This window comes from Loxodonta africana, chromosome 7 (assembly GCF_030014295.1).
Source record: "Loxodonta africana isolate mLoxAfr1 chromosome 7, mLoxAfr1.hap2, whole genome shotgun sequence".
Taxonomy (NCBI): domain Eukaryota; kingdom Metazoa; phylum Chordata; class Mammalia; order Proboscidea; family Elephantidae; genus Loxodonta; species Loxodonta africana.
The window spans coordinates 26,647,655-26,719,743 of NC_087348.1; the positions used below are offsets into that span (position 1 = coordinate 26,647,655).

Below are 72,089 nucleotides of genomic sequence, written 5' to 3' on the forward strand. Positions count from 1 at the left end.
ACACTTTTGAATTGTGGTGTTGGTGAACAATATTGAATATACCATGAACTGGCAAAAGAACGAATAAATCCGTCTTGGAAGAAGTACGATGAGAACATTCCTTAGAAGCAAGGATGGTAAGACTACATCTCACATACTTTGGACTTGTTATCAGGAGGGATCAGTTCCTGGAAAAGGAAATCATACTTGATACAAGAGAGGATCAGCAAAAAAGAAGACCCTCAGTGGGAAAGATTATCATAGTGGCTGTAACGGCGGGCTCAAACATAACAAAGATCATGAGGATGGTGCAGGGCCAGGCAGTGTTTCATTCTGTTGTACGTAGGGTGTCTATGAGTAGGAACTCCGTCCATAGCACCTAACAACATTGCTGAACAATTTGTATGGAAATTGTCAAATAGGAAGCTAACTTTCTGTGTAAACTTTCACCAAAAACTCAATAAAATATTGTTTTTGTAAAAATATATGTTGCAAATTAATTAAAAAAAAATTAAACAAACACCCATGTAAGTCCCAAGTAGATTGATTCATGGAACAACACCTGCACTGTAGAAGTCAATTACCAACCTGTTCCTGAACACACTGCCCTCCCATCAAAGCAATAACCACAAATTTGACTTTTATTATAAATATGCTCTTGCTTTTCTATATATTTTCACTACATAAGTATGCTTAACAAATACAAGTCAATATTCCCTCTTTGTAAGTTTTATATAAAGTCATTCAATGTGTATTCTGAGCATTTTAATTTCATCAATAAACATTGGATTTTTATAACTCGTTCTTGTTGTTTCATACATTTCCAGTGTGTTTTGTTCTGTTCCATTTATTATTCCACTGTATAAATATTCAGTCTTTAAAATGCATTTTACTATGGTGGATATTTGGAATGTTTCCATTTTTGGACATGCAAACTTTTTCATTGCACATAAGAATTCATTAGAGTTGGGGTTATACCTAAAAGCATCAGGCATTTATTTAGCTCTCAAATAATTTTTCAGAGCAGATGTATCAATTTATACTTGTAATAGCAACATTTGAAAGTACCAATGTGATATTCCACTTTGTGACCAGCACTCAATATTATCATCCTTTTATGATTTTTACCTATTAGCTTGATGCAGAATATGTCACCGTAGTTCTAATTTGAATGTTAATTAATATGTTCATGGATGTTCTTTTTTGTAAATTACTTTCAGGTATCATTTGATCAATTTTATTTTGAATATTTGTCTTTATTCTTATTTATTTGACTTTTTTATATTAGGGATAGAATCTCTTTGACAATTATATATCTTAAAACTTTTTTCCCACTCACTACCTTTACTTTTCACTCCATAGATGTCCTTTGATAAATAGCAATCTAAATTTTAATTAAGTCAAATAAACTAATTTTAAGAAACAAAAACGTTTGTGAATGAACAGATATAATTTCCAACATTTACAACAAAGAAAGGACATCCATTTCTGGTTAAGTTTCAGTGGCTCACAGAAAGTCAAAGTTCCTGCTTCAGCCACTAGAAAAATCTGGGTACATGTTTAAGGATCTTTAGAGAGATCAAATAGCTGTGAAAGAAGAAAAGAATGATGAAAATTTTTAAGTGAAAACTCATTAATCAGAGAAAGACAGCCCAATTCATGGTTCAAACTTAACTGGCTTAAAGTATTTTCAATTACAAACAATGCTGCAATATAGATTTATTGGATAATTTCATATGTGTGCATGTTTTATTGATTCAAAGACTAAATAACCAAAACAGCCATTGATGTCAAATTGATTCTGATTCATAGTGTCCCCATATGTTACAGAGTAGAACTGCTCTACAGAGTTTTCTTGACCGTGCCCTTAACAGAAGCAATCACCAGTCCTTTCTTCTGCTGTGTTGCAGAATGGGTTCAAACTTCCAACCTTTAGGTTAGGTTAGTAGCGGAGTGCAAACTCCCTGTGCTGCCAAAGACTACATATAATTGCGATATTAGTCAATGGTATTTAATTTCTCTCCACAGGACTTGAAGCATTTTGCACCTTAACAATCCATGTATAAAAAAATGCATGTTCTCCCAAGATATTATATATTCTTTATAAAATATAATCTGTGCTGTTTAAAATTTCACTTTTTTATGAGGTTGGATATCTTTTCATATATTTAAGGGATGATTAAACTGTAATATGTTTGCTCCATTTTTCTATTTTTCACTTTTCATTGATATTTAAGAACATATAGGAAGCGGGACCAAGGTGGCTGACTAGGTAGACGCTACTGCAGATCCCTCTTGCAACAAAGACTCAGAAAAACAAGTGAATCAATCACATACATGACAATCTATGAACCCTGACCATTAAACACAGAACTAAGGAGTTGACCTGAGTGACAGGGGAGCGAAAAGCCACACAGTGAAGCAGCGACTTCTTCTGGAACCCACGTCCCTTGCCACAGCCTTGAGCCCTCACGGTTCCCTGGTGCCAGAGTGGTAGAGCTGGTCGTGGCTTACTGGGAAGGGGCAAGCAAGGGATGCAGCCCTAACCCCTAACCCCCTGGAGTAACCTCGGCAGGAACTCAGCCAGCTCAAGCAGGCTGCACACTGACGTGGCTGACAGGATAACGAGAAACCACGGGGAAGCAGTGACTGTTTTTGTAGCCTGAACCCACCGTCCCAGTTCAAAAACCTTGGCACTGGGCTTTGGACTTAGCGCAGAGGAGCAGACCACGGCTTCCTGAGAAAGGCAAGCACAGGACACAGCCCTAACTCCCTGGAGTAACCTTGGTCGGAAACCCAGCCAGCGCATGCAGGCTGCACACCAATGTGGCTCACAGGAGAAGGAGAAACCACGGGGAAGCAGTGACTGGTTCTGAAGCCTGGATTGCAGCATCCCAGCCAGAAAACCTTGGGACTGAGCTTTGGAATAGGAGCAGAGGAGCTGATCACAGCTTCCTGAGACAGCCCAACCACGGGATGCAGGTCTGACCCTCGGGGTCAATAGGCCTCAACAGGAAGTCAGAGGAGGAGAATAGAGGATTGGAATGCAGAGTGGAGGAGTTAGAGGATGAGGCAATTGATACAAGTATAGCTGAAGAAAAATCAGATAAAAGAATTAAAAAAAATGAAGAAACCCTAAGAATCATGTGGGACTCTATCAAGAAGAATAACTTGCATGTGATTGAGGGGGCTAACTGGAAATACAGAGAGAATAGTTGAAGATCTGTTAGTAGAAAACTTCCCTAGCATCATGAAAGATGTAAAGATATCTATCCAAGATGCTCATGGAACAGCATACGAGACAGATCCCAAAAGAAAATCACCAAGGCATATTATCATCAAACTTGCCAAAACCAAAGATAAAGAGAAAATTTTAAAAGCGGCCAGGGATAAACGAAAAGTCACCTACAAAGGAGAATCAATAAGTTCAGACTACTCGGCAGAAACCACGCAAGCAAGAAGACAATGGCATGACATATATAGAGAACTGAAGGAGAAAAACTGCCAGCCAAGAATCATATATCCAGCAAAACTCTCCCTCAAATATGAAGGTGAAATTAAGACATTTACAGATAAATACAAGCTTAGAGAATTGGTAAAAACCAGACCGAAGCTGCAAGAATTACTAAAGGAAATTCTTTGGTCAGAAAATCAATAATATCAGATACCAACACAACACAAGGTCACAGAACAGAACACCCTGATATCAACTAGAATAGGGAAATCACAAAAAACAAAATAAGATTAATTTATAAAAGAAAAGAAATGCTCAAAATAGGGAATCATTGAAGTCATTATGTAAAAGATTACAATAATCAAAAAAGAGGGACTAAATATACAGGAGGCATAGATCTTCCATATGGAGAGGAAAACAAGGAGATATAGGACGATACAAGTTAGTTTTTCACTTAGAAAAATAGGGGTAGATATTAAGATAACCACAAAGAGGTCTAACAATTCCATATTTCGAAGTAAAAACCAAGATAAACATAATGACTCAGCAAAAATAAATTCAACTACTATGAAAATGAGGAACACACAATTTACAAAGAAAAACGTCTCAGCACAAAAAAGTAAGCAGAAAAATGAAATTGTCGACAACACAAAAAAAGGCATCAAAATGACAGCACTAAACTCATACTTATCTATAATTACGCTAAATGTAAATGGACTAAATGCACCAATAAAGAGACAGAGAGTCTCAGAGTGGATAAAAAAACAAGATCTGCCTATATGCTGCCTACAAGAGACACACCTTAGACTTAGAGACACAAATAAACTAAAACTCAAAGGATGGAAAAAAAAAATATATCAAGCAAACAATAATCAAAAAAGAGCATGAGTGGCAATATTAATTTCTGACAAAATAGTCTTTAAAGTTAAATTCACAGCAAAGAATAAAGAAGGACACTACGTAATGACTAAAGGGACAATTCATCAGGAAGATATAACCATCTTAAATATTTATGCACCCAATGACAGGGCTGCAAGATACATAAAACAAGCTTTAAGAGAATTGAAAAGTGATATAGACACCTCTACAGTTATAGCAGAAGACTTCAACACACCATTTTCGGAGAAGGATAGACTTCCATGAAGAAGCTCAATAGAGGCACAGAAGATCTAATTGTTAAAATTAACCAACTTGACCTCATAGAGTTATACAGAGCACTCCACCCAACAGCTGCAAAGTATATATTTTTTTCTAGTGCGCGTGGAACATTCTCTAGAATAGACCACATATTAGGTCATAAAACAAACCTTGGCAGAATCCAAAACATCGAAATATTACAAAGCATCTTCTCGGATCACAAGGCCATAAAAGTGGAAATCAATAACAGAAAAATCAGGGAAGAGAAATCAAATACTTGGAAACTGAACAATATCCTGCTCAAACTAGACTGGGTTATAGAAGACATTAAGGAGGGAATAAAGAAATTCATAGAACGCAATGAGACTGAAAACACTTCCCGTCAAAACCTCTGGGACACAGTGAAAGTGCTCAGAGGTCAATTTATATCGATAAATGCACACATACAAAAAGAAGAAAGAGCCAAAATCAGACAACTGTCCCTATACCTTGAACAAATAGAAAGCCAGCAACAAAAGAGTCCATCAGGCAACAGAAGAAAACAAATAATAAAAATCAGAGCAGAATTAAATGAATTAGAGAACAGAAAAACAATTGAAAGAATTAACAAAGCCAAAAGCTGGTTCTTTGAAATAATTAACAAAATTGATTATCTGGCCAGACTCACTAAAGAAATAAAGGAAAAGAAACAAATAATCCGAATAAGAAATGAGATGGGCCATATCACAACAGACCGAACTGGAATTAAAAGAATTGTATCAGATTACTATGAAAAATTGTACTCTAATTTGAAAACCAAGAAGAAATGGATGAATTCCCGGAAACACACTACCTACCTAAACTAACACAACCAGAAGAAAAACTAAATAGACCCATAACAAAAAAAGAGATTGAAAAGGTAATCAAAAAACTCCCAACAACAACAAAAAAGCCCTGTCCTAGACTGCTTCACTGCAGAGTTCTACCAAACATTCAGAGAAGAGTTAACACCACTACTACTAAAGGTATTTCAAAGCATAGAAAAGGATGGAATACTACCTAACTCATTCTATGAAGCCAGCATAACCCTGATACCAAAACCAGGTAAAGACATCACAAAAAAAGAAAATTACAGACCTATATCCCTCATGAACATAGATGCAAAAATCCTCAACAAAATTCTAGCCAATAGAATTCAACAACATATTGAAAAAATAATCCACCATGACCAAGTGGGATTTATACCAGGTATGCAAGGTTGGTTCAATATTAGAAAAACAATTAATGTAATCCATCATTTTTTTTATTACCATATAAATAAAACAAAAGACAAAAACCACATGATCTTATCAATTGATGCAGAAAAGGCATTTGACAAAGTCCAACACCCATTCATGATAAAAACTCTCAGCAAAATGAGAATAGAAGGAAAATTCCTCAACATAATAAAGGGTGTCTATACAAAGCCAACAGCAAACATCATCCTTAATGGAGAGAGCCTGAAAGCATTTCCCTTAAGAATGGGAACCAGACAAGGATGCCCTTTATCATCGCTCTTATTCAACATTGTGCTGGAAAGTCGTAGCCAGAGCAGTCAGGCTAGACAAAGAAATAAAGGGCATCCAGATTTGCAAGGAAGACATAAAATTATCTCTATTTGCAGATGACATGATCTTATACACAGAAAATCCTAAGGAATCCTTAAGAAAACTACTGAAACTAATGGAAGAGTTCAGCAGAGTTTCAGGTTACAAGATAAACATACAAAAATCAGTTGGATCAATGAGTCTCAACCCACCTGGATCAAAGGTGAATGAAGAACACCAAGGTCACAAGGTAATTATGAGCCCAAGAGACAGAAAAGACTACATGAACTAGAGACTACGTCGTCCTGAGACCAGAAGAACTAGGTGGTGCCCCGCCACAACCGATGAGTGCCCTGACAGGGAGCACAACAGAGAACCCCTGAGGGAGCAGGAGATCAGTGGGATGCAGACCCTAAATTCTCATAAAAAGACCAGAAAATGGCCTGACTAAGACTAGAAGAATCCTGGTGGTCATGGTCCCCAAACCTTCTGTTGGCCCAAGACAGGAACCATTCCTGAAGACAACTTATCAGACATGGATTGGACTGGACAGTGGGTTGGAGAGAGATGCTGATGAGGAATGAGCTACTTGCATCAGGTGGACACAAGAGACTATGTTGGCATCTCCTGTCTGGAGGGGAGATGGGAGGGTAGAGGGGGTTAGACACTGTCAAAAGAGTCATGAAAGGAGAGACTGGAAGGAGGCAGCTGGCTGAGTCATTATGGGGAGTGTAAGTGGGAGTATGTAGTAAGGTGTATATAAGTTTATATGTGAGAGACTGACTTGATTTGTAAACTTTCACTTAAAGCACAACAAAAATTATTTTAAAAAAAGAATACAGAGGAAATTAGTACTTTATCTGAGATATGACTTATAGTTATTTTTCCCACTTTATTAGTTATGTTTTGGCATGGCTTTTAGTTCTTTTTTTAGCATGTGGAAATATTTACTTTTACATAGTTGATTATTTTTCAATATATTTTTGTCCTGCATTCTAAATTTTAGTCATAACTTTACAAATCTGCCTTATGCTAAATATTTAAAAAAATCTTTCTCTTAGAATTATTTTATTGTATAATTTTTTTTTAATTTCCTGCTATGGTAATAAGTATTAATAAAAAATGTATCTTTTTTTCTCAAAGACTGTTCAAGAATCCCAATAACATTTGCTTTAAAATTCCATATTTTGCCTATTTCATTTGCTATTCTTATAATATTACATATTCTTATGTATATTTGTGTTTTGCATTTATCCCATGAGAAGATTTTTCTATTTATGCACAATATCCAAAAAAAAAAAAAAGCAAACTCATTGTCATCAAGAAAATTCCAACTTATACCAGCCCTATAGAACAGAGTAGAACTGCCTTATAGGGTTTCCAAGGAGTGACTGGTGGGTTTGAATTTCTGAATTTTTAGATTAGCAGTTGAGCTGTGAACCACTGTGGCACCAGTACTCCACATGCCATTTTGGGACTTTAGAATTCCCTTTTATCTTAGTTACTTCTGGAATATGCACTTACTGTAGCTCAGGCCTGGTTGGCATTTCACCCCATTGCTATGCTCTGCCACACCTGATTCCCATGGGAGGCCTTTCTCATCACCCACTCTTCATACACCTTCCATGTTTTCAAGGTCATACTTCCTGATGCCTTTCAATTAACTTCCCTAATCACTTTCACATGATGTTCCTGGAGAACGATTGTAGGTAGTTATGAAAAACCCTTAGAAATCACTGCTTAATAATAGGAAGTAACATTCTGTTTTCATAAGGGAAATTTGGGTTGAGGCCAATATTCTTAAACTACCTTAGTCTATGTTCTCTAGAGAAATAAAACCAGTGAAACATGTATATATACACATACATACATATATGTATATATGTGTGCATGTATATATATGTATGTATATATACACATATATATGCATATATACACATAGAGAGAAAAAGAGAGATTTATTTCAAGGAAATTACTCACCCAGTTGTAGAGCTGGCAAGTCCCTGGGTCAGGCATCAGGGGCTGATGAACCCAAGATCCACAGGTCAGAGGGCAGGTTGCTGGCTCACAGCATGGAAGACTGAGAAATCCAAGGTCAGCCAGTAAGATGGGAGGCTGCTAGTCCAAATACCAAGAACTGGAAGACAGATGCTGATGATCCAAATGCAGGATCCAGGGCAAAGCAAAAGCCAGTGAACTTTGCCAGAAAAATCCACATTTATTGGATGCAGGCCACACCCCCAAGGAAACTCCGTTTTAACTGATTGGCTACCTACAGCAGATCCCATCATGGAGGTGATCACGTCATATCAGATCTCATCATGGAGGTGATTATATCATTATATGACTGCCAAAATATTCCATGATTGCCAAGCCACTGAGAATCATGTCTCAGCAAAGTTGACACACAATCTTAAGCATCACTCAGATTTGAAGCCTTGAAAGGTAAGTATTTTATAATAACAGACTACTGACCTAGAGTCTTGCCTCTAATTTCAGCTGGACTTATGTCAGAATCTTATTTTCTCCTAAGTGAATTTAACAGGAATCACCCCTTAAAATTTAGTGTATTCACAGAGGCAATGAAATTGAGGATGGATGGTGGAATGCTGCAAGGAAAATAAAAAGTCTCCCTGTTGGGATTAATCTTTGGACAAAAAATAGTTTTGAACTGATTTTAATATATCCAACAGCCACCAGTTCTCAATTTGCCCAGGTTGTCCTGAAGAAATAAATTATATATTATATGATTAATAGATACAAATATTCTTTGTTGTCAGAACATTTATTACAGTTTTTACAGAAGCCAGCCCCAGAATTTGGATGTCAGAGAAGAAAATAAGCAAGATAACTAGAGGAAAATGTGATCGGAGCTCAATCTAATAGGAACAGAGGGTCCATATGAAGCAGTCATAGTAGAGGAGGGGAGAATTGAATTTGGGTCAGTTTTGGGTGGGAGGTATTGCTCAGTTAAGGGCAATCCAGGACCCTATTCAAGTTTATGAAATAAAACTTCCTGCACACTCTATTCCATTGAGAGGCTGCAGAAGAACAGTATTCTGGATGGACTGAAAGCTATCTGGGAAAATGAATAAATAGACCAGAGAATGCCAATGAGATTTGTTTAATTAGAAACTTAACTGTATCAGGTGGAAGAGATCTCAGGGGGTAGAGATAACTATCTGGTATTTAAAGGGCATTCCACATTTGAACTGAGTACACTGTTTTAAAGGTGGGTTGAATACCATTGATTAAACAAGTTGTTTCAGCCAAAGAAACGCTCTTCAGGGAGGACAAAACAAGATTATCACAAACAAATCAAAACCCAAATCCACTGCTGTCAAGTCAATTACGACTCCCAGCGAACCTTCAGGACAGAGTATAACTGCTTCATTGGGGTTCCAAGACTGTAAGTGTTTATGGACGCAGACTACCATAACTTTCTCCTGCGACTGGATGGTGGGTTCTAACTAAGAGCAGCCAAGCAAGTTAACCACGGAGCCACCAGGGCTCCTATTATCAAAAATAAGAATGGTAAATATGAAATGTTTTATATCAATATTGAGCTTTTTATATTAATATTGAACTTTAGTTCATGATATTAAAATTAATATTTAATATACAGTAGCAAATGTGCTGTTTTATTAAAGCAGTGTCTTTGTATTTCTGACTCTATTAAATATGATTTATCTTAAACAATGATTTTAGATAAACCAAACCAAACCAAATCCAGTGCCGTCGAGTCGATTCCGACTCATAGCGACCCTATAGGACAGAGTAGAACTGCCCCATAGAGTTTCCAAGGAGCGCCTGGTGGATTCAAACTGCCAGCCCTTTGGTTAGCAGCCATAGCACTTAACCACTATGCCACCAGGGTTTCCATGATTTTAAATAGTGATATTAAATTACTTTGAAATACTGAAAATTAGAAAACCTGCTATGTTATTTTAAGAATATTAAATAACATTATAGGAAAACTTCATTTCTATCAAAGGCTTTGTAGCAAATAAGTATCATATTTATGTATTTTAGTTCTGATGGCATTTTAATAAGACATTTAAAGTAAAACAATCCATGAAATAAATTCACAATAGTCGAGGAATCCAAGAAATATTTATTTTAAAGGAAATCATATTCTTACATTAAAGAATGTATAAAATAGTGTAAAGCTTTAAGTTCATATTGGTTTTCAGATTAATTTCAGGGTTTATGTTTCTAATTTATATAAAAAATACTAACAGCTGAGGTTTAGATAGAGTGGGGACATTGACAGTGACTTATATCTATCTGAATCTTAAAAACTGTTAACCAGTGCAAACTCTTTGCCTTCCACTGGCAATACAGGATAGAGTAAAGGGAAAATAGGATAGAGTAGAACTTCCATATCTTCCTCCCATATAGTGGCTTTTGAGTTTGAACTATCGACCTTTTGGTTAGCAGCCGAAAACTTAACCACTGAGCAACCAGGACTCAGTCAGAATATGATTACATGTTCCTTAATCATTTAGAATTTTTCCAGGGGACGGACGCTTAAATCTCAAATAAAAATATGATAATATTAAGTTTCATTTCCCTTGAAGACCTTAAACATTTCCAAGAAAGAAGAGTAATGTAGATAGTTTTGGGAGAACACACAGGGTAAATCTCTGCTCTTTCTACCTTGTTCTCTTGAGAAAACCATAGACAAATCTTACATACTTAATGTTATACATGGATAATTTCATCACCAAAGACCTGAATTTGTACAATTAGAAATGCTATCTCATTTAGCACTCAAAGTCATTGTATTCAATTAACAAATTATTTTTTATTAAATGCTATCATTTGTAAAGGAATACATAAAGATTTGGTTCTTTTGTCCTCTGGTGAGTCTTAATTCTTCTCTCCCTCTTAAGAGTAATGCTTTCATTTTAATAATGTCTATTCCTTTTTTTATTCCTTTATTCAGTTTAGAATCAAGCCTGAGTACCATATTAGGTAAACACCCATTTTCTAGGCTCTATATTGCTTTCAAGTAGGAAAATAGTCACAGTTTTTACATCTCAGATCATTTAGTATCAGTAAAAGAAAATGCAAAGGGTTTTACCCTAATTGCAATTCTATGTGCTCACCAGTGGTGAGTACAACAGATGTTACATGTCCACAAACTAGATATAAAGAACCATTAATAACAATAATAATAATAGATAACAATAATAATAGTCTTTTATAAATGTCAGAACTTCTTCAAGGTGTTTAGCTTATATTAAACAATTTAATTCAGATAACAACACTAAATGTTTATACAGTTGCTGGCCATTTTACAGTTGAGTAAACTGTGACATAGGAAGATTAATTAATTTGCAGGAAGTCATCACACGGCTAGATGATGTTGGAACTACAGTTTAGTTCCGGCCTGTCTGAGAAACACTATTCTCTAACCAGGGGCACGGTGTCCTGGTTATGCAGTGATTAAGCACTTCGCTGTTAACCAAAAGGCCAGTGGTTCACATCAACCTACTGCTCCTTGATATAAAGTTGTGGCAGTCATCTTTCCTAAAGATTTACAGCCTCAGAAACCTTATGGAACAGTTCTACTATGTCCTATGAGTTGGAATTGATTCATAGACAATGGTTTTGGTTTCTATTTTTTGCCATGGCACCATACTTCTCCACTGCTTCATGGACAAAGTTCAAACCCATTAGAAAGGAGAAATGAAAAGTAGGATGAGGCAAGAGGCACCATGACTCTTGCAAAATTTAAGGAGCCACTTCCTTTCAGGATCCATCAAGTTCAAGGATGGCCCTGAATGCCTTCTCAAATTTCACAAAGACTCACTAGCTATTCCTTGTCCTGACCCTGATGAAAGGAATGGTGAGAAAAATAATTGCCAACAAATGCACTCAAAACCACTTTGTCAAATACCTACTTAACTGGGCAATTTGTTAAATCCTAGGGCTACAGGCTTAAAGCACAAGTTACCACAATCATAATCATAGAACAATAACTAATAAGTAAACAGTTTAAAATTGGGAGGTAGCTGATAAATTTTACCAATTTTATTTCATTTAATTCGCACCAACAAGTAAATCTTAGAAACTTTAAATAATTGCTTAATACCACACAGGTAATAAACCATGGAGATAGGAGCCAAACTCAAGACTATTGGAAAAAAAAAAAAAGATACTGACTTGCAGTCACAAAACCTATGTGCAATTGGTCAAATTATCCACACTTAGTAAGTCTCAATATCTATACCTAAAGAAAAGTGAGTTCCAAAATAAAGTTATCTGAGGAGTTAACTTTTTGAGTAACAATGAAAATAATGGTGGGTGCACACAGGACAGTGGGTATAACATAACGGTCAATATCTTTCCTCCTCCTGTCCCACACACATACATACAGGTAAAAAATACCCTGCATGCTACCTCTGTTTTTCCAGTGTGACCACAAATATTCTTTATATCTGAGTCAATGAACCCAGGCTAATTTCCCTAAATACAATTTTCTTATCTTACCCATCTTATATCCTACAGAAAGATACTTGTTTTATTCCATTATGTAAAACAAAATATTCCCTCAATTTTCTTCTAAACTATATAATATGAACTGTGTAATAGTAACCTATATGCTTAAAATCATCAAGTGAAGGGGGAATGAAGCAATGAAACAGGCAGTTGAAAATTCATGTTAGAAGATAGTTTATGATACAGTGTTTGAGAAGTTTGAGAAAACACATAGAGAAGTACAATAGGATTGTCAAGATGTGTAATTAATTTAAAGTGAGATTAGATGGCAAAGCTGAGGGTCCATCTCCAGCAGTTGCCAACTGCTTCAGTATACCTTTACTGAGTAAGGTAAGTTGTCGTTGTTGTTGTTAGGTGCTGCTGAATCAGCTCCAGCTCATAGAGACCCTGTAGGACGGAGTAGAACTGCCCCATAGGACTTCCAAGTAGTGGCTGGTATATTCCAACTGACAAACTTTTGGTTAGCCTCCAAGCTCTTAACCACTTGATTTATCCTGAGCTGTGCTCTGAAAGAGTAGTGAAATTATCTTAAAATAAATTTAAGGAGAATTCTTTTTCTGCAATTTAATAGGAGGTTGTGGGACATACGTAAAGAGATACAGGAAGGTAAAGGAAATGCACAAGTGAATTTACCTCTTCCACAGATGAATCATCAAGAAAAACCACCAGAAGAAAATCTAACAGAACTGATGGCATTCGTTCTCTTGGGCTTTGCTGACATACCCCATCTCCAGTGGTTTCTTTTTGGATTATTTTTAATCATCTATATCATTATCCTGATGAGCAATGGCACCATATTTCTAATAACAAAAATGGATCCCGCTCTCCAGAGCCCTATGTATTTTTTCCTGGCAAATTTTTCCTTCTTGGAAATCTGCTACGTATCAGCTACTCTCCCCAAAATGCTGATGAATCTAGGGACCCAGAGAAGAATAATTTCTTTAGTTGCCTGTGCTACACAGATGTGTTTTGTCCTTATGTTTGGAGGTACAGAGTGTTTGCTCCTGGCAGTGATGGCTTATGACCGCTATGTGGCCATTTGTAACCCCCTGAACTACCCTCTAGTCATGAACCACAGGGTCTGCATCCAGTTGGTGACTGGGTCCTGGACCATCGGAATTCCAGTTATGATAGGGCGGACTTATCAGATTTTCTCTTTGCCTTTTTGTGGATCTAACCAAATTAACCACTTCTTCTGTGACATTCCCCTAATACTCAAGTTGGCTTGTGGGGACACCTTTGTAAATGAGATGTTGGTCTACATAGTTTCTGTGTTATTTATCATGGTTCCATTTCTGTTGATACTTGGCTCCTACAGTAAAATCATCTCCATCGTCCTGAAGCTGCCATCAGCCATAGGCCAAGCCAAAGCCTTCTCTACCTGCTCATCTCATCTTACGGTTGTGGTGTTATTCTTTGGATCAGCCATTATTACATACTTAAGACCCAACACTAGAGACTCAGAGGGAACTGACAAAATGCTTTCTCTTTTCTATTCTATCCTAACTCCTATGTTTAATCCCATGATATATAGTCTAAGGAACAAGGATGTTATAATTGCACTGAGAAAATTGCTATGCAAATAATTAACTTCATTAAAGTATGAGTTAAATGTATAAGAATTGTTTTCTCACATATTTTCAGTCCAATTTCAGTATATGTATACCTTGTCTTCTATATTATACCAATTATTTCCAAATGAAAAATCACTTGTAATGTCGGGCCTTCCTACTCAAGTAATGTAAGTAATATGTGTCAGCTGATAGAAAATCATTCCATTAGTAATTCTATAATTTCATTATTTGATAAGACCTTTTGCAAGTGCTGATTTAGTCACGTGTAATGTATAATATTTCACTTAGTGTAAAACATATCATTCATTTCCGTGAGTGTCCACACAGTTGTGACACCCATTTTAAAAAACCAGGTTGGCAATATGCCGTATTTAACACTATAGACCGATCCCTTGGTATCCACTGGGGATTGGTTCCAGGACTCCCATGAATATCAAAATCCATGAATGCTCAAGTCTCTTATGTAAAATGGCATAGTATTTTCATGTAATCTATGCCCAAACTCCAGTATACTTTAAATCATTTCTAGAATACTTATGATACCAAAAACAATGCAAATGTGTGAATAGGTCTTATACAGTATAGTTTAGGAAATAATGACAAGATACTGTTGGAGAAAGGCTCAAACAATGAGTGCTGGGGAGAGACTGAGGACTTGTGAAATGGCAGGAGGCTACAGCAGGGTATGCCTACACATCACTTCATTCATATAGATTCAGGGTAGTGCTTGATGCAATAACAACAGTAATATAATCTCTATGATAAACCTGAAAAGGCCTCCTTGAGGAAGTAACATTTGAACTGAGTTGTAAATAGTTAGAAGTAGTACTATGTAAAGAACATTCTAGGCAGTCGTAAAAGCAAAGGAAGACCACTAAGGTTTACATTCTTAAAGCGTAAAGAACTGATTGCCTGGAGAAAAAAATGTGTTACCAGATGAGGTTGGAAATAAAGGCAGGTGAAAACTTATACAGCAGTTTTCAGTTCCTGGATAGAAATTTGAATTATTCCCGTTACAATGGAAATTCATAAACATGCTTAAGATTTTCTGTAGAGAACATTTCAGCAGTCTGAATGTACCAGCCACTCCTTGGAAACCCTATGGGGCAGTTCTACTGTGTCCTACAGAGTTGTTATGAGTCTGATTCAACTTGACAGCAAGGTTTTTGTTTGTTTTTTTATAAAGAACACTTAAGAAATAATTAAAAATGCACACTCTTCAGAACAATATTGTAGAGGGTGATGGCTGTGGTAACGACCCTTTCAAGTTTTTAAATCACTTAAAATTGTAAACCTAGCCTTGAAACAAGAATCAGATGAAATGGGAAACATATTGTGCCATGATGTGCTGGATTCTACGATGCTATTTTATTTTATTTATATATATAGTCATCCTTGGTATCCATGGGGGAATCTTTTCATGTTCTTCATTGATACAAAATCTGAGCATGCTTCAATCCATTTTATACTTCTCATATACTTTAAATCATCTCTAGATTATTTATAGTACCTAACACAACCTAGTAAATGCTATATAAATAGTTGTTATACAGTACTATAGTGTTTAGGGAATAATGACAAGATGGAAGGTGAACATCCTCAAACAACGAGTGTTGGAGAGGGCCTGAGGACCTGTGAAATGGTGGGAGGCTATGTGAGGATATGCTTACACATCGTTTGGTTAGCATGGATTCAGTGTAGTGCTCAGCCAGCAGTAAATTCAAGCTTTCTTTTTGGAACTTGCTTTTTTTTTTCTGGATATTTTCAGTCCAAGGTTGTTTGAATCTGTGGCTGGTTAACCCACAGATATAGAAGACCAACTGTATACACACATACACACACATATATGTATATTTATATATAACATGTTATATGATAGATAATATATAATACACAATAAATAATATATAGTACATAATATATAATGTATATATTTTATATTAAAAATATTATCAGTTGTAAATGGTAATTTTCATGATATTTGATTATATTTGTATGCATGTGTACATATGTGTGTGTATATATATATAAAAAATAGGTATATATATATTTTTATAGTTGTTGTTGTTAGGTGCCATCTACTCATTTCTGACTCATAGGAAACCTATGTACAACAGAATAACATTGGTCCTGTGCCACCCTCACAATCATTTTTATGCTTGTGCTCATTGTTGCAGTCACTGGGTCAATCCGTCTCATTCACAGTCTTCCTCTTATTCACTGACCCTCTACTTTACCAAGCATGCTGTCCTCCTCCAGGGACCAGTCACTCCTGATCACGTGTCCAGCGCATGTGAGAGGAAATCTCGCCATCCTTCTAAGGAGTGTTCTAGTATTACTTCCTCCAAGACGGATTTGTACATTCTTTTGGAAGTCCACGGTATATTCAGTATTTTTCTCTAACACCACAATCCAAAGGTGTCAATTTTTCTTTGGTCTTAGTCATCACCCAGCTTTCACATGCATGGGAAGTGATTGAAAACACCATGACTTGGGTCAGGGACATCTTAGTCTTCAAGATGACATCTTTGATTTTCAACCCTTTAAAGAGGTCTTTTGCAGCAGATTTGCCCTGTACAATATGTTTTTTGATTTCTTGACTGCTGCTTTTATGGGTGTGGATTTTGAATCCAAGTAAAATGAAATCCTTGACAACTTCAATCTTCTCTCCACTTATCATGATGTTGCTTATTGCTACAGTTGTGAGGATTTTTTTTCCTTTGTGTCAAGGTATAAACCATACTGAAGGCTGTGGTCTTTGATCTTCATAAGTGCTTCAAGCCCTCTTTATTTTCAGCAAGCAAGGTTGTGCCATCTGCATAACGCAGGTTGTTAATGAGTCTTCCTTCAATCCTATACCCCGTTCTTCCTCATATAGTCCAGTTTCTCAGACTTTTCGCTCAGCATACAGATTAGATTGATACAGCGCAAGGACACATCCCTGATACACACCTTTCCTGACTTTAAACCACTTGGTATCCCCCTTGTTCTGTTTGAACAACTGCCTCTTGATCTATGTACAAGTTCCGCAGAAGCCCAATTAGATGCTCTGGAATTCTCATTCTTTGCAATGTTATCCATAATTTGATATGATCCACACGGTTGAATGCCTTTGCATAGTCAATAAAACACAGGTAAACATTTTTCTGGTATTCCCTACTTTCAGCCAAGATCCATCTGACATCAGCAATGATGTCCCTGATTTGATGCCCTCTTCTGAATCTGCCTGGAATTTCTGACAATATACTGCTGCAGCCAGTTTTGAATAACCTTCAACAAAATTTTACTAGTGTGTGATATTAATGATCTTGTTTGATGATACCTGTATTCAGTTGGATCATCTTTCTTGAGAATAGGCTTAAGTATGGAGCTCCTTCATTCAGTCTACCAGGTAGCTAGCTTTCTTCCAAAATTCTTGGCATAGAGGAGTGAGCACTTCTAGTGCTGCATCCGTTTGTTGAAACGTCTCAACTGATATTCTGTCAATTCCTGGAGTCTTGTTTTTTGCCAATGTCTTCAGGGAAGCTTGGACTTCTTTCAGTATCATCAGTACCTGCTCATATGGTACCTCCTGAAATGTTTGGATGTCGACCAATTATTTTTGGCATAGCGACTTTGTGTATTCCTTCTATCTTCTTTTGATGCTTCCTGCATTGTTTAATATTATCCTCATAGAATCCTTCAATATTGCAGCTGAAAGCTTGAATTTTTTTCTTCATTTCTTTTAGCTTGAGAAATGCCAAGCATGTTCTTCCCTTTTGTTTTTCTACCTCCGGGCCTTTTCACATGTCATTCTAATACTTTACTTTGTCTTCTTCAGCTGCCTTTTGAAATCTTCTGTTCAGCTCCTTCACTTCATTGTTTCTTCCTTTTGCTTTAGCGACTCAACGTTCAGGATACCCTGTTGGATAGTGGTTAAGTGTTATAGCTGGTAACCAAAAGGTTGGCAGTTGGGATCCACCAGGCACTCCTAGGAAACTCTATGGGGCAGTTCTACTCTGTCCTATAGGGTCACTATGAGTCAGAATCAATTCAGTGGCAACAGGTTTGGCTTTTTTGGTTTTACTTGATGTTCAAGTGTAAGTTCCAGAGTCTCTCTTCTGACATCCCTTTGGTCTTTTTTTTTTTCCTCTCCTGTGGTTTTTGTGACCTCTTGCTTTCTTTATGTATGATGTCCTTGATGTCATTCCACAACTCGTCTGGTCTTTGGTCATTAGTGTTCAACACGTTAAATCTATTCTTGAGATGGTCTCCAGATTCAGGTGGGATATACTCAAGGTCATACTTTGGCTCTCGTGGACTTGTTCTAATTTTCTTCAGTTTCAACTTGAAACTAACATATGAGCAATCGATGGTCTGTTCCACAGTTGGCCCCTGGCCTTGTGCTGACTGATGATATTGAGCTTTCCCATCATCTCATTTCACAGATGTAGTTAGCTTGATCCTGTTGTAACCCATTTGGAGAAGCTCACATGTATAGTCATCGCTTATGTTGGTGAAAAAATGTATTTGCCATGAAGAAGTCTTTGGTCTTGCAAAATTCAGTTATGTGATCTCTGGTATCATTTCTATCACTGAGGCCATATTTTCCAACTACTGACCCTTCTTCTCTGTTTCCAACTTTCTCATTCCAATAACCAGTAATTATCAATGCATCCTCATTGCATGTTTGGTCAATTTCAGACTGCAGAAGTTGGTAAAAAGCTTTAATGTCTTCATCTTTGTCCTTAGTGGCTGGTGCATAAATTTGAATAATAGTCGTATTAACTGGTCTTCCTTGTAGGTATATGGATATTATCCTATCACTGACAAGGTTGTACTTCAGGATATATCTTGAAATATTCTTTTTGACAATGAATGCAATGCCATTCCTCTTCAATTTGTCATTTTCAGCATAGTAGACCATATGATTGTCTGATTCAAAATGGCCAATACCAGTCCATTTCAGCTCACTAATGCCTAAGACATCGATGTTTATGTGTTCCATGTCATTTTTGACAATTTCCAATTTTCCTAAATTCATACTTCGTACCTTGCATGTTGTGATTATTAACGTGTATTTGCAGCTGTTTCTTTTCATTTTGAGTTGTGCCACATCAGCAAATGAAGGTGCTGAAAGCTTGACTCCATCCATGGCATTAAGGTCAACTCCTCTTTGCAGAGGCTGTTCTTCCCCAGTCTTATTTTGAGTGCCTTCCAACTTAGGGAGCTCATCTTCCAGCACTACATCAGACAATGTTCTGCTGTTATTCATGTTTTCAATGGCTAACTATTTTCAGAAGTAGACTGGCAGGTCTTTCTTCCTTGTCTGTCTTAGTCTGGAAGCTTAGCTGAAACCTGTCCACCATGAGTGAACCTGCTGGTATCTGAATATCGGTGGCATAGCTTCCAGGATCAGAGCAACACACAAGCCCCCAGAGTACCACAAACTGACTGACACGTGGGAGAAGTGCAGCTGGACTGTATATATTTTTATCATACACACAAAACAAGGAGTTTAAGCATTTAATGAACACCAGTTGACGAATAGGACCACTAAATTCAATAAAAGTGTAAACAACAAAGTAAGGAACACTAACAAATATACTTATAAAATGATTATTACTTGTCAGGTACTACTCTCAAGTGCTACCTTAGGGAATAACCCATTCAATTCTCATGGAATTGGTGCTGTTTTATTAACCACAATTTAAATAAAAAACTGATTTGGAGATTTTAAGTCATTTGCATTAGAACCAGCTAGTTGGTGGTGAAATATAGTTGGAATCTATTTACTTGGCTCCAGATTCCACACTCTTAACACTCCTGCATACACTTCCCCATGGGAGAAAGCTGATGAACAGACAATGAGCATTATTCACAAAGTCTGTCCTCATTAGGAATGGTAATAAACTCAAAAAACAAACTTGCCATTGAGCCAATTCCGACTCATGGTGACTCTAAGGGACAGAGTAGAACTGCCACCATAGGGTTTCCAAGGAGCACCCTGTGGACTTGAACTACCGACCTTTTGGTTAGTAGCTATAGCTCTTAACCACTATGCCACCAGGGTTTCCAGGAATGGTAATAGTGCAGATTAAAAAATAAGTGAGTCTCGCCATCTTTTCTCCATTAATTTGGCAAGCATACAAAATAGATTTTTAATCATAGTAGAGGCTGACTACCAAAAGAACGAACAAATCTGTCTTGGAAGAAGTACAACAAGAATGCTCCTTAGAAGCAAGGATGGAAAGACTGCATCTTACGTACTTTGGACATATTGTCAGGAGGGATCAGTCCCTGGAGAAAGACATCGTGCTTGCCAAAGTACAGGGCCAGCAAAAAGAGAAAGACCCTAAATGAGATGGATTGACACAGTGGCTGCAACAATGAGCTCAAGCATAATGATCGTAAGGATGGCGCAGGACTGGGCAGTGTTTCATTCTGTTGTACATAGGGTCACTATGTGCTGGAACCGACTTGATAGCACTTAACAACAACAACAACAAAGGTTGAAAGCAGGAATCAATATATGAAGTAGCAGTAAAGTCAGAAAGGAATATGAGGCAGTTGCACGTACTACATGCAATATATCTTGTTTACCTTCTTCTTCTATAAATGAGCAAAGCTTCAGTTGATAATAACAATATTTTCCAGCTTCAGCAAGGAGTTCTTTGTCAAAATCTCTCCCATTGATGGAGTGGTATTAGGTGTGGAAAAGGGAAAAGAAAATGTATGCCTTCTATTTCCTCACTACAGGATTGTGTCATAGTCTACTCATTGTCTTCAAATTTGTTAAGGATGCATTTAGGTATCCTTTTCTTGTAAAAACATGGGATTTCACTTTGTAAAGGATGCATTTAGGTATCTTTTTCCTGTAAAAACATGGGATTCTAGAGGAATCAGTGTTGGCTGGTAGTCACAGTCTTACTGACCAACACTTGGTGTATTACATAATAGGTTAGTCAGTTCCAAGGTTCCCATTGGCACCTGCTATCCAATAACTGTTGTTGTTAAGTGCCATCGAAGAAGACACAGTGACCCCATGTGACAGAGAAGAACTGACTCATAGGGTTTTCTAAGCAGTAATCTTTATGGAAGCAGATTGCCAGGTTTTTCTCCCACAGAGACACTAGGTTAGTTAGAACTACCAGCCTTTCAGTTAGCAACCAAGAGCTTAACTATTGTTCCACCAGGGCTGTTAGCCCTAAAGCCTGTGGTGAACATAAACCCAATGCCATCGCGTCAATTCCGACTTATAGCTACCCTATAGGACAGAGTAGAACTGCCCCATAGAGTTTCCAAGGAGTGCCTGGTGGATTTGAACTGCCAAACCTTTGGTTAGCAGCTGTAGCACTTAACCACTAAGCTACCAGGGTTTCCGTGGTGAACATAAGAACACATTATTTGAAGTAAAATAACACAAGTCCTGGTTCTGTCAATTAGTGTTTAATATCTGGAAGTGGAGTACAGGTGAGGTAATACTTTGTCCCAGTGATTGGAAGTCAGACAAGTTGGGAATGCCTATCTCCTCCAAATATAATTATAGTGAAAGAATTGAGAGGGAGTACCACCTCACAGCTAAGGAAAAATCCTGCGGACCAAAGCTGCAGAAGGATCCTCCTGACACGGTGAAGACAAGCAGTGTCTCAGACATAAAAACAACAGCAAATTGGTACAAAAACAAGAGCACATTGATATGGAGGCAAAACAATCAAAAGCAAAGTCATCATAACCTGTTGCCTTCAAGCTGATTCCGACTCACAGTGACCCCACAAGACAGAGCAGAGCTGCCCACGGAGCACCTGGTGGATTCCAAATACTGACTTTTTGGTTAGCAGCCAGAGCATGTAACCACTACACCACCAAGGATTCGTAAAAACACAAGCCCGTTTCTGTGGAGTCAATTCCAACTCATAGCCGTAACACTTAACCACTGCACCACCAGGGCTCCCACAGAGCGATCATATGGGGCTAAAAATTCAAGATTTAGGCTTGATGTATTTCTCCCCCCAAAAAACCATGGAGTGGAGTGAAATTTGGGAAATGTTAAATTCTTAAATGTTGCAGTGAAGGAGAAGTTTTGTATTTTTCTATTTTTCTATAGAATATTTAGTCTCATCCCCTTGTTTATAATGACTATTTGTAACCTAAGTTTTTCTATTCGTGGGCTCCGATTTGTCTAGAGTGCATCATAATATAAATATAGTAATCTTGCTTTAGGCAAACCAGAATTGACCCTGCCTTCCTAAAAGTCACTCAAAAAAAAATCCAAACCTGTTGCCATCAAGTAGATTCTGAGTCATAGCAACCCCATAGGACAGAGTAGAACTGCCCCATAGAGCTTGCAAGGAACGTCTGGTGGATTTGAACTGCCAACCTTTTGGTTAGCAGCCATAGCTCTTAACCGCTACACCACCAGCATCTCCATAAAGTTACTCCAAGATCATAAATATCTACCACTGCGAAGCAAAACCAGTACACTAATGATAAGAAAATGAGCAGAACATGTTCAGATGATGTTAATGAAACATGATTTACTAAAAAGTCTATTCAAAAGAATCATCGGAAATAAAGCAAGAAAGTTAAGCAAGCAAGAGATACGGAATGTGAACATTGTCTTGCAGGTAATATAGGGTGGTTAGGAATATTTCTTTTCCCAGGAAATCCATGAGCTCTGACTGTATTTTGAAAATAAAGAATGTGTGAAATAATATTCTATGCAGAGACTACAGAGAAAGTCTGGTCTATCATGAAAAACTGTTTGGGAAAATCACACCAAATTTAATTGCAAAGAGGAGCAATTAGTTAGCAAATTAGGTATGACCCAGGAGAAGAGATACCTCCACAGGGGATAAGTGACTATTTCCTACATAAAGAGAACTTGCTATTTCAAAAGCAAGTCGAATTCCTGTTTAAAAAATAGAATACATTTTAAACAATTTAAATATTAAAAAAAAAAATCAAACACCGTCAAAGAGAAAGGAGTACAGCAAAGACAAAAAGGGTAAATATAAACTATTAATATGTTGATATTGTGTTTTAATTCAGGACTATTACTTAATTTGAAGATCGATATTTAGTAAAGAATATCAAACTCCTGAAATAATGAGTATATCTTCATCTGAAGATGTGTTCACTGCTTGAGACTGCAGCTGTAGATTTCTTTCTGAATTAAAATGTTAAATTAAATGTGTTTCAAGTGTTTTAAATACATATAATTCTCCCTAATTCATCTACTGCTGGTGATGATGATAACTAATTTTAGAAGTTACTCATTTTAAGAAATAACCTCTTAAGGAAACTAGATGCAAAAAAATTAAATCTATTTTGCTATTCTGATAACAAGGGAAATATTGCCCTTATTAATGAAATCATTTATGTAAGATGGACACTCCTTCCATTAGGGAAAATATGAAACATTTATTTCTTCTTAATCGTAAGTTCATGAAAAAAATATTTAGTTCAATATTTTTGATTCATATTCTATTATGTCATACATTACCCCAATAAAATCATACTGTATATCTGAAAGGACTCAGACATATCTGATAACTACTTTTACTAAATATTTTATGTGTTTTTTTTGATTTCCCCTAGGAATGTTTTATTTTACCTTAATATAGGGAACTATGCCCAAATATTATTATGATTAAAATATATAAATGTGAGAAGGTTGTGTTTTTTAAAAATAAGATCCATTTTTAATCAACAAATAAGATTGAGAACTACTAGAATCTTAATGGGAACTTATAGAGTTTGCTTTTTGCATTCTCACCACAAATACCACCTTTAATCACCTTCTTCTTCCTGGTCAATATATTTTCTAATATAAATTTCTTTTAATATAATTTATAGTCATATGGAGCATACCATGTTAGGGGCATAACCTTGTGAAATATTCTTACTAAATCATAGGATGTAATGTCAAGGGAATAAAAGACATGCATACAGTCAAATAGCATATTTGAGGGCTTATCATGGAAATAGTGTTAGAATTCATAGGCCAGAAATTATACAGTAAAACCTTTGAAAATCAGAACCTAGGTAAAGCAGAACCTGTCAGAGAAGGAAAACTCACAGGATGTTTAGGAGGTAGGGGTTCTTAATAGAGAGCAATAGAAAAATGGTAAGACTGTATCCTGCCAAAGGCAGAAAACTTGCAAGACCTGGAAAACAAGGCAGGCCTGTTGAATACCGCCTCTCACAGGTTTCATTGTGTTATGGGCTAGATTGATTGGAAAAATATTCATAGACATTTATCAACCTAATAGTTAATTGAGGTTTTCTGCTGGCTCTAACTGCTATAGATGCATTTTGTCCTCACGGTAATCTATAAAGTACCTGTGTGTTTTACGCACATTCTTATGTACTTAGCCATTGTACATCATTCCACATGATGTGCATTGTTGTAAGTAAAAACGGTATATTTTAGGTTTGTAAAATGGTTTATACCAGCTTAAAGCTCATGGACATTTTTTCCAATCCCAGTGTTTATTTCGAGATGTGACTTCATTTCATTCCATTGGTTTGCTAAGTAAATACAAAAGTCTTGGATAAAATACATTAAATAAAGTACTAAGATGGAGTGGTTTAGGATATCATGTGAACAGCAGACAGAAAGAAGAAAATATTCTAGGTTTCAAAAAAGTTGAAAAATAATCAATAATGTATTAATTAAAAATTACAAAACCTTTCCATTAGACACTACTCTGTTTTCAAGGTTATAAAACAAGAATCTTAAAAGAAGATATAATCAGATTGCAGTACATTGCATATAATTAACTGAATAAATGTTAACAAGCTTGGGAAAATTCATTATTTTTCCATATCACAGCTAGGAATCTGGAAATAGCTTGGTAGTAGAGTTGAAATCCAGAGCTTGTGAAAACCTGGAAGATTTATGCGAAATCTTCAAGTCTCAAATTTTTAGCTTCTAATGAAAAGTGGAGATATAAACACCTTATTTTAAAATAAAACAATAAGAATATGATAAAGAAATAATTCACGCTGGCACTAATATAATTCAATGGTACTAATATAATCTTGGCTTTGCAATCAACACCCATGGAAGCAGCAGTCAAGAAATCAAATGATGCTTTGCATTGGGAAAATCTGCTGCAAAAGACACCTTTCAAGTGTTAAAAAGCAAAGATGTCACTTTAAGGACTAAGATGCACCTGACCCAAACGATGGTGCTTTTAATCATGTAGTATGCATGTGAAAGCTCGACAATGAATAAAGAAGACTGAAGAAGAATTGACACCTTTGAAATTTGGTGCTGAGGAAGAATATTGGATATACCATGGGCTGAGAAAGGAAGGAAAAATCTGACTTGGAAGAAGTACAGCCAGAATGCTCCTTAGAAGCAAGGATGGCGAGACTTCATCTTACATACTTTGGACATGTTATCAGGAGGGACCAGTCCCAGGAGAAGGACGTGATGCTCAGTAAAACAGAGGGTCAGTGAAGGAGGAAAACCCTCAATGAGATGGACTGACACAGTGGCTGGGCAATGATCTCAAGTATAACTACAGTTATGAGGATTTGTGCAGGACAGGGCAGTGTTTCTTTCTGTTGTACATAGGATTGCTATGGGTCAGAACTGACTTGGCAGCACCTAACAACAACGATATAATCCTTAAGGAGCCATGGTGGCACAACAGTTAAGTCCTTCATTGCTAGCTGAAAGTTTGGCAGTTCAAATTCACTCAGCAGCTCTACTGGAGAAAGGACTTGACCATTTGTTCCATAAACATTACAGCCAGGAAAAACTAATGGGGTATTTACACTCTGTCACATGGGATTACTATGAGACACCTAACACAACAATACAATCTCTAGGATAATCCTGAGAAGACCTTTCTGAAGAAATGACATTTGAGCTGAGTCCTAATTAGAAGTAACTCTGTAAGGAACATCCTGGGCAGATGAAAGAGCGGAAGAAGACCCTTAAGGTTTACATTCTTAGAAACCTACAGAACTGATTGCCCAGGGTGGGGGATGGGGGGTGTTTTAGTCAATGAGGTTGGAAATAAAGGCAGAGGCCAAGTTATATTGCAGTTTTCAATTCCTGGAAATAAATTTGGATTTTTCCAAGTACAATGGGAATCCATGAAAGTGCTTTTAGCATGGTAGTAAAATGAGGGAATTTACACCTTTTCAATGTCCACACTGATATTCCTGTACACAAGGTATTGTAGTGGAACAAGGCTATTATATTCATTCCAAAAATGAGAGGATAGTTTGAACTAAATAGAGGTGAGGAAAATCAGCATATTTTGAAAGTTTAAGTGTTGTGAGTGATGTGCGTACAGCTGCTAGTATGTCTGCTCCTGAGAGTGTGAAAATTAGTTCCTGAATTCAGCAAATAAACCCCTTCCCTCTCAACTGATCTGATCTCTCCCCTCCACGGAGCAGGATTGCCAGCGACCAGAAATCATGATTAGGGCAATGCTCTAGGGCTTGATCAGAAAAAGAAATAGCTGGAGGGAATGCAGCGGAAGAGGGTTAGACATGGTTGTAGGGACTTATGGAGATAGTGATGCCTCAGTTGTAACCCTAATAAGAGAAACATGAATACCAGAGAACAAAAGATAAAATGTATTGGATTAAATGAATTTTGTGTCTTAAGGTTATATATTAATAAACATTAAATACAATTGGAGCCCTGGTGGGGTAGTTTGAATCCACCAGCTAGCTGTTCCTTGGAAACTCTATGGTTTATTGATATATAGGAGGTAGTGATAGAGAAAGTTGTAAAATACAATACCTGGGCTCAATCGTTTACATATTCATTAAAAGAGATGAAACAGGCACATAAAAATGGAAAACAACATGGAACCTTATTCCCTGAGTTACAAACAAACAAAAAAAAGCAGAGTCCTGTTTGAGTATATGGTGTGCAGGGTTGGATATTATGTGTAAATGAAGATCAAAAACAAACAAACAGAAAGCCTTCAAAGATATATGTGAAATTTAAAGACAGGCCAATTTTGGAAAGAGGGAAAACTTTGAAAGAAGGGAATTGGTTTGAGGAGGTTCTCATTTAAAAGAAGGGCAGGTCAGATTATGATTCTATATTTAACTGAATTAAAGGTCTCAGTTGCATTCTCCCCTCTTGTATGGAAAGATTAATAAAAACGTATGGCTATGGATCTTACTGGAATGATTAGAATGCAAATCTAGAATTATAAATCAATTGCATGCACATTTTGTTGATTGAATTGATTTTCTCTGCAGGTGACTTAATTGCTCCTGGTTTCACAACAGATCACCCAGGATCAGAGAATGCAAGTGTCAGAAAGAAACTGAGAAATTATAAAGGCCAATGCCCATGTCACAATTCAATTATCAAAAAGGAAAATACAGCCAAGGAGAACAAAGCCACAGATAGAAAGCAAATTAAAAGTAATGGAAACCAGTATCAGTACAATGACGGAATTTGTTCTTTAAGGATTTTCTGATATTCCCAAATTCCACTGGTATCTTTTTGGAGCATTCTTAGCTGTTTATATGATTATTCTGATGGGCAATGGCATCATAATTCTAATAACAAGAGTAGATCCCGCACTTCAGACCCCCATGTATTTTTTTCTCAGTAACTTTTCCTTCCTGGAAATCTGTTATGTGTCTGTCACTCTTGCTAGAATGCTCATGGATCTTTGGACCCAGAAAGGAAACATTTCTTTGTTTGCTTGTGCTACACAAATGTGCTTTGCCCTTATGCTTGGAGCCACAGAATGCCTTCTGGTGGTGATGGCCTATGACCGTTACATGGCCATCTGTCACCCTCTGCACTATCCTATAGTCGTGAACCACAAAACTTGTGTCCAGCTAGTGGCTGGCTCCTGGATCAGTGCCATTACCATTGAGGTAGGGCAAACAGGACAGATTTTCTCTGTGTCTTTTTGTGGTTCTAACCAAATTAACCACTTCTTCTGTGACATTCCCCCAATCCTCAAGCTGGGCTGTGGTGACATCTTTGTCAATGAAATGGTAGTCTATATATTTGCTATGGTATTTGTCACTGTTCTTTTTATGCTGATACTTGGGTCCTATAACAGAATTATCTCAACCATCCTCAGGTTGCCATCAAACACAGGACAGACCAAAGCCTTTTCCACCTGTTCTTCCCACCTCATAGTTATAGTTTTATTCTATGGATCAGCTATTATTACCTATTTAAAACCCAAATCCAACCAATATGAAGAAACAGACAAACTTCTCTCTCTTTTCTACACCATTTTGACCCCAATGTTTAACCCCATGATATACAGCCTGCGGAACAAAGATGTTACAGAAGCATTGAGAAAATTTCTTCCCAAATCACTGGCGTTACGACACACTTGAACTAACAGAACTTATACAATCCAAGAATAAAACCAGCAACTCAAAAAACAGTGGGCAAATCATTTGAATAAAGACTGTCATGGATTGAATTGTGTCCCCCAAAAATATATGTATCAATTTGGCTGGGCCATGATTCCCAGTATTGTGGAAGTGTCCACTATTTTGTCATTTGATGTGATTTTCCTATGTGTTATAAATCCCACCTCTATGATGTTAACGAGATGAGATAGTTGGCAGTTATGTTAATGAAGTAGGACTCAATCTACAAGATTAAGTTGTAGTATAAGTCAGTATCTTTTGAAATATAAAAAAAAAGAATTGAGCATAGAGGCGAGAGGCCCTCCTACAACCAGGAAAGCAGCTCCAGGAGCAGAGTGCGTCCTTTGGACCCAGGGTTCCTACACTGAGAAGCCTAGTCCAGGAGAAGATTGATGACAAAAACCTTCCTCCAGAGCTGACAGAGAATGCCTTCCCCTGTAGCTGATGCCCTGAATTTTGACTTCTAGACGACTAGCTGTGAGAAAACAAACTTCTGTTTGTTAAAGCCAGATGGAATGGAAGAGAGTACTGAAAATGGAACAAACAGAACATAAGTAAAGAGAATGTTGACACGTTGTGACAAATGTCACTGAACAATTTGTACAGAAATTGAGAAATGGAAACCTACCTTACTGTGTAAACTTTCACCAATAAATAAATAAAATATTAATTAAAAATGTATTGCTAATTAATTTTTAAAAGTTTTAAGCCAACACCCATGTAACTCCCAAGTAGATGGATACATAGAATTTTACCAGCGCTGTAGAAGTCAATTGCTAGCCTTTTCCTGATCATATCTTCCTCTCAGGCCAGCAATAATCACAAGTGTGACTTTTATTGTATTTATGCACTTGCTTTTCTATATATTTTCACTATGTAAATATGTCTATCAAAAAGTACAAATCAATATTCCCTCTTTGCAAACTTCATGTAAATGAAGTCATGCAGTGTGTATTTCATGTGTTTTAATTTCATCAGTGAATGTTGTATTTTATAAATCATTCAGGTTGTTGCATATATTTGCAGTTTGTTCAATTTTATTTACATTTTTTATTCAATGGTATAAATATTCAGAGCATTAAAAAATACAGTCTACATGAGACTAGAAGAATCCCAACAGTCATGGTTCCCAAACCCTCTGTTGGCCCAGGACAGGAACCATTCCTGAAGATAACCCATCAGACATGGAAGGGACTGGACAATGGGTTGGAGAGAGATGCTGATGAAGAGTGAGCTACTTGTATCAGTTGGACACTTGAGACTGTGTTGGCATCTCCTGTTTGGAGGGGAGATGGGAGGATAGAGGGGGTTAGAAACTGGCAAAAAGTTCACGAAAGGAGAGACTGGAAGGAGGGAGCGGGCTGACTCTTTAGGGGGAGAGTAAATGGGAGTATGTAGTAAGGTGTATATAAGTTTATATGTGACAGACTGACTTGATTTGTAAACTTTCACTTACAGCACAATAAAAATTATTAAAAAAAAAATACGGTCTACAATGGTGGGCATTTGGGAAATTGCACTTCGATTAATGCATACTGTTGCAGTGCACATAGGAATTCTTAGTTGTTATTGTTAGGTGTTTTCAAGACAGGCCTGACTCAGAGTGAGCGTTGACAAAACAGAACAAAACAGCCCAGTCCTTCATCATCCTCAAGTCATGCTTGTGCCCATTTTTGCAGCGACTGTGTCAATCCATCTCATTGAGGGTCTTCCTCTTTTTTCATTAGAGTAGGGATTATTTTTGAAATTATCAGGCATTTATTTAGCTCTTAAATAATTTTTCAAAGTGGATGCATCAATTTATACTTGTAATACTTGTAATAGCAGTGTTTGGAAGTGCCAATGTGATGTTCCACTTCCTGACCACCACTCAGTATTATCTTACTTAAACATTTTTATCTATTAGCTTGATGTAGAATTAAAAAAAAACAAAAACAAAAACAAAAAACCAAACCCTTGCCATCGAGTTGATTACAACTCATAGTGACCCTATACGACAGAGAAGAACTGCCTCATATGGCTTCCAAGGAGCACCTGGTAGATTCAAACTGCCAACCTTTTTGGTTAGCAGCCGTAGCTCTTAACCACTATGCTACCAGGGTTTCCTGATGTAGAATATATTATTGTGATTTCAATTTGACTGTTTCTGATTATTGAGGTGGTGTTGTTTTTGTTAGGTGCCGTCGAGTCAGTTCTAACTCATAGTGACCTGATATACAACAGAATGAAACAGTGCCTGGTCTTGTGCCACCCTCATGATCTTTGTTATGCTTGAGCCCATTGTGTAGCCACTGTGTCAATCCACCTCATTGAGGGTCTTCTTTTTCAGTGACCGTCTACTTTACCAAGCATGATGTTTTTTTCCAGGGACTGATACCCTCTGATAACATGTCCAAAGTATGTGAGATGTAGTCTCAACCATCCTCGCTTCTTAGGAGCATTCTGGCTGTACTTTTCCCAAGACAGATTTGTCCATTCCTTTGGCAATCCATGGTATACTCAATATTTTTTGCCAACACCACAATTCAAAGGTGTCAATTCTTTTTCAGTCTTCCTTATTCATTTTCCAGCTTTCACATGTATATGAGGTATTATTATTATTGAGGTAGGGCTCATTTCAATATTTTTATGGATATTCTCTTTTGTAAAGTGCTTTCAGATGTCATTTGGTAGATAGATGATAGATAGATAGATAGATGATAGACAGATTAGATAGATAGACACACAGACAGACATGATAGATAGATAGATAGATGATAGATAGATAGATAGATAGATAGATAGATAGATAGATAGATAGATAGATAGATAGATAGATAGATAGATAGATAGATAGATAGATAGATGATAGATACTTCATACAGCCTTTAGGTTAGTAGTGGAAATATATAAAATCCACTACCAACCTCAAAGATGGAGGTAATTATAAACCCTTAGGAATCACTATTTACTGAATAATAGGAGTAAAATCATATTTCCACAAGGGGAAACTTGGCTTCAAGTCAATATTCTTAAACTATCTGTCACTCAGATATGAAGTCTTGAAGGGGAAGTATTTTATAACAATAGACAGACTAGTGACCTGGCACCTTGCCCCTAATATCAGCTGGAATTTTACCAGATTCTCATTTCTCCTAAATGAAATTTAATAGGATTCACATCTTAAATACGGGTTCACAGAGGGAAATGAAATTGGGAAAGGGTGGTGTAGCACTGCAAATAAAATAAATGTCCCCCATGGGGATTATTCTCAGGGCCAAAAAACAAAACTTTTGAACTAGATTTAATATATTAAACAGCCAGTTTTTAGTTCTCGGTTTGTCCGGGTAGTCTTGAAGAAATAAATTATTGTATGATTTGTAGCTAAAAATATTCTTTGTTGTCAGAACATTTATTACAACTTTTATAGAAGCAAGCCCCAGAATTTGGATGAAGACACAAATTTCAGAGGAGAGAATAACCAAATAACTTCAGGAAAATGTGACAGGAGCTCAGTTTAATAGGAACAGGGCCCATATGCAGCAGTCATAGTAGATAAGGGGAGAATTGGTTTGTGAGAATTTTGCATGGCCTCCAATGGTATTGCTCAGTTAAGGGCAATCAGGACCCTATTCAAGTCTATGAAATAAGACTTTCTGCATGCTTTATTCTATTGAAACGAAGGGTATTCTGCATGGTAAGAGCTACCTAGGAAAATAAATAATTAAACCAACTCAGAATGTGCCAAAGAGATTTGTTTAATGAGAAATTTAACTGTGTCCAGTGGGAGAGATCCCAGGGGATGGAGATAACTTTTTTTTTTTTAAAGCGCAATCCATGTTCAAAATGAACAGAGTGTTTTGAAGGTAGATTAAATAGCATTGATGAAAGAAGTTGTTTCAGCCAAAGTAATTTAAATACACAAATACATAAACATTCTTCAGTGAGGAAGAAATAAATTTATTACAAACAAACCAAACCCAAACCCGCTGCAGGCAAGTAGATTACTACCCACAGTGAACCTTCAGCACAGACTAGAATTGCCTTATTGGGTTTCCAAAGCTTTAAATCTTTAAGGAAGCTGACCACCACAGCTTCCTCACACAGAGCAGATGGTGGGTTCCAACTGCTGATCTTTTGGAAAGCAGCTGAGCACTTTAACCACCAAGCCTCCTACTATCCAAAATAAGAAAGGTAAATATGAAATATTTTATATTAATATTCAACTTTAGTTCATGATATTATTAAAGTTAATGTTTAATATGGAGTAGGGAAGGTACCGTTTTATTCAGGCAGCTCATTTATATTTCTGACTCTACTGAATATAATTTACCTTAAACAATGATTTTAAATAGTGATATTAATAACTTTAAAACACTGAAAATTTGAAACATTGCTCTTTTTGTAAGAATACTAAATAATTATGGGAAAACTTCATTTCCAGCAAATATTTTGTAGCAAATAAGCATTATATTTATGTATTTTAGTTCTGATATTTTCATAAGACATTTAAAGTAAAACAACCCATGAAATAAATTTACAACCATTGAGAAATCCAAGAAACATTTATTTTAAAGAAATTACTATTTTTACATTAAAAAATTCATAAAATAATATAAAGTTTTAAGTTCATATTGTTTTTCAAGTTAATTTTAGGGTGTATATTTCTAATTTATATTGAAAATACAAACACAGCTAAGGTTTAGGTAGATTGGGGGCATTGACAATGACTAATATTTAACCGAAACAGAATCTCGTTAACCAAAGCCAAACTCATTGCCTTCAAGTGGATTCTGACTCACACCCACCTATAGGATAGAGTAGAACTGCCTCACAGGGTTCCCAAGGCTGTAAATCTTTACAGAAGCAGACTGCCACATCTTCCTCCCACAGACTGGCTGGTGGGTTTGAACCATTGACCTCTTGATTAGCAGCTGGGCACTTAACCATTGCACAACGAGCACTCCTTCAGTTTTGTTATGCATTCCTGAGTCATTTGGATTTTTTTCTAGGGAATGGATGCTTAGATTTCAAATAAAAACATGACACCATTAAGTTTTATTTCCCTTTATGTAATAACAACTTAAACATTTTCAAGAAAGAAGAGTAATATAGTTTTGGGAGAACGCACAGGGTAAATTTCTGCTCTTTCTACCCTCTTCTCTTGAGGAAAACAGACAAATCTTACATATTTAATGTTATACGTGGATAATTTCATCACCAAAAAGTTGAGTTTGTATAATTAAAACCATTTCTTTTAGCACTCACAATTTATTTAATTAACAAGAATTAATTTTTTTTTTTTTTTATTAAATGTCATCATTCATAATACATAAAGATTTGGTTCTTTTGTCTTCTTTTGAATCTTAATTCTCTCCCACTTAAGGGTGATGCTTTCATTTTAATAATGTCTATTCCTTTATTTTAGTTCAAAATCAAACCCTGAGTACCACATTAGGTGTACATCCATTTTCTGGGATCTATATTAATTTCAAGTAAGAGAATAATCACAGCCTTTACCACTCAGATCGTTTAGTATCAGTAAAAGAAAATGTATACAAAGGCTATTAACCTAATTGCAATTCTAAGTGCTGAGCAGTGGTGGGTACTACAGGTTCTACACATCCAAAAAGCAGAGATAATGATATAAACCCAAATATTGGCAGAGAACTCATGGGGAAATCACTGCTTTTGAGTTGAACGTTCTTGGAGTTTGTAACATTTTGATAATTGCTTTTAAGATCTCACTTCATTCCCACAACAGTCCTGTTATACGAAAGAAAAATAAATTAGCTGGAGAGTATCGTTCATGTTGCATAGCATACTGAGTAAAGTTCGGAACAGTAAATTAACATTAGTTTCAATAATAATTACGATAAATGGATGTTAATAATAAGTAACTGTTAATAACAGTAACAATAATAGACGACAATAAAAACCTGTTGCTGTCGAGTCAATTTCAACTCATATGTACCCTATTGGTCAAAGCAGAACTGCCCCATAGAGTTTCCAAGGAGTGCCTGGTGGATTTGAACTGTGGACCTTTTGGTTAGCAGCCGTATTCCTTAATCAATACACCAACAGGGTTTCCTAGGACAACAATGGATAACAATAATAAGAGGGTTTTTTAAATGTCAGGGCTTCTTCAAGGTTTTTTAATTATATTAAATGATTTGATTCACTCAACACCACTAAATGTTGATATAGTTGCTAGTCATTTTACAGCTGAGCAAAATGTGACATGGAAAGATTAGTTAACTTACATGAAGTCATCACACAGGTAGGTGTTGGAGCTATAGTTCAATTTCTGTCTATCTGGGAGATATTGTTCTATAACCATAGCACAGAGCTTTGGTGGCACAGTGGTTCAGTGATTGTCTCCTAATCAAAAGGTCAACAGTTCAAACTCTCCAGCTGCTCCACAGAATAAAGGTATGGCAGTTGGCTTCCCTAAAGATTTACAACCTTGGAAATCCTATGGGTCAATTCTACTCTGACCTACAGTGTAGCTATGAGTTGAAATTGACTCCTTAGCAATGTTTTTTTTTTTCTTTTTTTAAACCATGGCACCACACTTCTTCTCTACTTAGTGGACAAAGTGCAAACGTATTAGGAAGGAGAGATGAAAAGCAGGGTGAGACAAGAGGCACCTTGCCTTTTGCAAAATTTAAGAAGGCACTCACTTTCAGAATTGTGCAAGTGCAAGGAGGGCCCTGAGCCTCCTTAAATGTTGCACTTTAGGAGTTTCACTAACTAGTTCTTGTCTTGAGGATGATGAAAGGAAACAGTGGGAAAAACAATCACCAAAAACAGGAATTCAAAACCACTTTATCAAATACTGAAATAGGCAATCTGTTAAATTCTAGGCCTACATGATTAAAGGATATATTATCTTAATCATAATTATAGAACCATACTAAAAAATAATCAGTTTAAAATTGGTAAGTAGGGGATACATTTTACCAACATTATCTCATTTAATTCTCACAAAGAAGTAAAGCCTAGAAACTTTAAGTAATAGCTTAATATCACAATGACAATAAATTGTGGAGAAAGGAGTCAAACTCAAGTCCATTAAAAGATACTGATTTGCAATCAAAATCTACATGCAATTGGTTAAATTATCCACACTTAGTGAGTCTCAATATCTTTATATCTAAAGAAAAGTGAGTTTAGAAACAGTTATCTAAATTGTTTTTTAGAAACAAGAAAAATAATGTTGGGTGCGCAGATCACAGTGGGTATAACACCCAATATCATTCCTCCTTCTGTCCCACATATAAACACGGGAAACAAATACCCTCCATGCTACCCCTGTTTTTCCAGGGTGACCACATTTATTATTAGTAGCTGAATCAATGTTCTCAGAACAATTTCCCTGAATAATATCATCTTATCCTGTATACTTAACATCCTACCAAAAGACATTTGTAGTATTTTCCTCTGCAAAATGAAATATTCTCACACTTTTCTTTCTAAATCTCTAATATGAACTATATTATATGCTTATAGGTGACCTGGTGGCACTGTAGTTAAGTGCTTGACTTCTAACCAAAATGTTGGTAGTTCAAGTCTACCAGCCACTCCTTGGAAATCTTATGTGGTAATCCTACTTGTCCCTATAGGGCCGCTGTGAGTTGGAATCGACTCAGTGGCAATGGTTTGGGTATATGCTTAAAATCATGAACAGATGGGAGAAGGGAACTTTGAAACAGGCAGTTGAAAATGTATGCTAGAAGACACTTTATGATATAGTTTTTCAGAAGCGTCACTGAGAAAATGCATAGGGAAGTACAGTAGGATTGTCAAGATGTGTAATGAATTTAAAGTGAGATTAGATGGCAAAGCTGAGGGTCCATCTCCAGCAGTTACCAATTGCTCCAGTGCCTTGTTGAGTTAGGTATAGCTTGTTCTATCCTGGGCTGTGCTCTGAAAGTATAATGAAATGATCTTAAAATAAATTTAAGGGGGCTGTTTACTGTGATATAACAGGAGGATGTGGGATGTACTTAAGTAGCATCATTCTTAAAGTGCAAACAATTGCATTGGTCATAAAATCCAATCCAGACACCTCCATATGATTTAGAGATAAGGAAGGTTAAAAGGAAATGCTCATGTAAATTTACCTTTTCCGCAGATGAATCATCAGGTAAAACCACCACAAGATAATCTAACCGAAGTGATGGAATTTGTTCTCTTGGGCTTTGCTGACATGCCCCATCTCCAGTGGTTTCTTTTTGGATTGTTTTTAATCATCTATATCATTATCCTGATGAGTAATGGCACCATAGTTCTCATAACAAAAATGGATCCTGCTCTCCAGAGCCCTATGTATTTTTTCCTGGCAAATTTTTCCTTCTTGGAAATCTGCTATGTATCAACTACTTTCCCCAGAATGCTGATGAATCTAGGAACCCAGAGAAGAAGAATTTCCTTAGTTGCCTGTGCTACACAGATGTACTTTTTCTTCACGTTCGGAAGCACAGAGTGTTTGCTCCTGGCAGTGATGGCCTATGACCGCTATGTGGCCATTTGTAACCCTCTGCACTATCCTTTAGTCATGAACCACAGGGTCTGTATCCAGTTGGTGACTGGCTCCTGGGCCACTGGAATCCCAGTTCAGATAGGGCAGACGTATCAGATTTTCTCTCTGCCTTTTTGTGGATCTAAACAAATTAACCACTTCTTCTGTGATATTCCCCAAATACTCAAGCTGGCTTGTGGGGACACCTTTGTAAATGAGATGTTGGTCTACATACTTTCTGTGTTATTTGTCATGGTTCCCTTTCTGTTGATACTGGGCTCCTACAGTAAAATCATCTCCATCATCCTGAAGTTACCATTGGCCACAAGTCAAGCCAAAGCCTTCTCCACCTGCTCATCTCATCTTATGGTTGTGATGTTATTCTTTGGATCAGGTATTATTGCCTACTTAAGACCCAATACTAGACACTCAGAAGGAAATGACAAAGTGCTATCTCTTTTCTACACTATCCTAACTCCTGTGTTTAATCCCATGATATATAGTCTAAGAAATAAGGATGTCAAAATAGCACTGAGAAAATTGCTATGTAAATAATTCACTAAAGAATCAGGTAATGTATGAAAATTCCTTTCTTCCATATTTTTAATTAAATTTCAACAGCTGTATACTTTTAACCATAACTTGTGTTATGGTTTAGTTGTGTCCCTCCAAAATGTGCATCAGCTTGGCTAGGCTATGATTCTAAATACTGCTTGATAGTCTGCCATTTTGTGATTTGAGTCGAAACCTTCTAGAAGACAACTGGTTTGGTGATTTGCCTATGTGTTGTAAACCCTAACTCTATGATGTAAATGAGACAGGATTAGAGAGGCAGGACTCACTCTACAACATTAAGTTGTACCTTGAGCCAATGTATTTTGTGATAAAAGAGAGAAGCTAGGATAGAGATAGAGGGACCTCCTACCACGAAGAATGATGAACCAGAATGGAAGCATGTCCTTTGATCCCTGCACTGAGAAGCTCCTAGACCAGGGGAAGATTGATGACAAGGACCTTACTGCAGAGCCAGCAGAGAGAGAAAGCTTCCTCTGAAATTATCTCTCTGAATTTGGATTTCTAGATTCCTAGACTGTGAGAAAATAAATTTCTCTTTGTTAAGCTATACAATTTTGGTATATCTGGTATAACAGCACTAGATTATTAAGACACCTTGTCTTTCCAAACAGTACAATCATTTCCAAGTTAAAAATCTCTTGTAATGTTGTCAGAACTTTCTGCACAAATTGTACAAGTAATATATATAATAAAAACCTGAACCTATTGTCGTTGAGTTGATTCCAACTCATAGTGATCCTATAGGACAGAATACAACTGTCTCATAGTGTGCAAGGAGCACCTGGTGGATTCGAACTGCCGACCTTTTGGTTAGCAGCTGTAGCTCTTGACCACTACACCACGAGGATTTCCGATATATATATATTAAAAAATACATATATTAGCATATAGCAAATCACTGTGTTAGTAATTCTGTAATTTTATTGTGCAATGTCCTCCTTCAATAGGAATTTTTGCTTGGGCTAATTTAGTTTAGTCAGTTGTAACGTATAATCTGTTATATTACTTAGCCTAAACATTTCACTGCCATGAGTGTACATACGGTTGTGATACCTATTTTAAAAACCAGGTTTGCAATAACCATTAATTAATACCATGCTATGTTCCTTAGTTATCCAGGGGAGATTTGGTACAGGACCCCCTAGGAATACCAAAATCTGTGGAAGCTCAAGTCCCTTATATAAAATGACACTATATTTGCATATAACCTATGCACAAACTTCCATATACTTTAAATTAAATACAGATTACTTATAATATCTAATACAATGCAAATGTTTTGTAAATATTTGTTATACAGTGTTGTTCAGGGAATAGTGACAAGACAGAAGGCAAACAATGCTCAAACAATGAGTTCTGAAGAGAGAGAGTGAGGATCTGTGAAATGGTGGGAGGCTACGCATCATTTCATTTGCATAGATTCAGTGTAGTGCTTGGTGGAATAAAAATAATAATATAGTCTCTATGATAAACCTTAGTCTGGAAGCTCAGCTGAAACCTGTCCTCCATGGGTGACCCTGCTGGTGTCTGAAGGCCAATGGCATAGCTTCCAGCATCACAGCAACATGCAAGCCCCCACAGTACAACAAATTGACAGACACGTAGGGACATCCAGACTAAGACAGACTAAGAAGAAGGACCGGGTAGTCTACTTCTGGTAAGAGTTAGCTAGTGAAAAACTTATGAAAGCAGCAGAACATTGTCTGAGATAGCCCCAGACAATGAGCGCCCCCATGCTGGAAGGCACTCAAAAGATGACTGGGGAAGAGCTGCCTCTTCAAAGTGGAGTCGACCTTAATGACGTGGATGGACTAAAGCTTTTGGGGTGTACATTTGCTGATGTTACACAACGCAAAATGAGAAGTAGCTGCTAACATCCATTAATAATCAGAACCTGGAATGTACCAAGTATGAATCTAGGAAAATTGGAAATCATCAAAAATGAAATGGATCACATAAAGATCAATATTCTAGGCATTAGGGAGCTGAAATGGACTGGTCCTGGCCATTTTGAATGGGGCAATCATATAGTCTACTAAAAACTGTGCCGGGAATGACAGCTTGAGGAGGAATGGTGTTGCATTCATCATCAAAAAGAACATTTCAAGACCTACCCTGAAATATAACACAGTCAGTGATAGGATAATATTCATATACCTACAAGGAAGACCAGTTAACACGACTATTATTCAAATTTATGCACCAACCATTAAGGCCAAAGATAAAGAAATTGAAGATTTTTACCAGCTTCTGCAGTCTGAAATTAATCAAACATGCAATCTGGATGCATGGATAGTTACTTGTGATTAGAATGTGAAAGTTGGAAACAAAGAAGAAGGATTGGTAGTTGAAAAATATGGCCTTGGTGATACAAACGATGATGCAGATAGCATGATTAACTTTTGCAAGTTCAATGACTTGAATATTTTTTTTTTGCCAGTGTAAATGGTGACTATACACATGAACTTCACCAGATGGAATACACAAGAATCAAATTGACTACATCTGTGGAAGGAGACAACGGAAAAGCTCAATATCATCAGTCAGAACAAGGCCAGGGACTGACTGTCGAACAGACCACGAATTGCTTATATGCAAGTTCAAGCTGAAGTTGAAAAAAATCAGAGCAAGTCCATGAGAGCCAAAATACGACCTTGAGTATATCCCACCTGAATTTAGAGATCATCTCAAGAACAGATTTGAAGCATTGAACGCTAATGACCGAAGACCAGGTGAGTTGTGGAATGACTTTAAGGACACCATACATGAAGAAAGTAAGAGGTCATTGAAAAGATAGGAAAGGAAGAAAAGACCAAGATGGATGTCAGAGGATAATCTGAAACTTCCTCTTCAAAGTCAAGCAGCTAAAGCAAAAGGAAGAAATGATGAAGTACAAGAACAGAACAGAAGATTTCAAAGGGTGGCATGAGAAGACAAAGTAAAGTATTATAATGACATATGCAAGGAGCTGGAGATAGAAAACCAAAAGGGAAGAACATGCTCGTCCTTTCTCACACTGAAAGAACCAAAAAATAAAATTCAAGCCTTGAGTTAAAATAGCGAAAGATTCTACGGGGAAAATATTAGACGATGCAGGAAGCATCAAAAGAAGCTGGAAGGTATACACAGAGTCATTGTACCAAAAAGAATTAGTCAAAGCTCAACCATTTCAAGGGGTAGCATATGATCAGGAACCGATGGTACTGAAGGAAGAAGTCCAAGCTGCATGGAAGGCATTGGCGAAAAACAAGGCTCCAGGAATTGACGGAATATCAATTGAGATCTTTCAAGAAACAGATGCTGCCCTGGAAATGCCAAGTAATTTGGAAGAGAGCTTCCTGGCCAACCAACAGGAAGAGGTCCATATTTATGCCTGTTCCCAAGAAAGGTGACCCAATCAAATGCAGAAATTATCAAACAATATTTTTAATATCACCCACAAGCAAAATTTTGCTGAAGATCATTCAAAAGCGGCTGTGGCAGTATATCGACAAGGAACTGCCAGAAATTCAGGCCAAATGCAGAAGAGGAGGTGGAACCAGGGATATCATTGCTGATGTCAGATAGATCCTGGCTGAAATGAGAGAATACCAGAAGGATATTTTCCTGTGTTTTGTTGACTATGCAAAGGCATCCTACTGTGTGGATCATAACAAATTATGGATAACATTGAGAAGACTGGGAATTCCAGAACACTAATTGTGCCCATGAGGAACCTGTACACAGAATAAGAGGTAGTTGTTTGGACAGAATAAGGGGATACTGAGTGGTTTAAAATCAGGAAAGTTTTAGGTCAAGGTTATGTCCTTTCACCATACCTATTCAATCTGTATGCTGAGCAAATAATACGAGAAGCTGGACTATATGAGGAAGAATGGGGTATCAGGATTGGAAGAAGACTCATTAACAACCTGCATTATGCAGATGACACAACCTTGCTTGCTGAAAGTGCAGAGGACTTGAAGCACCTACTGATGAACATCAAACACCACAGCCTTCAGTGTGGATTACACCTCAACATAATGAAAACAAAAATCCTCACAACTGGACCAATAAGCCACGTCATAATAAACACAGGAAAGATTGAAGTTGTCAAAGATATCATTTTACTTGGATCCACAATCAACATCCATGGAAGCAGCAGTCAAGAATTCAAAAGACACATTGCATTGGACAAATCTGCTGCAAAGGACGTCTTTAAAGTGTTGAAAAGCAAAGATGTCACCTTGAAGACAAAGGTTTGTCTGACCCAAGCGATGGTATTTTCAATCGCATCATGTGCATACGAAAGCTATACAATGAATAAGGAAGGCCGAAGAAGAATTGACACCTTTGAATTTTGGCGTTGGCAAAGAATATTGAATAAACCATGGACCACCAAAGAATGAACAAATCTACTTGGAAGAAGTACAACCAGAATTCTCCTTAGAAGCAAGGATGGCGAGACGGTGTTTTACATACTTTAGACATGTTGTCAGGAGAGATGAGTTCCTGGATAAGGACATCATACTTGGTAAAGTAGAGGATTAGTGAAAAAGAGGAAGACCCTCAATGAGACGATTGACACAGTGGCTGCAACAATGGGCTCAAGCATAATTAGGATTGTAAGGAAGGTGCAGGACCAGGCAGTGTTTTGTTCTGTGGCATATAGGTTCCCATGAGTCTGAACCAACTAGACAGCACCTAACAACAAAGACATGGTAAACCTGGAAAGTCCTCTCTGAAGAAGTAACATTTGAACTGAGTCCTAAATAGCTAGAAGGCATAACTATTTAAAAATTATTTTAGGTAGATGAAAAAGCAAAAGAAGACCATTAAGTTTTACATTCTTAGAAGCCTCAACAGCCAATTGCCTGGGGAAAAAATGTGTTAGCAGATGAGCATGGAAACAAAGGTAGGGGCCAAGTTATACAACAGTTTTTAATTCCTGGGAAGAAATATGAATTATTCCAAGTACAATGGAAATCCATGAAAGTGCTTAAGATTTTCTACAGAGAACACTTTGGCAGTTTGGGTCCACCAGGCATTACCACATATATTCCCCAGATTTTTGTTTGTACATATTAGAAAATTCACACAGTTCTTTTGAAGTGTAGCTTACCTCCTCCTGGGTCACACTTCGTACTTCACCTTCTGGGGCTTGCTGGGACTTAAAGTGTTAATGCTCTCATGTTATTTTATAGATGAACAAAACAGAGAGACACAAAGAGTTTGCATAATCTTTCCTACTTCACATACATACAAGTATTTTAACTCACTACCCATGTTCTGAATCTCTGCTAGAGCAGTGGTTAGGTTCTATGGCTGCTAACCAAAATAGGGCAGATCAAATCCACCAGCTACCCCTTAGATAAGTTATGGACAGTTCTACTTTGTCCTGTAGGTTCCCTATGAGTCTGACTGACTTAACAGCAATAGGTTTGGTTTTTTTGTTCTTACCTATGATCTATGTCCAGACCTGGGTTTGAGTTAGGCCTTCATCACTTAAGTTTTTGTTTGACTTGGAAAATTATTTAATCCTTAATTGTCACTTTTTAAATTTGACAAAAAAAAAAAGAACCTTACAGACTTTTTATGAGAATTAACATGTTAAGAGCACACCTAACATTGACTTAGTTTATCAATGACATTGTTACAGTCTGTAATTATGATCACATTTGTAATTAAGGAATTTACTTAACATCTTCACGTATATACAGCCTTTTCAGTGGAAATTGCTCTAACTGAATTAAGATGCCTAACTAAAAAAAAAAATAATTGGACCTTATGGTGGTCAAGGCCAAGAGTCAGCACTCAACCTACAAAGACAAGGTGGCTGTTCTTACTGTAATGTACAGCAGAGTCAAAGCAGTAATCAGATTTGTCTGACTGATATGGATTTACAGCATTGGCTACTTAGTCGTGGAGTCCTTAGGAGTGAAGTAGATAGGAAACCTAGTAAATATTTACTTTATCTGTACAAGCCAATGCATGCTAGATCAAGTAAACAGCAGTCTAACCTGAATTGCCAGAATAGAGAATCATGGTCCCTCAATAAATTCCCAGATTTGAGTGAGTTTAAAGACCTACGACTCCTTGAATCAAGGGGAGGCAGGTCCTCTTGAGGAAGGACAACAATAGACTGCCAAAAATTTATACGGTTGATCATTCTCCCATCTTTCCCCAAAGGGATCTATAGCTTTTTACCAGAGTGACTGTTCAGCGATTACTGGATTCTGGCTCTGAACTGATGCTAATTCCAGGAGACCCAAAATGTCACTGTGGCCCACCAGTCAGTGTAGGGTATATGGAAGTCAGGTTATTAATGGAGTCTTAACTCATGTCCATCTTACAGTATGTCCAGTGGGTCCCTGAACCCATCCTTTAGTGATTTCCCCAGTTCAGGAATGTATATTTGAAATAGATACACTCAGCAACTGGAAGAAACACCACATTGGATCCCTGACAAATGAAATAAGAGCTATTATGATAGGAAAAGCCAAGTGGAAGACATTAGAACTGCCCGTACATAGGAAAATAGTAAACCAAAAGTAATACTGCATTCCAGGAGAGACTGAAGAGATTACCGCCACCATCAAGACTTGAAGGATGCAAGGATTTTCCCTTAGTCATCTAGTGCTGCTATCACAGAAATACCACCAGTGAGTGGCTTTAACAAAGGGGAATTTATTCTCTCACAGTCTAGTAGGCTAGAAGTCCAAATTCAGGGTGTCAGTTCCAAGGGAAGGCTTTCTCTTTCAGCTCTGGTAGAAGCTCTTTGTCATCAATCTTCCCCTGGACTAGGAGCTTCTCCTCATAGGAACCCAGGTTCAAAAGACTCACTCTGCTCCCAGTGCTTCTTTCTTGGTGGTATGAGGTCTCGCACTCTCTGCTTACTTCCCTTTCCTTTTATCTCTTGTAAGATAAAATGTGGTGCAGGCCACACACCAGGGAAACTCCCTTTACATTGGATCGGGGATGTGACCTTAATAAGGGTGTTACAATCCCATCTTAATTCTCTTTAACATAAAATTACAATCTCAATACGGAGGACAGCCACACAATACTGGAAATCATGGCCAAGTCAAATTGATGCATACCTTTTTTTTGGGGGGGGGGGACATAATTCAATCCAAGAAAGGGTTATTCCCACCACATCCTTGTTCAACTCATCTATTTGGCCTGTGAAAAAAAGAGATGGATCTTTGACAAAGACAGCGGATTATAGAAAATTTAACCAGGTAGTGACTACAATTGTAGCTGCTATTACAGATGTGGTTTCATTGCTTAAGCAAATTAGTACATCTCCTGGAACCTGGTATGCAGTTATTGATCTCAGCTAATGCCTTTTTCTTTTCTTTTTTTTTTTGAGGATTACTTTAGCCTTTTTTTTCCATACCCGTTTCAAAGAACCACCACAAACAGTTTACCTTCAGCTGGCAAGGCCAGCAATACACCTTCAGTTGCCTACCCCAGAGCTACACCAAGTCTCCAGCCCTATGTCATAATTTAGTTTACAAGGACTTTGACTGACTTTCCCTTCCATAAGACATTACAATGATCCATTACATTGATGACACTATGTTGATCAGACAAATGAAAAAGAAGTGTCAATGACTCTGGACTTACTGGTAAGTCATTTGTGTGCTAGAGGGTGAGAAATTAATCTCACAAAAGTTTAAGTGCCTTCCACCTCAGAGAAATTTCTAGGGGTCCAGTGATGTGGGGCATATTGAGATGTTCCTTCTAGAGTGAAGGATAAGTTATTGCATCAGGCCCCTCCCACACCTAAAAAAGAGGCACAATGCCTCTTTGGACTGTGAAAGCAATATACTCCTCATTTTGGTGTGCTACTCCAGCCTATTTATCAAGTAACTCAAAAAGCTCCTAGTTTTTGAATGGGACCCAGAACAAGGACAACTCTGCAATAGGTTCAGGCTGCTGTGCAAGCTTCCCTGCCACTTGGGACATATGATTCAGCTGACTCAATGGTGCTCTAAATGTCAGTGGCAGATAGAGATACTATTTGCAGTCTTTGACAGGTACCTATTGATGAATCATAACACAGATGCTTAAGATTTTGAAGTAAAGCCATCCTCTGCAGATAACTACTGTCCTTTGAGAAAAAAAAAAACCTTTTGGCTTGTTACTGGGCTTTAGTAGAGACTGAACACTTAAATGGGATACTAAGTCACCATGCAGCCTGAGCTGCCCACCATGAACTAGGTGTTGTCTGACCCACAGAGTCATAAAGTTGGAGATGAATTAAACAGAAGTGGTATATACGGGATCAGGTCTGAGCAGGACCTGAGGACACAAGTAAGTTGCATAAGAAGTGGCCCAAATACCCATGGTCTCCACTCCTGTCACATTACCTTCCGTCTCCTGGTCTTCACCTATGGCCTCATGGAGACTTCCTTATGATCAGTTGACTGAGGAAGAATAATCTCATGCCTGGCTTACAGATGGTTCTGTGTGATATGCAGGCACCACTGAAAAGTGGACAGCCACAGTACTACGGCCACTTTATAGGAACTCATGCCACCAAGAATGAAGAGCCAGGGGTGTGTGTATCCTTTGGACCTGGGCTCCCTGTGCTGAGAAGCTCCTAGGCCAGGGGGAGATTGAAGGAAAGGACTTCCACCCTGAGCCAACAGAGAGAGACTTCCCCTGGAGCTGACACCCTGAATTCAAACTTTCATCCTCCTAGACAGTGACAGAATAAACTTATGTTTGTTAAGCAATCCACTTGTAGTGCTTCTGTTATAGCAGTACTAGATAACTAAGACACATACCAAGGGTCCTTCACAAGAATCAATGCAGATTTCTAGTCAAAAACACTAGAAGCCAGAAGAAGATGGAGTGACATATATAAAATACTGAACGAAAACAATTGCCAACCAAGAAATCTTTACCTAACAAAGTTTTCATTCAAAAATTAGGCAGATCAAGACATTACCAAACAAACGGAAGCTCTGAGAAATTGCCACTATCATAGCAAATTACGGATAACATTGTGAAGAATGGGAATTGCAGGAAAATTAACTGTACTCGTGAGGAACCTGTGCATAGTACCTGTACCTAGATCGAGAGGCAGTTATTCAAACAGAACAAGTGTATACTGTGTGGTTTAAGTCAGGAAAGGTGTGTGTCAGGGTTGAGTCCTTTCATCATACCTACTCAATTTGTATGCTGAGCAAATAATCCAAGAAACTGGACTATATGAAGAATAGGGTATCAAGATCGGAGAAAGACTCATTAATAACTTGTGTTATGCAGATGACACAACCTTGCTTGCTGAAAGTGAAGAAGACTTGAAGCATTTACTGATTAAGATGAAAGATCACAGCCTTCAGTATTGATTATACCCCAACATAAAGAAAACAAAAATCTTCACAACTGGACCCATAAGCAAAATCATGATAAATGGAGAAAAGATTAAAGCTGTCAAGAATTTCATTTTGCTTGGATCCACAATCAACAGCCATGGAAGCAGCAGTTAAGAAATCAAAAGACGCATTGCATTGGGTAAAGCTGTTCCAAAAGACCTTTTTAAAGTGTTGAAAAGCAAAGACGTAACCTCGAAGGCTAAGGTGAAACTGACGCAAGCCGTGGTGTTTTCAATCACCTCATATGCATGTGAAAGCTGGACAATGAATAAGGAAGAGGGAAGAAGAATAGACACCTTTGAATTGTGGTGTTGGTGATGAATATTGAATCTACAATGGACTGCCAAAAGAACGAACAAATCTGCCTTGGAAGAAGTACAACCAGGATGCTCCTTAGAGGCAAAGATAGTGAGACTGCGTCTCACGTACTTTGGATATTTTATCAGGAGTGATTGGTCCCTAGACAAGGACATTGTGCTTGGTAGGGTAGAGGGTCAATGAATGAGAGGAAGACCATCAGTGAGACGAATTGACTTAGCTGCTATGAAAATGTGCTCAAGCGTAGTAAGGATTGTGAGGAGGGCACAGGACTGGGCAGTGTTTCGTTCTGTCGTACATAGAGTTGCTATGAGTCAGAATCGACTCGACATCAGCTAACAACAACAACAGAGAAGCTTTGCAAGTTTTAATCAAAGGAGTACTCCAAATGGAAGGGCAAGAGCATTAAATAAATATTTGTATTTATACATGGAATAAATAAATTAATAAAAAATAAGACAAAGTTTTCCAAAAAATGGAACAACTCTAAGGAAAAGTATCTGGTATTTTCAAGGAATAAATTCCATAATTAAATACCACAAACAATACAACATCCAGTTTATAAGAAATAAGCACAAAGTAAACTCATCAAATATAGGTTGAATATTGATGCTAATGGAGACACACCAACAGAAGTAGGGGGAGGAGCATATCAGAAATAGATTTGTTTGTTAAGTTCGTATGGTAACAGTTGTTCATATGTTAAACATTGTCACAATTGTAAGTTGTGTAATGCAATATATGTGGTAACCACTAAGAAATCATCAAGGAAAAACCTTCATAAGAAATGAAGGAAGAAGGCAGAAAAGTTCATCACAATAAAGCTACCATATACAAACAAAAACAGAAAAATCAGAATAAAGAAGCAAAGAAAACATGAAACACTCAAAAAACAAAGAGCAATCTGAATGAGTTAGGCATATTTTTTTCAGTAATGAACTTAAATGTAAATGGTTTAAACACCCCATGCAAAAGGAAAACAGTGGCAAAATAGATTTAAAAAAAAAAAATCTGTCCTTTTGCTACCTACATGAAACATACCTTAGACACAAGAACACAAACAGACTGAAAATAAAAGGATGGAAAAAATATTCCATGTAACACATAAAAAATTAAGTGCAGGGTTGGCCATACGAATATCAGACAAAGTAGACTTTAAATCAAAATTTACTTCAAGAAATAAAGAAGGACACTACATAATAACAAAAGGGCCAGTTTAGCAAATAGTCATAACAATTATAAATATATATGTACCTAACAGCAGTGCACCAAAGTACATGAAACAAATACTAACTAATAAAAAAATTAGGAAAGGAGAAATAGACAACTTCACAATGTTAGGAGACTTCAACACACCACTTTCAGTTATAGATAAAACATCTAAAAAGATCACTAAGGACATTCAGAACTTATATAAAGCCATAAATCAATTGAACTTAACAGATATATATATATAGAACTCTGTACCCAGAACCAGAAGAATACATGTTTTCCTCCATCACACAGGGATCATTTTCCAGAACAGACCTATGCTAGGACAAAATAAATCTCAACAAATTTAAAAAGATCGAAATCATACAAAGCATCTTCTCTGATTATAATGGTATGAAGCTAGAAATCAACAACAGAAAAAGCAACAAAAAGAAAAAAAACAGAAAAAAATAATACATTACTAAAAATTATTGAGTCATAGAAGAAATCCTAAGTGAATTTACGAAACTCCTAGAATCAAGTGAAAATGAAATCACAACTTATCAACATTTGTTAAACAACAAAAGCAGTGCTCAGAGGGAAATTCACAGCAATAAGTGCATGTAATACAAAGAAAAAAAAACAGAGAAAGATCCAAAATCATTAATTTAAATGGACAACTGGAACAAATAGAAAAGGAAGAGGAAAAGAAGCCGTAAGTTACCAAAAAAAAAAAAAAAAGAGGAATAATAAAGATCAGGGCAGAAATAAACTAAACAGAAAATGGAAAGAGAATAGAAAGAATCAACAAAACCAGAAGTTGGTCCTTTGAAAGGATCAATAAAATAGAGAAATGACTGGCTAGATTGATAAAGAAAAAAAAATATGGAGTGCAAATAACCAAATTAAGAAATGAAACGGATCACATGAATCCTATCCAACAGAGGTAAAGAAGGTCATAACTGATTACTATGAAAAATGGTATTCCTACAAATTTGAAAACCTGGATGAAACGGACAAATTCCTAGACACACACGGCCTACCCAAGCTAACACAAACAGAGGTAAAAAATTTACACAGATCCACTACAAAAGAAGATGTTGAAGATGTCATCAAAAAACTGCCAACAGGAAAAACCCAGGACCAGATGGCTACACTGGATAATTCCATCATGCTTTCAGAGAAGGCTTGACACCAATCCTATCCAAACTGTTCAAAAACATAGAAGAGAAAGGAACACTACCAAACCTTTTCTATGAATGCAGCATAACCACAATACCTAAACCAGGCAAAGACATCATGAAAAAAGGAAAATACGGACCAATATCACTTAGGAACATAAGTGAAAAAATTTTCAACTAAATTCTAGCCAACCGACTTCAGCCACGTATCAAAGAAGTCATACACAGTAATCAAGTGGATTCATACCAGGATGACATGGGTGATTGAAACTTAAAAATTCAACTTGATACACAACATAAAGAACCATATGATCCTAGCAACTGATGCAGAAAAAGCATTCAATAAAATTCAACACCCTCAGCTGACAAAAACTCCCAGTAAAACAGGTATAGAAGGAAAATTTCTCAATTTAATTAACAGCATTTATGCAAAGCCAACAGCCAATATTATACTCAACAGAAAAAGCCTGAGAGCCTTCGTTTTGAGAACAGGAACAAGACAAGGATGCCCATTATCACCACTCTTATTCAACATTGTACTGAAAGTCCTAGCCATAGCAACAAGAAGAGAAAGAGCAATAAAATGTATCCAAATTGGTAAGAAAGAAGTAAAACTGTATTTGTGGATGACATGATTCTATACATAGAAAGTCCTAAGTATGCCACACACACACTCACACACACACACACAAAGATAAATAAAAGAACTGTTGGAACTAACAGAAAAATTTACCAGCTTTGCAGGATAGAAGATCAAGCAAACAATGCCATTTACAATAGCACCCAAACTGACGAAAGACCTAGGAATTAACCTAACTAGAGACAAAAAAATCTTATAAAATGGAAATTATAAAACAATACTATGAGAGACTAAAAGAAAATTACATAAATGGAAATACATCCAGTGTTCATTGATTGTTAGACTTAATATAGTGAAGATGTCGGTTCTATTAAAGTGATCTTCAGATACAATGCAAACCCAATAAAAATCCCAACAACATTCTTTACTGAAATGGAAAAACTAATGATCAACATCATATGGAAAGGAAAGAGACCCCTGATAGACAAGCAATACTGAAGAAAAAGAACAAAACAAGAGGTCTCACGCTCCTCAATATTAAAACATACTGTGCAGCCACTGTGATTAAAAAAAGAAAACCTAGTATATGTTCAATGATGGATACACAGAACAGTGGAATAGAATTGAGAACTTAGAATTAAACCCAGCAGTCTATGGGCAAATGATTTTCGACAAGGGGTCAAACTTCATTCAGTAGGGCAGAAACAGTCTCTTTAATAAATGGTATTGGCTAAACTGTATAAAACTGCAGAAAATGAAACAGGATCCGTACTTCACACCACACACAAAAAGTAACTCAAAATGGGTCAAACACCTAAATGATAAGCCTAAAAAAAAAGATAAGCCTAAGACCATGAAATTTCATAGAAGTGCACATAGGGACATAAATGTGCTACCTAAGCTTTTGCAAAAATAGAATAACAAACATAACAACAAATACATGAACAGAGAAGACAAAATAGATAAATGGGACCTCATAAAAATAAGAAATTTATGGTCACCAAAAGACTTTATTAAAAGAGTATATAGACAGCCAATAGACGACAAAAAAAAAAAAAATCTTTGGAAATGACTTACCTGATAAGGATCTAATCTCCAAAATCTGTAGAAAGTTTTGACAAATCAGCAAGAAAAAAACAAACAACCCATTCAAGAAATAGGCAAAGGAAATGAGCAGAAAGTTCATCAAAGAATTCCTCCGAACAGGCAACAAACATATGAGAATATATTCACAATCATTAGACATTAGTGACAAACAACTTAAAACTGAAATGAGGTACAATCTTAGCCAGCTAAAATGACTTTGATAAAAAATTAAAATTAAAACAACAACAAAACAAATGGCAACAAATGTTAGCAAACTTGTGGGGAAAATGAAACCCATTGCTAGTGGGTCTGCAAAATGGTACACTCACTATAGAAAATGGTATGATGTTTGCTCAAAAAACCAGAAATAGAGCTAGCCTACGAACCAGGATTCTACAGGGAAAATATGAAATGATGTAGGAAGCATCAAAAGAAGACGGAAGGAATACAGAGAGTCATTATACCAAAGATAATTGGTCAACCTTTGACCATTTCAGGAAGTGACATATAGTCAGGTATCTATGGTACTGAAGGAAGAAGTCCAAGATGCACTGAAGGTATTAGGCATTGGTGAAAAACAAGGCTCCAGGCTTTGACGGAATACCAATTGATTTGTTTCAAAGAATGGATGCAACACTGAAAGTGCTCAGTCTTTTGTGTCAAGAAATTTGGAAGATAGCTACCTGACCAACTGACTAGAAGAAATCCATGTTTATGCTTATTGCCAAGAAAGGTGATTCAACCCAATATGGAAATTATCTAACAATATCATTAATATCACACTCACGTAAAGTTTTGCTGAAGACCACTCAAAAGAATTTGCATCAGTACATTGACAAGGAACTACCAGAAATACGAGCTGGATTCAAAAGAGGATATAGAACAAGGGATATCATTGCTGATATCAGATCAATCCAGGCTGAAAGCAGAGAATACCAGAAAGATGTATACCTCTGTTTTATTGACTATGCAAAGACATTCAACTATGTGGATCATACCAAATTATAGATAACATTGTGGAGAATGAGAATTCTGGAACAAGTAATTGTGCTCATGAGGGATCTATACATGGATGAAGAGGCAGTTATTTGAACAGAACAAGGGGATACTGCATGGTTTAAAGTCAGGAAAGGTGTGTATCAGGGTTGTATCCTTTCACTACACCTATTCAATCCCTATGCTGAGGAAATAATCCAAGAAGTTGGGCTATATGAAGAAGAATGGGGCATCAGGATTGGAAGAAGACTCATTAACAACCTGCATTATGCAGATGACATAACCTTGCTTGCTGAAAGTGAAGAAGACTTGAAGCACTAACTGATGAAGATCAACGACCACAGCCTTCAGTATGGATTACACCTTAACATAAAGAAAAGAAAAATCCCCACAACTGGACCAATAAGCAACATCATGATAAATGGAGAAATAATTGAAGTTGTCAAGGATTTCATTTAACTTGTATCAACAACCAACACCCATGGAAGAGGCAGTCAAGAAATCAAAAGAGGCATTGCACTGGGAAAAGTTTTTGCAAAAGACCTCTTTAAAATGTTGAAAAGCAGAGATGTCACCTTGACGACTAGGGTGTGCCTGACCCAAGCCATTGGTATTTTCAATCTCATCATATGCATATGAAAGCTGGATAATGAATAAGGAAGACTGAAGAAGAATTGACATCTTTGAACAGTGGTGTTGGCCCAGAATATTGAATATAACATGGACTGCCAAAAGAACAAATAAATGGGTCTTGGAAGATGTAAAACTAGAATGCTCCTTAGAAGCAAGGATGGGCAGACTACGTCTCATGTACTTTGGACATGTTATCAGGAGAGATCAGTCCCCGGAGAAGGACAGCATGCTTGGTAAAGTAGAGGATCACCGAAAAAGAGGAAGACCCTCAAGGAGATGGATTGACATAGTGGATGCAACAATGAGCTCAAACACGGCAACAATTGTGAGGATGGTGCACGACCAGTCAGTGTTTCATTGTGTTGTGCATAGGGTTGCTATGAGTGGGAACCCACTTGACGGCACCTAACAACAACAAGAAGCCATTAATCCCAGATTATTTAATGGAATTTTAAAAAGCTAGAGAAATAACTTATTTCATTTCTATATTTACAAATGTCCAATAGTTTTATATTGCAATCAGGACAAAAATCTAAGTCTTTACAAAATTTAGAAAATGCGGAATTGTCTGGCTTCATCTTTTTGCAGTAAAATATATTACAGGAGGTGGTGGAGCAAGATGGTGAAGTGGTTGGATGGTCCCATTTACTCCTCCAGCAATTAACCCACTGAATAATGAATATGAACAGTCACAAGCTGAGATATCAGAACTCTGGACAGCAGCTGATGCGTTGGAATGTCAGAGTGAGTCCAGGAGCAGGAGAGATGAGCAGGGACAGCACAGAAGCTGGGAGAACCTACCCACTGTCATTGGGACCACTTGATCATTGCAGCCATTTGTGGACATGGCTGATCTACACTCCAAACAGAGAACACAGAAAGGGAGCTAATCTTAGGAAGCTGTAGCCCAAATTTTTAAAGTGGCACAAATTGTCCCTAGGAGTTCATGGGCCATGCCATTGGGAGGGTGCAAAATGAGACTGTAGCACTGCTAGAAAGTGCTGTTGAATCTTGTTGAGGTCTGAGACAGATGGGGGGTAGGACCAGGGGAACTGCAGGGGCAGGAAGGCGACGGGGACACTTCAGACTGACAGGGGACACAGAGGGAAATGGCTTGTTCCCTGCCCGCAGCAGGACACCATGGGAGAGTCCATGCAGGAGCACCCATGAGAAAAATACAGAGAAAGCCTCCCAACCTTGCCTCAGGAAAGTCTAGCCCCACCACTTAAGTCAGTGTCTGGGAGCAGCTAAACCATCCCACTCCCATGCATGCATAATGAATCCCCAAAATCAAACATCCAGAACTCCTGAATAAGCACTGGAAAAAAAAAAAAAAAAAAAACCCTCAGGATAAGAGTGCCCTCTAGTGGCTGTCAGGGGAAGACACCAAGTTCACTGCTGTTGGATGGATTCTGACTCACAGAGGATCTTTGCCGTGGACTGGAGCTACTCCAGGGTGTTTCCAGGGCCATGAGTCTTTGTGGAGGTGAAATTCTGCATCTTTCCCTAATGAAGAAGTTGGTGGGTGCATATGCTGGCCTTTTGATTGTCAGCCGGATGCATGGCTGCTGCATCACCAGGGTGCCCAATCAGAAATTTTTCAGATCACGTCTTTTTGACCCAGTGACCCCTCTCCTATGAACCTCTTAGACCAGCAGAAGATTGATGACAAGGACCTTCCTCCAGAGCCCACAGAGAGAAAAATCTTTCCCTTGTAGCTAGTGCCCTGAATTTGGACTCCTAGCATACTAGACTGTGAGAGAATAAATTTCTCTTTATTAAAGACATCCACTTGTGGTATTTCTGTTATAGCAGCACTAGCTAACTAAGACAATGTCCTCCTTCAGGGACTGGTCCCTCCTGATAACATGTCCAAAGTATGCGAGATGAAGTCTTGCCATCCCTGCTTCTAAGGAGCATTCTGGCTGTACTTCTCCCAAAACAGATTTATTAGTTCTTCTGGCAGTCCATGCTATACTCAATATTCTCTGCCAACACCATAATTCAAAGGCATCAATTCTTCTCTGGTCTTCCTTACTCATTGTCCAGCTTTCACGTGCATATTAGGAGATTGAAAATACCATGATTTGGGTCAGGCACACCTTAGTCCTCAAGGTGAATTTTTTTTTTTTTAAGACTTTAAAGAGGACTTTTGCAGCAGATTTTCCCAGTCCAATATGTCATTTGTTTTCTTGACTGTTACTTCCATGGATGTTGACTGTGGATCCAAGTAAAATGAAATCTTTCAAAACTTCAATCTTTTCTCTGTTAATCATGATGTTGATTATTGGTCCAGTTGTGAGGATTTTTGTTTTCTTTATGTTGAGATGTAATCCATACTGAAGGCTGTAGTCTTTGATCTTCATCAGTAAGTGCTTCAAGTCCTCTTCGCATCCTGCAAACAAGCTTATGTCATCTGCATATCACATTTTGTCAATGAATCTTCCTCCAACCCTGATGCAATGTTTTTCTTCATATAATTCAGCTTCTTGGATTATTGGCTCAGCACACAGATTCAATAAGTATGATGAAAGGATGCAACCCTCAGGCACAGCTTTCCTGACTTTAAACCACACAGTATCCCCTTGTTGTGTTTGAATGACTGCCTTTTGGTGTATGTACAAGTTCCACATGAGGACAGTTGTGTTCTGGAAGTCCAGTTCTTTAGAATGTTATCCATAATCTGATATGATCCACACAGATGAATGCCCTTGTATAGCCAAAAAATCCCAATATCTTTCTGGTATCCTCTGCTTTCAGACAAGACTCATCTGACATCAGCAATGATATTCCTTGTTCCATGACATAGTGGAAATTCAAGTAGTTTCCTCCTGATGTACGGCCGCAATCACTTATAAATTATAATAACCTGTTAATAGAGTAATAATAATAATGTTTACCATAATTAAGAAAAACCCAAAGTCGTTGCCATTGTATCTATTCTGACTCATAGGGACCCTATAGAACAGAGTAGAACTGCTTATAGGTTTTCCAAGAGTGGCTGGTGGATTTGAACTGCTGACCTTTTGGTTAACAGCCATAGCATTGAACCACTGGGCCACTGGGGCTACTAAACATGACAATATAGTAGAAATAATAATAATAATGTTTTGATGTGTGTTGCAAAACAACACTCATTTGTTATTACTAACCATTGTATGTACCCGGAGTTTTTAACAAGTAGACTTTATGAGGATTGGTTCTTAACCATGGGCTATAGGGAAGTCAGATGATCACAACCCAGGGACGATAGAAAGTATAGTGCAGTATATACAGAAGCCAATAATATGGGTGTTTATTATAACTATCAACACATATATACTATAGGTTATACGGTCTGTACCACTCTACCCTTGGCAGCACATTTTTTATACTATAGGCATGAGATACATGAGTTGCATGCAGAAAGCTTTGTGTTCACTGACTCCAGTTATGTCCATGAATCCCACTCTTCACTTGAAATTTCTGAACTCTAACACAGCCTATGGGACCACGGACATATATGTGATCGGATGTTACCCAAACAGGTGTTATGTGGTGCATGATTGTATTAACTTTGTACTTCTTTTAAGTGGAGGGCTGATTAAACAAAGATTATAATCAGGTCCCAAGAGAATAAATTCTGAATGAGCACACAGACAACTAATAAATATTTATATATATATTTTTTCCCTGCCATTCTGGTCTAAGGTAATTATCAAGAGGCTGTTACCAAAAGCATCTACTCCAGGATCTATATTGATTCAATATCCAAGAAGATACTGGTAGCTGGGCAGATGCTAAATTTGCATATGTGGTTTTCACAAAAAAAATCAAAGAACATTATATATTGAAGATTCTGTCACTATATTGCATTTAATGACCTTCACATATATAAGATTAGCTGGTTTTTGATGCACAGATAGAAACAGGGCATAAAAATAACAAACTTCTTTTGAAAATCCTACTGCATAAAACATGTATAAAAATGGAATTTGAGTATTTTCTAGAAAATACATTGCATTACAGGAAGGTAACTGAACTACAAGGCTCTGGTAGAAGAGTGTTAGGTATGACACCATCCATGTACAAGTATCAGTCACTTTGTTAAATGCATCACATGAAGGCTGCACTCTAGGTAATCTTACTTCACAGGTGCATCGAAAGCAAATCTTAGAATGTTCTTGATTAGCAACAATTAATTTTTTTCAATCCAGTGAAAAATGATATGATCTTCCTGACACCTACTGACTCATTATTAATAGTAATGACAACATATTTAAAAATAAACAAAACAAAATCATGCCAAAAGTCAGGCCAATCAAAGAGCTTAACCATGTGTAACCCAACCATATGTAGAGGTTCTTTAATCTTCCTTACCCAAAACAATGCTTTAGGGGCATTTGTAATCTCTTTGCTGGCAGCAAGGACAAATTCAATTCTAAATGTAAACTAAGCAATTGATTTTAGAAGCACTAAAAATAAAAATACTTATTTGTTCCATATATATATATACCTGTGTATGTGTGTGTATGTGTATATGTATATATATATATATTTTTTTTTTTTTTTTTTTTTTTCCTGGCTGGTCACTGATTTTTGCAGGAAGTTTTTACTCTATCTCCTAGCCTAACCCTCTTTCTGGTAATATTGGTTGGCTGTCTGGCCCTCAGTGGTTTCTGTTGTTTCCTCAATTGCTCTGAGAACGAGGAGTCAGATCTCTGTGGGTCCTACTCCATCCAGGACCATCTTGTGAGCAACATCTTTGACCAATATCATGCATTGCGATTCATGCCACATCAACTAGAATTCAATGTCCTCAACAACATCTTGAGAGTCAGATTTGTGCCAGGCATAAATTTCAGATCTATCTAGAGTTTTCCATATCATCTTCTATAGATTCTTATTTTCTCTAGCTGTCTGTTAAGTGGTCCAAGTTCATGCCAGAGGGTTTTCTGAGGTGAGTGGAATCTATGGCTTCAATTCCACGACCCAAACTCTAATCTTCAACTGTAGTATTCACATCATTTTAAACAATACACTTATTTATCTTCTTTTCATTTCCCTCTAGCTATTCTTATTCTTTGTATATATTCTCTATCTAGTATACAGTAACCAGGAAAAATAAGTAGAACCTAATTTAATAGACAACCACAAAAATTTGCCAAGTTTGCTTAAATATGTGAAGAAGCATAAAAATAATAATTCTTTAAAAATTATAATTTTGGATCGATTCCCATAAAAATAGCATTGCTAACTTTGAGGTGACTGCTCAGAATTTTCCCTAATTTGTTGTAATGAAATCTGTAAAAGCCAGAACCTACGTAAGGTAGAAACCTGTCAAAGAAATAAACTCACTGGGTTTTTTTGAGATCGGATTCTTAATAGAGAGCAATAGAAAAGTGGTAAACACACTGTCAAAGGTGGAAAGCTTTTGAGATGTGGAAAAGTAAGGCTATCCCATTGAGTTCCGGGCCTCACAAGTTTCACTATATGTAAAACCAAACAAGACCAAATAGCCAAGAGATTTTTTGAAAACTAAATCATGATGAAAGCTAAGATAAATTGAAATAAGCAGTAATATTTTAAAACCATGTTTAAAAAAAAATAAAAATTTTATTTTTTTTTTATGTTATAGATAATAATAAATGGGCAGAGACAAGAACTCCTTGGGGGGAAATGTTTATTTAATGCCTGATGTATAAATGCTTTACAAAGGCCAAAGAACAGTGACACTGCTCTGCATTCCTTAAACCAAGATTAGTTCCGTGGAGATTAAATGCAAACCATAATTAAACATGAAATTATTAGAAAAAAATATAGGTTTCTTAAAATCATTATGATTTCTTATAATTGTTAATGTCTTCATGATCATGAAAACAAACTTTGAATTTGCATTTTGATATTTTGTTATCTACTATTTTGATTACATATCATATCTGATATTTATGTATAACTTTATTTTTATACATGCTGATATTTTATAACATGTAAGTGACAATATAAAACAACTAAATCATTTCATAACATGGGTGGTGGGTAGCCCAGTTTGTTGTTATCGTTAGGTGCTGTCCAGTCAGTTCTGACTCATAGTGACCATATGTACAAAAGAACCAAATACTGCCTGGTCCTGTGCCATGCCCACAATCATTATGCTTGAGCCCATTGTTGCAGCCACCGTGTCAATCCATCTCGTTGAGGATCTTCCTCTTTTTTGTTGACACTGTACTTTACCAACCTTGATGTCCTTCTCCAGGGACTGATCTCCCCTGACAACATGCCCAAAATATGTAAGATGTAGTCTCACCATCCTTGCTTCTAAGGAGCATTCTGGTTGTACTTCTTCCAAGACAGGTTTGTTCATCCTTTTGGCAGTCCATGATATATTCAATATTCTTTGCCATCACTGCAATTCAAAGGCGTCAATTCTTCCTCTGTCTTCCTTTTTCACTGTCCAGCTTTCACATGCCTATGATGAGACTGAAAATACCATGCCTTGGGTCAGGTGCACCATAGTCTTCAAGGTGAAATCTTTGCTTTTAAACACTTTAAAGAGGCCTTTTGCAGCAAATTTGCCCAAATGTAATGCATCTTTTGATTTCTTGACTGCTGCTTCCATGGGTGTTGATTGTGGATCCAAGTAAAATGAAACCCTTGGCAACTTCAATCTTTTCTCCATTTATTATGCTGTTGCTTATTGGTCCAGTTGTGGGGATTTTTGTTTCCTTTATGTTGAGATGCAATCCATAGTGTAGGCTGTGGTCTTTGATGTTCATCAGTAAGTGCTTCAAGTCCTCTTCATTTTCAGCAAGCAAGGTTGTGTCATCTGCAAAAAGCAGGCTGTTAATGAGTCTTCCTCCAATCCTGATGCCCCATTCTTGTTCATATAGTACAGCTTTTCAGATGATTTGCTCAGTATACAGATTAAATAGGTATTGTGAAAGGATGCAACCCTGATGCACACCATTTCTGTCTTTAAACCACACAGCATCACTTTGTTCTGTTCAAACAACTGCCTCTTGTTCTATGTAAAGGTTCCTCACGGGCACAATTACGTGTCCTGGAATTCCCATTCTTTGCAATATTATCCATAATTTGTTATGATCCACATAGTTGAATGCCTTTGCATTGTCAATGAAACACAGGTAAACATCTTACTGGTATTCTCTGATTTCAGCCAAGATCCATCTGACATCAACAATGATATCCCCAGTTCCACATCTTCTTCTGAATCTAGGCGGAATTTATGGCAACTCTCTGTCAGTATTCTGCTGCAGCCTCTTTTGAATGACTTTCAGAAAATTTTACTTGCACGCGATATGAATGATATTGTTCCATAATTTCTGCATTCAATTGGATCACCTTTCTTGGGAATAGGGATAAATACGCATTTCTTTCACTTGGTTGGCCAGGTAGCCGTCATTCAAGTTTCTTGACATAGACGAGTGAGCACTTCCAGGGCTGCAGCCATTTGTTGAAATGTCTCCAATGATTTTTCATCAGTTCCTGGAGCCTTGTTTTTCTCCAATTCCTTCACTGCAGCTTGGACTTCTTCCTTCAGTACAAATGGTTCCTGATCATATGCTACCTCTTGAATGATTGAATGTCCACCAATTCTTTTTGGTGTAATGACTCTGTGTATTCCTTCCATCTTTTTTTGTTGCTTCTTGCACCCTTTACTATTTTTTCCCACAGAATCCTTCACTATTGAAACTCGAGGCTTGAAATTTTTCTTCAGCTCTTTCAGCTTGAGAAGTGCCAAACATGTTCTTCTGTTTTGGTTTTCTTTCTCCAGCTCTTTGCCCATGTCATTATAATACTTTACTTTGTCCTCTCAAGCTATGCTTTGAAATATTCTGTTCAGTTGTTTTACTTCATCATCTCTTTCTTTAGCTTTAGCTATTTTATATTCAGGAAACCCTAGTGTCGTAGTGGTTAAGTGTTACAGCTGTTACCAGAGGTCAGTGGTTCAAATCCACCAGGCTCTTCTTGGAAACCCTATGAGGGAGTTCTAGTCTGTCCTATATGATCAGTATGAGTCCGAATTGACTCAATGGAAACTGGTTTTTTTTTTTTTTTTTTTGGCTTTACTCCATGTTGAAGAGCAAGTTCTAGAGTCTCTTCTGACATCCATTTATGTCTTTTCTTCCTTTTTATGGACCTCTTGCTTTCTTCTCGTATGATGTCCTTGATATCATTCCACAACTTGTCTGGTCTTCAGACATTAGTGTTTGACACATCAAATCTATTCTTGAGTGATCTCTAAATTCAGCTGGGATATACTGGAGGTCATACTTTGGGCCTCGTGGACTTGTTCTAATTTTCTTCAGTTTTAACTTGAACTTGCCTATGAGCAATTGATACTTCTTCTTTGTTTCCAACTTTTGCATTCCAATCTCCAGTAATTATTAATGCAGCTCTCCCCCTGTTGTCTTTGAGTGTCTTCCAGCCTAGGGGGCTCATCTTCTGGCACTATATCAGTGTTCCGCTGCTATTCATAAGGTTTTCACTGGCTAATTCTTTTCGGAAGTAGACTACTGGGCTCTTCCTCCTAGCCTGTCTTACTCTGGAAGCTCAGCTGAAACGTGTCCGCCATGTATAATCCTGCTGGTATCCGAATACAGGCATAGATTCCTGTATCACAGCAAACACGAGCCCCCACAGTATGACAAACTGACAGACATGTGGGGGTAGTGCAGGTGGACTGTATATATTTTTATCATACATACAGTACCATAAGTTTTTATATTTAATGAATAAAAGTTAACAAATATGGCCACTAAATTCAATAAAAGTCTAAACAACAAAGTAAGGAGCAATAACAAATATACTTATAAAATGATTATTACTTGTCAGGTACTGCTCTTAAGTGCTTTCTTAGTGAATAATACATTCAATTCTTATGAAATTGATACCATTTTATTAACCACAATTTAAATAAGAAACTGACATGGAAATTTTAAGTCATTTGCATTAGAACGCAGCTAGCTGGCGGTGAAATATAGTTGGAATCTATTTACTCAGCTCCAGATTCCACACTCTTAACAGTTGTGCACACACTTCCCCTATGGGAGAAAGATGATGGGCAGACAATAAGCATTATGTGCAAAATTTGCCCTCATTAGGAATGTGAATAGTGTGGATTAAAAAATAAATGAGTTGCACCACCACTTCTCCATTAATTTGGCAAGCATACAAAATAGGTTTTTAATCGTGATAAAGGTTGAAAGCAGGAATCAGTGTATGAAGTAGCAGGAAAGTGGTAAAAAAAAAAAAAAAGCAATTGCATGTACTACATACAATGTATCTTGTTTCCTTTCCTTTTCTGTAAACTAGCAAAGCTTCAGTTGGTAATAAGAATATATTCCAGCTTCTGCAAGGAGTTCTTTGTCAGAATCTCTCCCATTGATGGAGTGGTATTAGGTGTGGGAAAGAGAAAATATATTGTGCGCCTTCTATTTCCTGAATATTGGGTTGTGTCATAGTCTACTCATTGTCCTCAAAGTCTTGCTATGTAAAGGATACATTTAGGTATCTTTTCCTGTTTTAAAAAAATGGGATTCTACAGAAATCAGTGTTGGCTGGTAGTCAGTCTTACTAAACAACACTTGATGTATTACATAATAGGTTAGTCAGTCCTAAGGTTCCCATTGGCGCCTGCTGTCCATTAACTGTTGTTAGGTGTCATCAAAGAAGACACATAGCCACCCCATGTGATAGAAAAGAACTGCTCCATAGGGTTTCTAGGCACTAATCTTTATGGGAGCAGATTGCCAGGTTTTTCTCCTGAAGAGTCCCTGGGTTGGTTCGAACTACCAACTTTTCAGTTAGCAACCAAGAGCTTAACTGTTATGCCACCAGGGCTCTTAGCCCTAAAGCCTGTGGTGAATATGGGAACACATTATTTTACATAAAATAAAACCCTGGTGGCATAGTGGTTAAGTGCTAAGGCTGCTAACCAAAGGGTCAGCAGTTCGAATCTGCCAGGAGCAACTTGGAAACTCAATGGGGCAGTTCTACTCTGTCCTGTGGGGTCGCTATTAGTTGGAATCGACTGGATGGCACTGTGTTTTTTTTTTTTTTTTTTTTTAAATAACACGAGTTCTTATTCTGTCAATTAGTGTTTAATACCTGGCAGTAGAGTAGGGGCAAGGGTAAGACAGGGAAGAGATGGGGCTGGCTGAATTAAATAAGGGCTACATTTCAAGGCCCTGTGTGCTTGACCAGCTATAATTAAATCTTAAACCTAAGTGCAGACCACCATATAATTTTATTGCTGGCACCCAATAACTACTTGTGATTAACAAACTAGGTGCGTAGACAAGATAAGGGGCTACGTTTCAAGGTCCTATGTGCTTGACCAGCTATAAATCACTGATAATCCTCCCGAGTTCTCTTTCAAGGCCTCACCAGGTGCAGAGCATGAGCAGTAAAGATCAACGTGGACTATGAATGACCTTCCACAGGATACAAACGTGAGCACGGACCCCTCGCTGGGGCTTCGACTAAGATCCAGAGGCATCAAACATGTGCAACATTCTAGGATAAGTCCTGTTCGACATCCCGGCAGCCTTTGTGACAGACTCCATCTTGGTTCCAGCGACCAACCTATGCGAGGAAGTCCATCTTGAGTTCTAACTGCGCTCACATTAGATTTTCATAATCTCTCCCCTTCTCCTAGAAGTCTCCACCCATCTAATGAATAAAGGTAATGCCTTTTTCCCACCTAAAAACTTTTATAAGCCCTAGGGGATCGTTTGTTCAGTGAGAGACTGGAGGCTAGCGTAGTTGGAAACCCCTCTCCCTCTCTCCTTCTTGAGCCCTTTACTCTGTCCCTTGTAAGCCTTTGTTCTTGTGGAACCTCTGAGCCTCTCCTGGCCATTCTTGGCAGAAGAAGGTAAGAACTTAAGCAGGGCTTAGTCCTGAGCAGAGAAGCCCTGCCTTGTAGCAAGAGGGTGCTTTTTCCCAGTGATTGAAAGTCAGACACTTTGGGAATACCTATCACCTCCAAATGTAATTATAGTAAATGAATTGAGAAGGAGTACCCCTTCATGGCTAAGGACAAATGCTGACGGCCAGAGCTACAGAAATACCCTCCTGACATAGTGAAGACAAGCAGTGCCTCAGACATGAAAATTGACTCTGTTACAAAAACAATAGCAAATTAATAATGGATGTGAAACGTAATCAAAAGTAAAAGAATCATAACCCTTTGCCATCAAGTCGATTGCAACTCATAGAGACCCTAAAGGACAGAGTAGAACTGCCCCATAGGGTTTCCAAGTAGCTGCTGGTGGATTCAAAATGCCAACCTTTTGGTTACCAGCTGAGCTCTTAGTTGCTACACCACCAGCACACCCACAAAGTGACCATATGGAGTTAGAAATTCAAGACTTAGGCTTAACGTAATTCACCCCACCCCCCCCCCCCAAAAAAAATGCAGGGGAGTGAATTTTGGGAAATAGTAAATTCTTAAATGTTGCAATGGAAGAGAAGTTTTGTGTTTTCCTATTTTTATATAAAATATTTAGTTTTTGAAAAAAACAAAACCAAACTCAGTGCTTCAAGTTGATTCTAACTCATAGTGACCCTATAAGACAGAGTAGAGCTGCCTCATGGAGTTTCCAAGGAGCGCCTGGCAGATTCGAACCGCCAACCCTTTGGTTAGCAGCCTAGCACTTAACCACTACACTATCGGGGTTTCCCAATTCCCCTTGTTTATAATGACTGTTTTAAACCTAGGTTTTTCTATTTGTGGGTTCTCATTCGTCTGAGAGTACATCATAATATAATAATCTTATTTTCTGCAAACCAGAATTGACTTTGGTTTTCTAGAAGTTACTCCAAAAAAAAAAAAAAAAGCCAAACATGTTGCCATCAAGTAGATTCTGACTCATAGCCACCCTACAGGACAGGGTTAAACTACCCCTTAGAGTTTCCAAGGAGCAGTTGTTGGATTGGAACTGCCGTCCTTTTGGTTAGTAGCCATAGCTCTTAACCATTACACCACCAGGGTTTCCATAAAGATATTTCAGGATCATAAATATCTACCAGTACAAAGCAAAACCAAACCCATTAATGATAAGAAAATAAGCAGAACATGTCCAGATGATGTTAATGACACACGATTCCAAAAGTCCTGTTCAAAAGAATCATAAGGAATAAAGCAAGGAAGTTAAGCAGGCAATAGATAAGAAATTTGAACACTTTCTTGCAGGTAATACAAGGTGATTAGGAATATTTCTCTTTCCAGGCCATCCATGAGCTCTGAGTGTATTTTGGAGATAAAGAGTGTGTGAAATAATATTCTACGCAGAGGCTACAGAGAAAGTCTGGTCTATCATCCAAAAGTTGCTTGGAGCAATACACCAAATTTAATTGCAAAGAGGAGCAATTAGTTAGCAAATTAGGTACGACCCAGGAGAAGAGATACCCACATAGGGAATGAGTGACTATTTCCTACATAAAGAGAACTTGGTATTTCAAAAGGAAGTTGAATTCCTGTTGAAAAAATAGAATACACCTTAAACAATTTAAGTATTTAAAAAGACGTGAAAACACCATCAAAGAGAAAGAAGTGACTACAGCAAGGCCAAAAAGGGTAAATATAAATTATTAATATGTTGGTATTGTATTTTAATTCAGGGCTATTATTTAATTTGAGGATCAATATTAGTAAAAGAATTCCAGACACCTGAGATAATGATACATCTTCGCCTGAAGATGTATTCTTTGCTTAAGGCTGCAGCTGTAGATTTCTATCTGAATTAAATACATTTCAAGTGTTTTAAATACATATAATTCTCAATAATTGGTCTACTGCTGGCAATAATAATAATTAATTTTAAAAGTTACTCATTTTGAGAAATAACCTCTTAAGGAAACTAGAAGTGAGAAATCATATACTCATAAATATTAATTAAACACATTGTGCTATGCTGATAATAAAATATTGCCCTTATTAATGAAATCATTTATATGAGAACAACACTCCTTCTTTTAGGGAAAATATGAAACACTTATTTCTTCCAAATTATAAGCTCATGAAAAAAAAATTTAGTTCAACATTTTTGGTTCTTATTCTATTATGGTATACATTACCCTAATAAAATCAGACCACGTACATGGAAGGAATAAGATATCTCATAACTACATTTGCTAAACGTTTTATGCATTATTTTTATTTCCACTAGGAACACTTTATTTTGTCTTAAAATAAGGCAATATGCCCAAATATTATTATGATTAAAATATACAAATGTAAGAAAGTTGGGTTTTTTAGCAATAAGGTCAATTTTTAGTCAACAAATAAGAATGAGATTTACTAGAATCTTAATAGGAAATTATAGAGTTGGCTTTTTACATTCTCACCACAATCACCAACTTTAATCACCCTCTTCTGCTTCATGGTCAATATCATTTTCTAATAGAAATTTCTTTTAATGTAATTTAATAGCATACCATGTTGGGGCATAACTTTGTGCTATATTCTTATTAAAAGAAATCATAGGATGTAACATCAAGGTAATAAAAGACATGTGAATCATCATGTAGTAGACTCGAGAGCTCATCAGTGAAATAGTGTTAGATTTTAAAGGCCAGAAATTATATAGTAAAATCTTTGAAAATCAGAACCTATGTAAGGCAAAACCTGTCAGAGAAGGAAAACTCACCGGGTGATTATGAGGTAGAATTATTAATAGAGAGCAATAGAAAAGTGGTAAGACTGCGCCCTGCCGAAGGCAGAAAACTTGTGCGACCTGGAAAACAAGGCAGGCCCTTTGAATTCTGCCTGTCACAGTTTTCACTGTAATATGGACTACATTGATTGGAAAAATATTCCTAGAAGTTGATCAACCTGACAGTTAACTGAGTTGAGGTTTTCAGCTGGCTGTAACTGCTAAAGATGCATTTTGCCTTCACAATAATCTACGAAAGAACCTGTGTGCTTCACTCACATTCTTATGTAATTAGCTAGTTATTGTTTTTTTTCCCAAAATAAAGACAAGAGATCTGATGTACTACTGTTTTAAGTAAAATGGTATATCTTAGGTATGTAAAATGGTTTATACCAGCTTAAAGCTCATGGTCCTTTTTTACAAGCCCAGTGTTTTTTTCAAGACTTGACTCAGTTTCATCCCATTGGCTTACTAAGTAAACACAAAAGTCTTGAATAAAATATATTAAATAAAGTACTAAGGTGGAATGGTTTAGGAGGTAATGTGAACAGTAGACTGAGAGAAGAAAACATTCCAGGCTTCAAAAAAAAGAAAAGAAAAATAATCAATAATTAATGTATTAATTAAAAATTATAAACCCCCTTTCCATTAGACACTATTCTATTTTCAAGGTTATAAAACAAGGATCTTAAAACAAGAGATAATCAGATTGCAGTGATTGGTTATAATTAATAAATGTTAACAAGTTTGGGAAAATTCATTGTTTTTCCATTATCACACCTAGGGATGTGGAAATAGCTTGGTAACAGAGTTGAAATCCAGAACTTGTGAAAATCTTGAAAATTTAGGTGAAAACTTTGAGTCTCAATTTTTTAGCCTCTAATGAGAAGTGGGGATGTAAACACCTTATTTTAAAACAAAAGAATAAGAATATGATAAAGGAACAATTTATGCTGGCAGTAATATAATTCAATTGTACTAATATAATCCTGAATTTACAATCAACACCCATGCAAGCAGCAGTCAAGAAATCAAATGGTGTTTTGGATTGGGAAAATTTGATGCAAAAGACCTCTTTAAAATGTTAAAGAACAAAGAGGTCACTTGATGGACTAAAGAGCTCCTGGCCCACACCATGCATGGTGTTTTCAATCACCTCATATGCGTGCAAGAGCTTGACAATGAATAAGCAAGACTGAAGAAGAGTTGACACCTTTGATTTATGGTGTTGGCAAAGAATATTGGATATACAATGGACTGCAAAAGAACAAACAAATCTGACTTGGAAGAAGTACAGGTAGAATGCTCCTTAGAGGCAAGGATGGAAAGACTTTGTCTTACATACTTTGGACAGGTTATCAGGAGGGACCAGTCTCTGAAGAAGGACATCATGCTCGGTAGAGTAGAGCATCAGCGAAAGACAGGAAGATGCTCAATGAGACAGACTGACACAGTGGCTGGAACAATGCTCTCAAGTACAACAGTTATGAGGATGCTGAGGACCAGGCAGTGTTTCTTTGTGTTGTACATAGGGTTGCCATGAGTAGGGACTGATTTGGTGGCATATAACAACAGCGTCAATATAATCCTTAAGGAGCCCTGGTGGCAACAGTTAAGTCCTTCATTGCTAACTGAAAGTTCAGCAATTTAAATTCACCCAGCAGCTCCACTGGAGAAAGACTTGATGATCTGCTTCCGGAAAGATTACAGCCAAGAAAAACCTTTGGGACATTTCCATCTGTCACATGGGGTTGCTATGATTTGCAATCGACATCACGGCACCCAACAACAGCAATGCAATCTCTAGGATAATCCTGAGAAGACTTCTCCGAAGACGTGACATATGAGCTGAGTCCTAAATAGTTAGAAGGAGAAACTACGTAAAGAACATTCTAGAAAGATGAAAGAGCAAAAGAAGATCCTTGAGGTTTGCATTCTTAAAAACCTAAAGAACTGATTGCTTTGTGGGGGGGATGTTTTAGTCAATGATATTGGAAATAAAGGAAGGGGCCAAGTTACATAGCAGTTTTCAAGTCCTGGAAATAAATTCAGATTATTCCAAGTACAATGAGAATCCATGAAAGTGCTTTTAGCATGGCAGTAAAATAATGGAATTTACACCTCTTAAATATCCACACTGTTTTTTTCCTGTACACAATGTATTGTAGTGGAACAAGACTATTACAGTCATCCCAGAAATAAGAGGATAGGCTGAACTAAGAAGTTAGCCATAGAGATGACGAAAATGAGCATATTTTGAAAGTTCCAGCGTAGTGAGTAGTGTGCATGCGGCTGCTAGTATGTCTGCTCCTGAGACCATGAAAATTGGTTCCAGAATGTAGCAAATAAACCCCCTCTCGCTCCACTGACCTGATCTCTCCCCTCCACAGAGCAGGGCTGCCAGTGACCAGAAATCATGATTAGGGCAATGCTCTAGGGCTTGTTCAGATAGCTGGAGGGAATGAATGGTAAGAGGATGAGACATGGTTGTAGGGATTTATTTTGACAATGATGCTTCCATTGTAACCCTAATGAGAAAAATATGGATATCATGGAACAATAGGAAATAAAATGGGTTGGGTTAAATGGATTATATGTCTCGAGGTTATGCATTAACAAATGTTAAATAAAATTGGAGCCCTGTTGGTATAATGGTTAGGAGTTCTGGCGGTTAACCAAAAGTTCAGCAGTTAGAATCCACCAGCTTTTCCTTGTAAACCCTGTGGTCTATTGCCATATAGGAGGTAGTTATAGAGAAAGTTGTGAAATAGAATGCCTGGCCTCAGTGGCTTACACATTCATTAAAAGAGGTGAGTCAGGCACATAAAAATGTAAAACAAACATGCAGAACCTTACTCCCTGAGTCACAAACAAAAGGAAAAGCAGAGTCCTGGTTGAGTATACGGTGTGAGGGACTGGAGTCTATGTGTAAACAAAGATCAAAAATAAACAGAAAACCTTCAAATATACATGTGAAATTGAAAGAAAGAATAATGTTTGGAAATAGGGAAAACTTCCAAAGAAGTGAAGTGGTTTGCGGAAGTCCTCAATTAAAAGAAGGAGGAGATTAGATTTGGTTCTAAATTTAACTGAATTAAAGGTCTCAGTTGTGTTCTTCCCTCTTATACTGGAAGATTAATAAAAAATGTATGGGTCTTGTAGGAATGATTTTAATGCAAATCTAGAATTATAAATCAGTTGTATACTCATTTTATTGATTGAATTGATTTTCTCTGCAGGTGAGTTAATTGCTCCTGGTTTCACATCAGATTGCCCTGGATCACAGAATTTAAGTGTCAGAAAGAAACAGAAATTATAAAGGCCAATGCCCATGTCACAATTCAGTTATCAAAAAGGAAAATGCAGCCAAGAAGAGCAAATCCACAGATAGACAACAAATTAAAAGTAACGGAAACCAATATCAGTACAATGATGGAATTTGTTCTCTTAGGATTTTCTGATGTTCCCAAATTCCACTGGTTTCTTTTTGGAGCTTTCTTAGTGATTTATATGATTATTCTGATGGGCAATGGTATCATCATTCTAATAACAAGAGTAGACCCCACACTTCAGACCCCCATGTATTTTTTTCTCAGCAATTTTTCCTTCCTAGAAATCTGTTATGTGTCTGTTACTCTTCCTAGAATGCTCATGGATCTTTGGACCCAGAAAGGAAACATTTCTTTTTTTGCTTGTGCTACACAAATGTGCTTTGTCCTTATGCTTGGAGCCACAGAGTGCCTTCTCCTGGCGGTGATGGCCTATGACCGTTACGTGGCCATTTGTCACCCTCTGCACTATCCTGTAGTCATGAATCAAAAAATGTGTGTCCAGCTAGTGGCTGGCTCCTGGATCAGTGGGATTCCTGTTGAGATAGGGCATACAGGCCAGATATTCTCTCTGCCCTTTTGTGGTTCTAACCAAATCAATCACTTCTTCTGTGACATTCCCCCAGTCCTCAAGCTGGCCTGTGGTGACATCTTTGTCAATGAGATGGTGGTCTATATATTCGCTGTAGTATTAGTCACTGTTCCTTTTGTGTTGATACTTGGGTCCTATACCAGGATTATATCAACCATCCTCAAGTTGCCATCAAACACAGGACGGACCAAAGCCTTTTCCACCTGTTCTTCCTACCTCATAGTTGTAGTTTTATTCTATGGATCAGCTACTATTACCTATTTAAAACCTAAATCCAACCAATATGAAGAAACAGACAAACTTCTCTCTCTTTTCTACACCATTTTGACCCCATTGTTTAACCCTATGATATACAGTCTGAGGAACAAAGATGTTACCGAAGCATTGAGAAAATTTCTTCTCAAATCATTAGCGTTATGACACACTTGAACTAACAGAACTTTTACAATCCAAGAATAAAATCAGCAACTCAAAAAACAGTGGGCAAATCATTTGAATAAAGACTGTCATGGATTGAATTGTGTCCCCCAAAAATGTATGTATTGATTTGGCTGGGCCGTGATTCCCAGTATTGTGCGATTTTCTACCATTTTGCCATCTGATGTGATTTTCCTGTGTGTTGTAAATCCTACCTCTGATATTAATGGGACAGGATAGGCGGCAGTTATGGTAACGAAGCAGGGCTCATCCACAAGATGAGGCTGTAGTTGGAGTCAATGTGTTCTGATATAAAGGAGAGAAGTGAGCAGAGATGAGAGGGGACCTCATACCACCAGGAGAGCAGCCCCAGGGGCAGAGCACGTCCTCGGGACCCAGGGTTCCTGCACTGAAAGCCTAGTCCAGGGAAAGACTGATGACAAGAACCTTCATCCAGAACCAGCAGAGAAAGTGTTCCCCTGGAGCTGACACCCTGAATTTGGACTTCTAGATTACGTGCGGGAATAAACCATTTGTTAAACCCATCCACTTGTGATTTCTGTTAAAGCAGCACTACATGACTAAGATAACAGTTTTTTAAAAAGACACACAAATATCTAATAATTATAGATAAATATGCTCAACATCTTTAGTTATTAGAGGAATGCAAATTAAAATCACAATGCAATACCACAAAACATCCATCAGAATAGGGAAAACAATTAAAAATTCTAACAATGCCAAGTGCTGGCAAAGCGGTGGGGCTACTGACAATCTCATGCACCTGGACAGCTGGAGTGTAAAAGGATATAATCACTCTGAAAAACGCTTTAGCTCTTTCTCAAAAGGCTAAACATATACCTACAATATGACCCAACCATTCTACTCCTCAGTTTTTGTCCAAAAAGAAATGAAAACGTATTTCACATTAAAAATTATACATGAATATACATAACAACTGTATTCATAATAACCAAAACTTCAAAATAACACAAATGTCTATCAACAGATGAATGAATAAACAAATCACGGTATATGTATCCAATGGAATTCAATTCTGCGATAAGGTGGAATT

General features: G+C 37.2%; 3 protein-coding genes and 1 pseudogene across 3 annotated transcripts; all 4 read left to right on the forward strand.

The window, feature by feature from the left end:
• The first annotated feature begins 13,283 nt into the window (after positions 1 to 13,283).
• On the forward strand, positions 13,284 to 14,277 carry LOC100674019 (olfactory receptor 10AG1-like). The gene has a single exon (XM_064289075.1). The coding sequence runs from the start codon at positions 13,287 to 13,289 to the stop codon at positions 14,226 to 14,228; it is 942 nt and encodes a 313-aa protein (XP_064145145.1). The 5' UTR covers positions 13,284 to 13,286; the 3' UTR covers positions 14,229 to 14,277.
• A 7,438-nt stretch (positions 14,278 to 21,715) lies between these two features.
• Positions 21,716 to 28,547, forward strand: LOC135232073 (olfactory receptor 10AG1-like; annotated as a pseudogene).
• A 7,718-nt stretch (positions 28,548 to 36,265) lies between these two features.
• LOC100674582 (olfactory receptor 10AG1-like) lies at positions 36,266 to 37,644 on the forward strand. The gene has a single exon (XM_064289076.1). It carries the CDS (start codon positions 36,703 to 36,705, stop codon positions 37,642 to 37,644), a length of 942 nt encoding a protein of 313 aa, XP_064145146.1. The 5' UTR covers positions 36,266 to 36,702.
• A 31,728-nt stretch (positions 37,645 to 69,372) lies between these two features.
• LOC100668034 (olfactory receptor 10AG1-like) lies at positions 69,373 to 71,088 on the forward strand. The gene has a single exon (XM_003422949.3). It carries the CDS (start codon positions 70,037 to 70,039, stop codon positions 71,015 to 71,017), a length of 981 nt encoding a protein of 326 aa, XP_003422997.3. The 5' UTR covers positions 69,373 to 70,036; the 3' UTR covers positions 71,018 to 71,088.
• Positions 71,089 to 72,089: the final 1,001 nt, after the last annotated feature.

Bases quoted from the DNA above. Each gene is read 5' to 3' on its own strand.
- LOC100674019 (XM_064289075.1), top strand. From the start codon at position 13,287: ATGAATCATCAAGAAAAACCACCAGAAGAAAATCTAACAGAACTGATG.
- LOC100674582 (XM_064289076.1), top strand. From the start codon at position 36,703: ATGAATCATCAGGTAAAACCACCACAAGATAATCTAACCGAAGTGATG.
- LOC100668034 (XM_003422949.3), top strand. From the start codon at position 70,037: ATGCAGCCAAGAAGAGCAAATCCACAGATAGACAACAAATTAAAAGTA.